Genomic DNA, 72089 nt, shown 5'->3' with positions numbered 1-72089 from the left:
ATCACTGATAGGTCCACCCGCCATTGTGAGGATCAAAGCAATGAAGATGATGCCTCTCCAGCTGTTACCATTGGCTGTGGGTTTCTTGTGATGTCACAAAAGCCCTTGGCAACTGAGGGGATATAAAGGCAGGCCAAGGGGAAAGCCCTTTTCTGTTTCCAGCAGGACACACCTGGCAATGTGTTTGGAGTAGCATCATGCTGACAGGTTTCTACCCAGACCCATATCTGCAGAGTGCATATACATGTTTAAATACAAATGCATAGCACACGGAGCCATTACCATGGTACTTCACCCCAACACCCCTATCAAATATTCACCAGGAGCCGGGGGCGGGGGGGGGCGGGTCACCCCAGGTTCCATCATGGAGGGGGTGTGTGACAAATTATCAAGGAACAATTACTGCCCTACTAGGGCATAAAGGACTTTTTTTAAAAAAATGCCTGCTCCAAAGGTCTTATCTCACCACACTAGGGATTATATAGCTATATTTGAAATTTCATGCATATCAGTTAATATCTTGACCCACCTCCACGAAAATAGCTGTTTACTTGGCCGTTTTCCTATGTCGTGCAGGCTGAAATTTCAATTCAGTGGAGCACTTACTGTTCCCAACCCTAACCCTGCAGAAAGCCATCTAATTAGATATTAATTTGATTTTGACATGTTTTTAGGAGGTAATTTAATTATTGTTTAATTTTATGTTATGTATCTGATGTTAGCTGCCCTGAGCCTGACTTCAGCTGGGGAGGGTGGGATATAAATAAAAGTTTATTAATTATTATTATTATTAATTCCTTTGTAAGAAAATATGAAATAATGTAAAACCATTACAAACCAAGCTCATATTGGACGCCACTTCAGAAACCAAAGTCAAGGTTTAAATATGTCTCATAATGACTGAAAAATTTAGCTGAATGGGCCCCATTTGTTTCAGTTTTACTTTGACACAAAATAGATGCCACAAAAAAGAACAGGTATAAAATGCTGTTTAAAGACAAGCACATAACCTTCCTCAACTGCATCTTTTTTAAGAGTAAGACAGAAAATCTTAAAATTTGTCTATTCTATCCCCAGGGATGAATTCTCCTACACAGCTAGGGGAATATGCAGCCCAGTTTGACTCTTGAACAAAACTATGGGAACATAGTATGTATGATTTGCCATACATATAAACTAGAATTTTATTTAGCTAGTTTTTGACTTCCCTGAAAAGGCAATTTCTACAGCGTTTTGTCTTTTGTCTGCTTATTCTGCATAGCAATTAGTGTGTGATACATCCCGTGTTCACTTCACAGATTACTCCAAAAGATGAATTGCCTCCCCTTTAATTGTGTCCCTGACTGTTTCCTACTGCTTATGGTATCCCAGACTTCTGTACAAAACAAGCATTCTGCTCCTAATTTCTCTATGACAGATTATGCAGAGGATGTTTAGCACTGACAATTACCTCCTGGGATTAACCAGTCCTGCCCTCAAACTCTTTGTTTTTCTGGTAGATCATAAGAATAAATAACAAATAACAATGAAACAAAGTTTGTGCAAGACAGAAATATAAACCCCAGCTGGAAAACATTAGTTTCATGGCATATGTTATTTTTGTTTAGCAATTAAAGCAAAAAACCTCAATCTTTTCTTTTCTTTTAAATGGTGATAGCAGGCTGTAATATACTTTCTTATTCCTACCTGCCTACTACCAACTGAAGGGAAATATTTGCAAATGCTTGTTTATCTCTACATGTTTCTTTACTGAGGCTGATGGGATAAGTAGTGTATTAGAAGACATCTGAAGGCAGCCCTGTTTAGGGAAGTTTTTAATCTTTGAAGTTTTGTTCTGTTTTTGGTCCTCTGTTGCGAGCTGCCCAGAGTGACTGGGGAGGCCCAGTCAGATGGGCGGGGTATAAGTAATAAATTTATTATTATTATTATTATTATTATTATTATTATTATTATTATTAAGCAGTACAGTTTATCTAAGGTCTAACATTGCTTCTATACATTTCTTTCTCTTTTTTTGCTGGCATTTTTGGCACTACAGGTGAGAACATGTCTTCTGTATATATGTGCAATAGTTGCTGATGTAAAATGGCTTAAAGTTACTATCTGCATCTTAGTCTAGCAGGCTCTGAAGTTCAGGGAAGTTTTTAATGTGTGTCATTTTAATGTATTTTCAATCTTTGTTGGAAGCCCGCCAGAGTGGCTGGGGAAGCCCAGCCAGATGGGCGGGGTACTACTACTACTACTACTACTACTACTAATTTATTATTATTATTATTATTATTATTATTATTATTATTATTATTATTATTCAGATGAGGTCATTTCTTATTGTAATTCACAAGGATTGGATTCCTCAAGCACCACTGATGATCACCAACAAACTTTAACAAGAGAGCAAATAATAAAGAAGTCAGCATAAAAATGGCAGAGAACCAGGCAGAGGGCCTTCTTGGTAGTGGCGCCTGTCCTGTGGAACGCCCTCCCATCAGATGTCAAGGAAATAAACAACTATCTGACTTTTAGAAGACATCTGAAGGCAGCCCTGTATTGGGAAATTTTTAATGTCTAAAGTTTTACAAATTTTTATGTTCTGTAAGCCACCCAGAGTGCCTGGGGAAACCCATTCAGATGGGCGGGGTATAAAGAATATTATTATTATTATTATTGTTATTATTATTATTATTATTATTGAAAAATATATGTGGAGCAAGATGTGAAATGGCCAATGTGTTTCAGTGGAAGCCTACAAAATAGGCACAATGATGCCTATTTTTAGAAGGCAACATCTCAGAATTTAAAAAGGCCTTCACATATTCCAACTTTGGTCTGTATGAGCCCTTTAATTCTGCTATATGGATATCAATTATTTTATACACTTAGTGTTGGGGTAATGTGGTAGATAGAAGACAAATGTTAAGAGATGGCGGACATTGTATGGAATCCTGTCTAAGCTTTGTAGTTCATTATGCAGTCGTCAACAAGTCTTTTCCTCATCTCTCACTTCAAAGAATCACTGAGAGAAGAAGTCCGCTATTGATGGCAAAGCACTTTGAACACTGAGCAACACAACAGAAGGGCATAAACAACATGAAAAGAAGAATCACCTTCCCTAATAGGGTCTTTCTGTTTTCCCTTTAATGACCTTACTAGCCAAGTAGAAGAAGAACGGTCAGAAAAAATGAGAAGCAAAAGAAATGCTTTCGTGTCAATTTGTGAAATGGGCTTAAGCAGACCTAAAGGTTAAAAAATTCAATGTTACTCCAATGGTGAGGTTAGCAACCATGTCTGAAATTTCATATGAAGGAAGGAAGGAAGGAAGGAAGGAAGGGTGAAGAACAGAGTTTTCATCATTGGGACCACAGCACCTGGAATAGATATTTGACATTTCCCTCCTCAAACATAATCACTTGGAAATCAACCCCAGGTGAACTTATTCTGTAAAGACCACTCACCTTTTACAGTAGGCAGCATTGCGGCCGGACATCTGGGTCCCTGTAGTGACCCTGCTCGTGGGTGTGAGGGGGATGCCCCCTCTGTTCCAACTCTGGCCACGTCACCTCTGCCCAGCCAGTCTCCTCAATAAGGTATCCTGTTAAAGGGATCCAGGGGTGTGGATCTTGTCTGAAGCCCAGGCGTTGGCTAGGGCCATGCCATGACCACAACGTGGACCCCTTGGGGTGCCCCTATTTGATGTAAGTCATAGGGCTCCCCCTTCTGGAGGTTTACCCTTAGTCCACTCCCTGCAGATGGGCAGGAGTCAAGATATAGCCTGGTTTCACCCAATGCCTAAGCCAAACCCTTCACAACTGTAAGCTATAAAGTTGAGGCCTGTTTTAGCCCATAATCCTAAAGACTCATGTCGGTGTGTTTATTAATTGATGGGGAACTGTGGGCACAGGACCTTGGCATGCAAATTATTTGGATATGGGCAACGTAGTGGTATCTAATACTTTGGCCACCTCTTGAGAAGAGAAGACTCCCTGGAAAAGACCCTGATGTTGGGAAAGATGGAGGGCACAAGGAGAAGGGGATGACAGAGGACGAGATGGTTGGACAGTGTTCTTGAAGCTACCCGCATGAGTTTGACCAAACTGCGGGAGGCAGTGGAAGACAGGAGTGCCTGGCGTGCTCTGGTTCATGGGGTCACGAAGAGTCAGACACAACTAAATGACAAAACAACAACAACGTAGTGGTTTATTTTTATGTTGTTACTTAATTTTTGTGAATCGCTTTGAGGTGCTTCATTGGAAGTGATTCATAAATGAATAATAATAATAATAATAATAATAATAATAATAATAATAATATCAACTGAAATTTAAGTTTTCAGGAATCACTTAATAGCAGCAGTTGTTGTTAAAATGAAAAGCCAGGTAGCATCAGTATATAAAATCGTGGTTTTGTGTGTGTTTATGAGTGAGAGAGTTCTCTCTGCTAGAATAATATCAGTTGTCATGGCAGAGAAAAGTCCTGAACTTAGACTGTGCCTGGCAAAATTGACTAATAAGATAAAGTGGAACTCTAAACCTTTCTCAGTAGTGAACCCCTGATAGATAGAAAGGGAATAAAGGTAGTACCTCAGAGAGACCTAAAGAAAATTATTTTTCCATCAGCCACAATTCAATAATTATGCATGGTATTGTTTATAGATACTGAGCAGCCACACCCATTTTGGCATTCTTCATATGGAACCAAAGGAAAAGTGTGTGTTTTTTTCTTTTCTTAAAATGCAAACTGGTTTTCCTTTTATCTCTGTTCTCATATGAAAATGGCCTGGATCCTAGACTGATAACACACGAGCAAATGTGTGAAAGGATGGCATCTTTAAATCCTATACTGTGAAACCGAAAGCACGTTTCTATCTTCCTATTTGATGATTCTCAGTATCCAAAACTATATTGGCATGATTTGGAAAGGTCTCACATGCTTAGGGACCATTCCATCACTTAGCACTGTACTATTATATGTGTAGCCAGCAGTAGTGAAAAACTCCATATGTGTAACATAAATGTTTTAAAGCAGTCCAGCCAGGATTATTATTCATGCTATTGCTTTCTTTCCACGTTAAGCTGCTGTTGGCTTTTTGGCTCCTCTCTTAAATGAGATATGAGTGAGTGGAATATTTGAAAAGGTACAAATCATCACGGCTATAGGTTCTGATCCAGCAATCAGTGGCATATGCCAGGGAGAGCATGCAGAGGACATGGAATTTCATTGCATATTTATTGCATTTGTGATAGGCCACTTTCCTTCTTGATCTATGTAATTTGGCATCTAGCTCACCTCCCTTTTTGGCAGGCAAGTCACTTGACATCGCTGAGCTATGTAAGAAAGTTGAGGGGAGGATAAAAGGCAGGAGGGATCAGGAGAGAGAGAGAGGGAGGAATGATAAGCCTATGGGCTATATTTATTTTATTTATTTTATTTTATTTATTTTACTTTTTTATTTTATTTTAGACAAATTATAACAATAAAAATGGAAAGGGATGTCTGATATCCTATAGCATAAATCCCCATTAGGAAGCCTGGCTCCAAATGTATCTGAACGTTGTTTCCCCATGTTTTCCATAATGACCGCTCCCCGCTTAAAACGGGGGGCGCCCTTTGCGTGGACGCGCGCAGCCCCTAGATCTGGAGTGGCTCCAACAGCATAGGCTTGGTTTGCCTTCCCTCAGGTGGGATACCTGGAGGTCTCCGCCTACCTCAGTCAGTTGTCCAATCCCACCTGGGGGAAGCGTTGCCAAGGAGACCAGGCCAGGTAGGGGAGGGATTACCTGCCCACACAATAGAGGGAGGATCTTACCTGGGAATCCTCACTTGGCTCCAGAGCTTCTCCCACCCTACCCACCCTCAGTTAGTGTCTTATTTGCAGGTTAACTTTTCTTCACAGGTATGCGGGTGCTGCTACGTTAAGGTCGCTGTTAAAGGGCTGGAAAGGAATTTCCCTGCATTGGCAGGTTTCGCCTTTTCCGTAGCAAAACGTCACAACTTTGGCGGTATCAGGCCTTGGGCGGAATCCTTTAGTCCATCTTCCTCTTTGCGGCGGCGATACCAGGGTTCCCCGTTAAAGGGGTTTCTGAAGGGAGGCTTTGACCGTACGCCGAAAGGTCGTCATTGCTCTCCCCTGCGGCGGCGGCGTAACGGGGGCGGCTATCTCTGCTTGAACATATGTTCTCCAGAGCTGGCCCATCCCCCCCACACACTGGATAACCCTGAAGCTCCCTAGGTCCCCGGCTGGGGACTGGGGAGGGAGAACGCCCAATGCCTGAGCCAAGGTCTACCCACATTTGAAATTTAATAAAGTTGTGGCCCATTTAATCCCATAGCGCGTTGTCATGAGTCGTTATTTCACATGACGGGTGGGACTGCGCGGGATTTGGGGACTCCGCCTGTCCACGCAAAAAACAAAACCACAAACCTAATGCAATTCAAGCATATGCTAGACTTAGCCCTTTAAAACACTCTCAAGATTTTGAGCTAGATCAGATGTGGGGAATTATTATTCTTGTTATTCTTGTCATTATTATTATTATTATTATTATTATTATTATTATTATTATTGTGGTACTTTGGTTTACAACCATAATCCATTCCGGAGGACCGTTTGTAAACCAAAACAGGTTGTAACCCAAGGCGCGCTTTTGCCAATGGGTTGTAATCCCCAAAAAGGGGTTGTAGGCCCAAAAAAGGGGGTTGTAGTCCAAAAAAAAAAAAAAAAGGGGGACAATCACTTCCGGGTTTGACGTGGTTGTAATCCAAAATGGATGTAATCCAAAACGGTTGCATACCAAGGTACCACTGTATTATTATTATTACCGATATATGCTGCCCATCTGCCACTCTGGGCAGCTCCCAACAAAATATTAAAACTGCAATAAAACATCAAACATTAAAAACTTTCCTGAACAGGGCTGTCTTCAGATATCTTTAAAAGTAGTGAGGTACTTTATCTTCTTGACATCTGATGGGAGGGCATTCCACAGGGAGGGTGCCACTGCCGAGAAGGCCCTCTGCCTTGTTCCCTGTAACCTCACTTCTTGCAGTGAGGGAACCACCAGAAGGCCCTCGGAGCTGGACCTCGGTTTCCGGGCTGAGCGATGGGCGTGGAGACCATCCTTCAGGTATACAGGGCCAAGGCTGTTTGGGGCTTTAAAGGTCAACACCCACACTTTGAAATGTGTTCGGAAATGAACTGGGAGCCAGTGCAGATTCTTTAGAACCGGTGTTATATGGTCTCACTCTCTGCTTATGGCATGATCCCAGGCCATTTAGACATGTTGGCTAGGGTTGATGGGTCTTGGAGATAAGCAACCTCTAGAGGGCCAAAGGTTCCCCACTCCCGAGGAGGAAGGCACTGGCTTTAGTACTTTTAGCCCAGGTGGTTAGCAACAAGGAATGCAGGAGCAAGATAAGAATACCTGTATTTCTCATAGGACTGGCCCAAGACATTTTTGCACCTGAAGCAAACCACATCATGATTCCCCTCCCCAGCAGATAAGAAGGGGTGAGTGAAGATGTACATCAAGATCTGCTGCCTCTGTGGATCCTGTTGCCTGAGGCAGTAGCTTCACCTTGCCTCATCGGTGGGCTGGCCCTGCCTCCTTGCTCCCTGATAGTCTGTTGGAGCAAAACTAGGCAGCAAGTGAGAGGAACCAGCTATTGCTGAAGGCTGCCATCTAGCCATAGAACTATTAAACCAGCACTACTGTGGTTTGCCTTCCTCAACGAGAGCCTCACTTAAAAACTTCTAGCCTGGATGATATGCAGAAAGGATGGGGGAAAGAGAAAATAACACCTGCCCTCCTTGCTCCCTGATAGTCCTACCAGCTCCCTGATAGTCTTGTTGGGGCAGAACTGTGCAGGATATAAGTGGAACCAGAAGTCACTGACTGCTGCTATCCAGCCAAAGAACTACAATGGTACCTCGGGTTACATACGCTTCAGGTTACAGACTTTGCTAACCTAGAAATAGTAACAGATAGGTAGCCGTGTTGGTCTGCCATAGTCAAAATAAAAAAAATCCTTCCAGTAGCACCTTAAAGACCAACTAAGTTAGTTCTTGGTATGAGCTTTCGTGTGCATGCATCTGAAGAAGTGTGCATGATATGATATCCATGTTCAAATATATAAAAAGATGTCATATAGAGGAGGGAGAAAGGTTGTTTTCTGCTGCTCCAGAGAAGCGGACATGGAGCAATGGATCCAAACTACAAGAAAGAAGATTCCACCTAAACATTAGGAAGAACTTCCTGACAGTAAGAGCTGTTCGACAGTGGAATTTGCTGCCAAGGAGTGTGGTGGAGTCTCCTTCTTTGGAGGCCTTTAAGCAGAGGCTTGACAACCATATGCCAGGAGTGCTCTGATGGTGTTTCCTGCTTGGCAGGGGGTTGGACTCGATGGCCCTTGTGGTCTCTTCCAACTCTATGATTCTATGATTCTATGATTTCTGTAAATGTTAGGAAGGAAGTGTGAGTGCTGAATTTTGTGAGTCAGAACGTGGCTTTGTAGGAGGTTAACTTAACGTTAGATTGTTGCAATGTGTTATACGTAAGGCTGCCTCTGAAGACAATTTGGAAACTTCAGCTAGTGCAGAAATCAGCGGCCAGGTTGCTCACCGGGGCAAGACGGTTTGAGCATATTACTCCGATCCTGGTCTGACTGCACTGGCTACCAATTAGTTTCTAGGCCCAATTCAAAGTGCTGGTTTTGACCTATAAAGCCTTAAACGGCTCAGGACCTCAATACCTCAAAGACCACCTTTTTCCATATGAACCTATCCGGACCCTGAGATCATCTTCTGAGGCTTTCCTTTGTGTGCCTCCTCCACAAGAGGTCTGGAAGGTGGCAACACGAGAGCAGGGCTTTCTCTGCAGTGGCTCCGCGTCTGCGCAATGCTCTCCCCAGGGATGTTCACCTGGTGCCTTCACCAGGTGAACCTAAAGTTCACCTTTAGGTGACAGGCAAAAATATTCCTTTTTAACCAGGCCTTTGGTTTATTTGATTGACATCCTATGCCCTTTCAAAATGTGGCTCTTTTTTTGGGGGGGGTGTTATTGGGTTGTTGTTTTTATTTTGATTATATATATTTGTGGGTTTTATGTTGATCTGTTCTGTGAACTGCTCTGAGACCTCCAGGTATAGGGCAATATATAAATTCAATAAATAATTTTAATATTTTGTATTTTACTATTTTGTTGGAAGCCACTCAGAGTGGCTGGGGAAGTCCAGCCAGATGGGCGGGGTATAAACAATAAATATAAATAATATAATAATATAATAAATAATATATAAATAATAATAATAGGCTGAAGAGGGAACAGAGAAATAATTTTCAAAATATGCTGCTATGTGTTAATGTTTTGAGGAGGAATTCATTGTTTTATTGTATTTCATTGCATTCTATGACAGTCAGTTTCTCAGTTTCATTGTGTGTGTATGTATATATATTTGTGTGTGTGTGTGTGTGTGTGTGTGTGTATGTTATGTACTGAAGTTCTCACACTGGGCCAGCAGGGGGGTACTGTAGATAGTTATGCAAATGAAGGTTCGAAAGTGATGTTCAGTGATTGGATAGTTTGTATGCAAATGAAGGTTCGAAAGTGACGTTCAGTGATTGGATAGTTTGTATGCAAATGAAGGATCGAAAGTGACGTTCAGTGATTGGATAGTTTGTATGCAAATGAAGGATCGAAAGTGACGTTCAGTGATTGGATAGTTTGTATGCAAATGAAGGATCGAAAGTGACGTTCAGTGATTGGCTAGTTACAGAAAATGGTTACTGTTGCATTCTAGTGGAGCTCTATATAAGCAGGCTGACTGAGCTCCTCAGTTCAGTTCTGTTCCAGCTTACAAATAAAGAGCTGCTTTGGAAGAATCACTGTGTCGTCTGATATGTTCACCCACAACTTAACAATATATATATGGCATTTCTTATTTTGTAAACTGCTTAGAGACTGTCTCAAATATGAGGCATATATAATTATATGGGGGGACGGGACACAACAGTGGTGTGGCTCTGTGTAAGGCAGATTTTTCTGTTCCTATATCATTCATGCTTTCTGCCTTTACCACCTCTGTATTGACAACCCTTCCAATTCCTTCCTTTTGCTAAACATTGTGGTGGCTCCATTATGAGGTTTATACATTTCAGTGAAGTGGATTATTGATCTAAACTAGCACCAGAATGGGAAGAGATAAGGAATTAAAAAACCTCTTGCATCCTTGGATAATTTGATATTCACTTACCAGTACTTGTAGCATATTCTCAGGTAATGAGACAGATTTATGCTTGAGCAGAAATTGTATTTTTATCGCTTTATAGTGAATGAAAACCAAGAGTGAATCATAAAATTAATCTTAAAATTTTAATGATTTTTGAGGAACAACTTATAGTGCCACATTTATTTTTCAAAAGGAGCTGCTCTCATTTACACTTCCAGCTAAATCTCAAATAATAAAAATAATGTATTCACACTCTTCCCTCCAAGGATTAAAGAGAAAAAGGCAATATTTTAGTCGAATATTGACTTCGTTTATACAAGAACTAAGTTATGACATACCTGAAGCTGCATATAACATGTGAATTATGAGTTAAATAACTTTAAGTCTCATAATTACCAAAGTAGCTCTTTTTCAAATCCTCGGTGCAAGCGAATTCAAAATGTGAGATCTATCTAGTGGAATATCTGATTTTGTTCTCTCCTTGAAGGGCATCTGCAGTATAATCCTAGGTATACTTCACTGGAAGCAAAGCCCATGGAGTATAATGAGTTTATATTCTCATGTAAGCTGACATAGAAGATGGTTGTGTCACAGCTGCCATACAGTAAATAAAAGGCGCGCGCACACACACACACACAGAGAGAGAGAGAGAGAGAGAGAGATGGGAAACAGCTAACATGTTATGAGTTCGTTTTTGATATGTCCGAACCTGTACACAGGAGTAGGAATGTTTGTATTTTCACCTCTTATACCGTACAACTTGCTTAAGGGAGTCATGCATATCAAAAGAGCTCCTTTTCCTTTTGTGGAATTCTGATGGCTATAAGACCCTTCTTTAATACTGTCACCCTAATGATCTATGTAGCATAACAATGACTTGAAACTGTGCTACAGACTCACAAGTAGAGCACTTTTCCAGCATCTGACACCATACTCTTTAAGTCAGGGGTGCCCAAACCTTTTTCAAAGAGGGCAGATTTGTTGAAGTGAACATGCTTTTTTTACAATTTTACCCCAAAGATTTTTGGGATTGAAGTTGTTGAACTTGGGGGGGGGGATTTTACCCCAGGAAATAAACTGCCACAGAGGCTGGATTAAACCAACTGGTGGGCCAGATTAGGCCCCCGGAACAGACTTTGGACATGCCTGCTTTAAGTGAAGATGCCAGAGATTGCTTCTGGGAACCTATGCATTTGCAATATTGAGGTGATGATAGTGTGTGTGTGTGTGTGTGTGTGTGTGTGTGTGTGTGTGTAAAAGGTAAAGGACCCCTGGAGGGTTAAGTCCAGTCAATGGTGTGGCGCTCATCTCGCTTTCAGGCCAAGGGAGCCAGTGTTTGTCCACAGACAGCTTTCCGGCTCAAGTGGCCAGCATGACTAAACTGCTTCTGGTGAAACTGAACACCATGACAGAAACCACAGCGCAGGGAAATGCAGTTTACCTTCCCGCCGCAGCAGTACCTATTTATCTACTTGCACTGGTGTGCTTTCAAACTGCTAGGTTGGCAGGAGCTGTGACAGAGCAATGGGAGCTCACCCTGTCACGGGGATTCGAACCACCGACCTTCTGATCAGCAAGCCCAAGAGGCTCAGTGGTTTAAGCCACAGCGCCACCCACTCCTTTACCTTTACCTGCATGTTAGCTGAGTTTTCACTTCCAGTTTTCAGTTCCAGGAGTTGAACTTCCTGTAACCATGATATAGCGTCCTGTGACACTTTAAAGGAGAGCTTTACAAACTGTGTGTTGCGACACATTAGTGTGCCAGCAGCAGTGTGTAGCTGTGTCACATGAACGCTCCCGGCGCTCTTCCTGGCACTGGAAAGGGGTTAATTTAACCTTTGGTTTGCTAGGAAAACTTTGTCCATTCATTTGTTTTATATGAGTTTGGAGTGCTCTCTCCACATGGTCTCCAAATTTGGCATGAGGGATGGCAGACTGAAAGGTGTGATGTGACTTCACCTGTTTTTGGTATGAGAGATCAAACTCACAAATGACCCTATCCCAGGGGTCAGCAACCTTTTTCAGCAGGGTTCTGGTCCACTGTCCCTCAGACCATGTGGGGAGCTGGACTATATTTTGAAAAAAAAATAATGAATTAATTCCTGTGCCCCACAAATAACCCAGAAATGCATTTTAAATAAAAGCACACATTCTGCTCATGTAAAAACACACTGATTCCCGGACCGTCCATGGGCTGGATTGAGAAGGCAATACAAACATGTCTACTAAGCTGCAATAAAGAAGCCATTTTCAAAATAAAGCAATATTTTACTTGAATTTATCACATTTGTTCTTCTTTCAAAGTGCAATTAATTCTCATTGGGTCCTTGCAGAAATTTACAGAATGCCCATTCCGAACTCAGGAGGAGGGGGGGTTGCGGGCTCACGACCCCGCCCACTCTCACTCCCGCGAGGCTGGCGCCAGCCTCGCGGGGTCAGGAAATCCCTTAGTTTGCATCCATCCCCCCGCAGCGCCAGCCAATCAGCTGGCGGCAGGGGCGGGGCCTCCCAGAGGCCACTTAAGGTCGGGGCAGCCCTGGGGCTCGCCCCTTTTCCCCTAGCAGCCGACGCGGTTTGGTCGCGAGCCGGGATTTCCGCCTTGTTGTTTGTTTGTTTTTTCTCTGTCGTTCGGGAGCGGAATTGACGGCCAGCTTTTTGCCGCGGAGGATCGCGTCGGGCAGCATCTCACCGCGGATCCCTGATCGTTGTGCCCGCCCACCCGCTTGGTCTTCAGCCCCTGCCGGAACGGGATAGCGTGAGCTGCTTCAGCGCTCACGGAAGGTGAAAGCCGGAAAGCGGGCAAGCCGCGGGCGGATCAGCTGTTGGGCGGGTGGATCAGCTTTTGGGCGGGCGGATCAGCTGTTTGGCGGCTCAGTTTTGGTTTTGGGGGTGGGAGCGCGCGGTCCGGGTCTCGGAGCGATCGCGCAAGCACAGTCTCATTCTACAGGGCTCCGTCCTAAAGGGCTCGAGCGCTAGTCCGTGCGCGCACCGGTCAGCAGCGGTTGCGCGCCCTCGCCGTTTGCTTGCTTGGATTGATTTTGCCCCTCTCCGCTCCTTTACTTCGCGTTGCATCCTTAGTACACTGTGCCGCGTTGCGTAGGCTCCCCTCAGCGGCATTTCCTTGCACGTAGGCGTCCTGGTTGCCTTAACGACGACCTTGCCGGCCGCCATTTTGTTGGTACCACGTGGCATCCACGGCCGCCATCTTAAGTGAGGCATTATAAGCAAAAGGGGGCTCAGCTTGCAGCCTCCCTCGTATAACTTTACCATCGCAACAGCTGCTTTGCCTGGCAATTCCCCCTGAGGATTCTCTGTACAATTTAATAGGGACTGGTGACGGCTTCTCTCTCTCTTATAAGGGCAGACAAGAGGTTGAATTCAATAAAATAAAAAATAAATAAATAAATAGAATAAAATTAAAATTCACCCTTTGCCTAGCTCAACTGCCGCCTGCTTAAATTTTATAATTATTTCGATCGGTTTGCCTGCTGCGCAATAACTCCTTGCCCAGCCTCTGCTGATTCATCTATCCTTTGCGTGGAGCGTGGGGGCAGTTGTTGGTCTTTAATTGTGATTGGTGCTTTCTCTTCTTGCCTGCCTTAACCTCAACTTTTAATAGTAGTTTGCTTGCACTATTTACTCTGGGTATCTAAAGGGTATTTGGGGGTTTACTAGGCTATTCTCAGCTTGTTAGTCGATTATATTTGGGGCAAACAGATAAATATAGAGTATTTTACTGGGGCGGCAGGAACCAGCTGGCCACAGAGACCACGATCCCCTCTGTTTTCCTGGCCTTTCCAGGCCTGCCCTGCCTGGAGGCTCACCTGGCGTTGCCATAGGAACGCGTGAGTGTGTCACTGAAGGTTTCCAAGCGCTGCTGGTTAGCTCGTAGGTTTCCATAGAAACCCTATTGTCTTGCCAGCCAGCAGGACAATTTAAGGCTAACGACCAGTAGTTGGAGCCATTGTTTCCTGGCAGCTTAATCTGGCCGTGTCTGTTGCAAGTTTCTAGCCAGCCATAGCAGGCTAGATTGATAGTGATTTAGTCCCACTCACTCAAATATATACAAATAGCTAATCACACATTAGAAATAAATAAACAAATAAATAAATATAAATAAATAAACAGATAATAAATAAATAAATAAATAAATAAATAAATAAATAATAATAAAAAATAATAAATAAAAATAAATAAATAAATACATATAGATAAATTAAAAATATATATATATATATATATATATATATACATTCGATTGGCTTCCCCCTCCCCGAGGCGCGGCTTTCGGCTTACTCATGGAGAGCAACAACAACCCCCAACAACCTCAGCTTGGCAATGCCTTAAGGCCAACAGGCCCTGGTAACCCGCAGGTTGTGGCTCAGCTCGTTTCCGCACTGCAAGCATTCTACGCACAGTGCACAGCGCCTATCACTCCCTCCCCGAACATCGTTGAGTTGCCACAGGATTGCATACCGGACACCCCTCCCAGCCAGCAGGGTCGGGATGGTCCTTCCACTAGTGCAGCTAACGCGGCTGAGCAGGCCCCCAGCAGGCCACGGACGCGCTTACAAGCTGCCAAGACTCAAAAATCTAAGTCGGGTCCACTAAAAGGCAAGGCACCAGCTAAAAAACCTAGGTCAAGCGCGCAAAGGGCCGGACCAGCGGTGGCCTCTACATCGGCCCCGCGCCGGGAGGTGATTGATGTTCCCAGTGTTTTCCAGGATAACCCTAGACAACCAAGCACCTCAGAAGAGTCATCTTCTGAGGAGGAGCTGCCCCCCCAGCAGGTGGCCGCTGCCTCCGACCCGGCCCCCCGTGACGATGCTCCTCGGGGCGGAAAGAGGAAGGCGAAGAAGAAGCATCGGTCGAAGAAAAGCAAGAAGAGGGACACTTCGGACTCCGAGGATGAAACAGGTACCTCTTCATCAGATGGGGATAGTGACGCCCCAATGGAAACTTATTGGGGGGAGGGCGAGGAAGTGGGAGCTCCCCAGTGGGTGCATGAACGAAGGGCCAACTCACACAGGAAGGCATTTAATGGCACACTTGACTGGAAGGATGGGGCTCTGGTCCCAGACGTTAAAGTCTCAACCAACGCTGCCACGGACTTTATTCTGGGGAACCACCTCTCTAAGAGGAAAAGGAACAAGATATTGAATGGTAATTACGTTGATATGTTTTCCTTGCTGCCACCGGCCCAGGTAAAGGGGAAAGGGGAGAAAATTAAGTACTATGGGAAGAGGAGGTACAGGGTACCCCGGGTAGAGCGATCTTTTGAGAATTGGCTCAATGGCTATCAGGTGTTTATGGCTGTGGTGTCAAGTTGTTATCCTAAGAGGGGCGCGCACCTCGTGTCCTACCTGGCTCACGTCAGGAGGGCACGGGAGCAGGCAGGTGATGAGGCCGCTTTGGCGTACGATGAAGACTTTCGGAGGAATGCCTCGCTACTGTCTTCAACGCGCTGGGACCAAATGGACAACAACTGCTGGTTCGAACACGTGGGGCCCAATATCGAGAAGAAAACCGCTCAACAGCCAAAAGCTGGTAAGGTGGAGACCCAACGCCGTAGACAGTGCTGGGACTTCAACAGGGGTACCTGTCAACGCGTTACCTGTAAGTACCTGCACGAATGCGAGAGGTGCTTAGGCAGCCACTCTGCAGTCAACTGCTTCAAAGGGAGGCAGCAGCCCTTTCGGGGGGGCAGGGGTCACCTCTCCCGGGGAAACAGGGGTGGCTCCGCCGGAACTGCACCCCCCGCCCAAGGGCCAGCCGGTGCCCGGTATTAACGTCTCCCTAGGCCTCGCGTGCTCTCCGATAAAACTGGAGCCCATGAGAGCACTCTTGAAGTTCTATCCAAATAGACGTGCAGCTCAACTACTCGAGGAAGGGTTTTCTGAAGGTTTTAGAATTCCGATTGCTTTTACACCCAATTCCGCTTGCCCCCCTAACCAGAAATCAGTGTTAGAAAGGCCCGACATCGCGCTTAAAAAGATACAGAAGGAAATTACAGCCGGCAGGGTAGCCGGTCCATTCGCAACTCCGCCTATTGAGGGGCTTCACATCTCCCCGCTGGGTATTGTCCCAAAGAAGGCCCCCGGTGAATTTCGAATGATACACAACCTGTCCTATCCTAAAGGAACTTCGGTTAATGATGCCATTCCCCAAGAGATGTGTACGGTGAAGTACTCTTCATTCGACCAAGCCGTGCGGTTGGTAAGGAGCTTTGGCAGGGGCGCCTTTTTGGCAAAATGCGACATCGAGTCAGCATTCCGTTTACTCCCGGTTCATCCGGAAGACCACCGCTGGTTGGGTTTCAAATTCCAGGGAGCATACTTCATCGACAAAGCTATGCCCATGGGTTGTTCTATTGCTTGCGCTGCGTTCGAGACCTTCAGCACGTTCTTGGAATGGGCCCTAAAGTTTAGAACTGGTTCGCTAGGGGTGGGTCATTATCTGGATGATTTTATTTTGGTGGCAAGTGACGCTGGGGAATGCAGGTCTCTCCTCATGGCTTTCGAGTCCTTAGCCAGAGAGCTGGGGGTCCCCCTGGCAAGTGAAAAAACTGAGGGTCCAGTCACGACCATGACCTACCTGGGGATTGAACTTGATACTGCAGCCCAAACCTCGCGCTTGCCAGCTGACAAATTGGTTGCCCTGAGAGAACTTATTGGCCAAATGCTGCCTTTAAAGAAGGTCACATTGAGGCAAATTCAATCCCTTCTGGGGCACCTCAACTTTGCCTGTCGTGTAGTTTCCCCTGGCCGTCCTTTCTGTGGACGCTTAGCTAAGCTGTCCACGGGTTTGCGGTCACCCCATCATAGGGTACGCCTTTCCAAGGCAGTAAAAGCAGACCTCCTTGTCTGGTTGCAATTCTTGGATGGTTTCAACGGTGTATCGCTCTGGCAAGACACCTTGGCACTTCGGTCAGATTTCCAGGTACATTCAGACGCGGCGGGGTCCTTGGGTTTCGGGGTTTACTTCAGGGGCCAGTGGTGTGCACAGCGCTGGCCTCCCTCCTGGCAAGGCAAGCCAATTCTACGAGACTTGACATTCCTAGAATTCTTCCCCATTGTAGCGGCAATCCACTTGTGGGAGGACCAGTTCAGAAACCATAGGGTTTGTTTCTGGACGGACAACCTAGCGGTCGTTTCAGTCTTGAATAAACAGTCATCGCATTCGCCTAGGGTAGCCTCCCTCTTACGGTACTTTGTCCTTTCCTGCCTGCGGATGAACCTTCACGCTTCTGCCAAGTTTGTCCCCGGTATTGATAATAACATTGCGGATGCTCTATCTCGTTTCCAGATGGAACGCTTTCGCTCATTGGCGCCGGATGCGCAGCAGCAGCCGCAACCATTCCCGGAGCACCTCTGGAGTATTGGCAACGAGAAGCATTAAAGGGAGTATTGTCTGCGCTAGCGCCTTCTACCCTGAGATCGTATAATAAGGCATGGCTAGACTTTACATCCTTCCGCGTTAAAAAGGAGCGGTTCAAGCCAGGCAGGCCACCGTCCAAGTCGGAAGTTATAGAGTATTTGGTTCATCTTAGAGATCTTGGTCGGGCCCCCAAAACTCTCAACATTCACTCAGCAGCGATATCCTTCTTTTCTAAAACCTTGTTTTCCGTTGATCCCTGTTCGCATTTTGTGGTTCGTAAGATGCTGGAAGGCTGGCGTAGATCCAGGCCCCACGGCCAGGACAGGAGAAGACCCATAACTCTAGACATACTCAACCGAATTCGTAGGAAGCTGAGGGCCCTGTGCTGGTCAAGATTTGAAGCCAGATTATTCTCGGCAGCGTTTTCTTTCGCTTTCTTTGGCGCCCTGCGAATAGGCGAGGTGGTCTGTGAGGACAGCGCAGACGCTAAGGGGCTATTGCTGGAGGACGTGACCGTGGCCAGTACACACGTGTTAATAAAAATCCGTAGCTCAAAGACGGACCAGCTCGGTAAGGGAGCTTTGGTCCGCCTTCAGGCGTCTCAGAAGGCAGGCCCTTGCCCTGTTAAGGATGCCAGGAAGTATATGTGTGTAAGGCCAAATTCTAGTGGCCCTTTTTTCATACACTCAGATGGTTCCCCCTTATCAAAACAACAGTTCACGAGGGTCATGCGTAAAGCAATTGCCGCCATCGGGCTTCCTCAGGAGGAGTACGCTGCGCACTCCTTTCGCATTGGGGCGGCGACCACTGCCGCCCATATGGGTTTACCGGCGGAGAGAATTATGGATATGGGGCGCTGGAAATCTAATGCATACCGGGGTTATATCCGGAAGCCCTTCTAAATTACCCCCCACCCCCACCCCACCCCTGACACTCTTCCTGAGCCGGTTCTTCAATTTCTCATTTCAGGTTCTGGTGCGGTTCGTCTGTGGGTTATCGGCCACAGCATCGTATATTGGGCTAAACGGCGTGCCGAACATAGGGGCTGGGATGCTGAGCTACGATTACCCAGTAGGGTGCAAGTGTCTTGGATCACTAGGAGGGGTATGCGTTGGGAGGAGTTTCTCCCAGCTGTATCCAAGAAAATCGCTGCTGAGGGTCCTCCCACGGCCTTGGTCATCCAACTGGGCGAGAACGATCTGCCTTATAGAAAAGGGGTTAATTTGATGTGGAACATTATCAATGACCTAGAATTGTTGAGGGCATCTCATGGTAACATCGCAATAATTTGGTCCTCTTTGCTGGAAAGGCGATGTTGGCGGGACGCGGAGAAACCTGTTGCCGTGAATAAGGCAAGGAGGCTCGTGGAGCGCGCGGTAGCGCGTAAGGTGGCCGAGTTGGGAGGACGGGTCATCCAGCACCCATGTATACGTTTTGACAAGGAAATGCTTTACCGCTGGGATGGCGTGCATCTATCTGATGCTGGCAATGATATTTGGTTGGCGGATATTTTTCAAGGCATTAGGGATTGGTTACAGGCTTGAGGGTATTGGCGGCGAGCCGGCTTACGGCTCGGGTGGCGGTAGGCATTGGCCGGGGGTATTCTAATGTAGTGTCATGCAAATGAGGTTGGGGGGGAGGAACGCCATCACCTCCCCCAATGCTTGAAGGGTAGTTCGTTAAAGGACTCCGAGGGGCGACGCCTCGTCCGAAACCTATGGAGGCTAGGGCCTAAAGCGCGCCCCCGAGCGGTAACCCCTCGGGGAGCGCCTAGGGATACGCATCTCGGGTGGCTCCCCCTGCTGGTGTTTAACCCTTCCCGGTCAGACCGGATAGACGGTTAGGGGCCAATGCCTAAAGCCAATACCCTTCTTACCTGTAATCAATAAAGTTGTGGCCATTTACGCCCATTAACCTTAATTCTGTGTCCAGCGTCTTTATTTATTTCACCATGGGGGGGGAGGGATTAGCCACGCAATGCCCATTCCGAACTCAGGAGGAGGGGGGGTTGCGGGCTCACGACCCCGCCCACTCTCACTCCCGCGAGGCTGGCGCCAGCCTCGCGGGGTCAGGAAATCCCTTAGTTTGCATCCATCCCCCCGCAGCGCCAGCCAATCAGCTGGCGGCAGGGGCGGGGCCTCCCAGAGGCCACTTAAGGTCGGGGCAGCCCTGGGGCTCGCCCCTTTTCCCCTAGCAGCCGACGCGGTTTCCCACCCACCCTCCCTTTAGGTCTTGCCACTGACTTTGCTATGGGCTTCGGCTGGTCGCCGCAAGGGGCCTGGTAGGAGTTTTTCCATTTGGCAAATTGGCTGGTTTTCAGTGCCACTTGGTTTTTTCGCCTACCTCGTAGCAAATCGTCACAACTCCCTTGGGTTTGGCGGTAGGCATTGGCCGGGGGTATTCTAATGTAGTGTCATGCAAATGAGGTTGGGGGGGAGGAACGCCATCACCTCCCCCAATGCTTGAAGGGTAGTTCGTTAAAGGACTCCGAGGGGCGACGCCTCGTCCGAAACCTATGGAGGCTAGGGCCTAAAGCGCGCCCCCGAGCGGTAACCCCTCGGGGAGCGCCTAGGGATACGCATCTCGGGTGGCTCCCCCTGCTGGTGTTTAACCCTTCCCGGTCAGACCGGATAGACGGTTAGGGGCCAATGCCTAAAGCCAATACCCTTCTTACCTGTAATCAATAAAGTTGTGGCCATTTACGCCCATTAACCTTAATTCTGTGTCCAGCGTCTTTATTTATTTCACCATGGGGGGGGAGGGATTAGCCACGCAATGAAAATTGCTACACATTTTCCTATGAGTGTTAAACAAAGAATGTAGAAATGTGTTCTTTGGAGAATCCATTGTTTCTCTGCTTGCTGGAAAATTAATCCAAGAACATCATAGGATTCTTTGGTGGGCAAAAAACCAAGAGATTACAATCATTAACATGCACATTTCCCCAAGTTCTAATCACTGGCTAATTACAGTTTAGTGTCTCTTGAAAAAAAATGGAGCACATCAAGCAAAATATAAAAAGGACTTTATCCAGCTTTGTAAAACATAGCATTGAGATCTGAAAAATAAATTAAATTTGAAGACTCTCACTCACATTGCATATATAAGCATAGGTTTAAATTATAATTTAGATAGGGGTTTTTTCTTTCTTTAAACATGCATATATGTGTGTGTGCACATGCCTGAAAAAGTTTGATGAAGAATAAAAGAAAGTCATTTACAATAAAATAAAGAAAATTATTGTCAGAAGAGGCTAAAGTTTTTTTAAGTAGAATTTTGATAGAATTGTCTTAATTGTTTGTTCATCTCGCAAAAGTAATATGTTTATCAAGGAAAAGAAAAGAAAAAATAAACCCCCCCAAATCAACAAACATAACATTATTTGAAACAGCACAGAAGCTTCTACATAGCATAGGGGATTGAATTATTATAATTTTATAAAAAAATGCATGCAGAAAATAATGTTATAACTCTGTCTTGCAATCAGCACAGATCAAAGCTCAAGGAAGAGTCTTTAATTTCCAGTGATCTCCCTCTTTGAATCTTCATCTCTTCCCTCTCAGCACTACCAATTGTTATTTAGGAATGAATAACCACTGTGGCTTTTGGAATGCTGCAGTTAGAAGTTGGGGTCAGGTAAACCATGTTCCATAAATGGAAGACTGGTTGTGATTCTTAGGATCCAAGCCAAAGCTTTCATGGGCAAAATATATGAAAGGATGCAAGTTGGCTATTCCTTGTGACATAATTAAAAAATTCCTTCCAGTAGCACCTTAAAGACCAACTGAGTTAGTTCTTGGTATGAGCTTTCGTGTGCATGCACACTTCTTCAGGTACACTGAAACAGAAGTTGCCAGATCCTTCTATATAGTGAGAAGGTGGGGAGGGGTATTACTCAGAAGGGTGGTGGGAATGGGAGATTGGCAGATAGCTGAGATGAGCCTGTTGACGACTCTTAACGACTGTAATAGGTCTTACAGGAAAAGGCAAGGGGTGAGAAGGTGAGAAATGGCTTAGTCATGTATAATGAGATAAGAATCCAATGTCTCTGTTCAGACCAGGTCTCTCCATGGTTTTAAGTTTGGTAATGAGTTGCAATTCAGCAGCTTCTCTTTCCGGTCTATTTCTGAAATTCCTTTGTAGTAAAACAGCTACTTTGAGATCTTGTATAGAATGTCCTGGGAGATTGAAGTGTTCTCCTACTGGTTTCTCTGTTTTGAGATTCTTGATGTCAGATTTATTTTTTGACATAAGGGTGTGGTTCACACACACAGGATGTGATCCTATACATTTATCTGTTAATTATTTCCATTTTTCAGTCATTTTCCATAGAATATCGCCAAGCAATTGCATAAGAAGTTACAACCACAATAGGAACAATGACAAAATTTCATATATAAAAACAATTCTAAGGGAACAAAATGAAAACACTTTCATAGGTACAAACAATTTCAAATACAATAGAAAGACAGGCTGAATAAAGATCTTCATTGAAAAGGCTTGTTGAAAAAGAAAGGTATTATAAAGAGGTGTGAAAAAGACAACAGAAAGGGGTGGGGTCAAACCATCGCAAGAGGTACATATAGCTATTAATGATAAATTAACATGTACTGTTAAGGTAAGGTGGGGAATATGCAGGAGAAATGATTTTGAGGATATATGGAGGGTGTTTGTAGAATTTGTACTGTTAAAACAGAAAGGGGTCAAACCATCGCAAGAGGTGTTGAAATCTCAGGAGGTTGGATAGTTACAATGGTGGGGTGCACATTTTTATTCTTATTTATTTATGATGATTACTTTGTAAAAAAAGAATGTATTTTAAAAGAATGCAAATAAATGTATAAAATATAAATAAATAATGATTTTTTTTAAAAAAAGGCAATGGAGACAATGCCTGTCTGATATGCACACTTACTTGTGAATATGCCCCGTTTAATTCAGTGTGATTAATTTATGAACAGATATGCATAGTATTGCACTATAAACCTTTTAACTTCGCCACATTGAAAGGCTTGCGTATCCTTGGGATGAATCCTTTCCTCCCTCTTAATTCTAATTAATCATTATATCGGCATCAATGCTAATCCCAATTAAGGATAATCAGGGTTTCCACTTGACCAGGATCTGAGACTAGCATTAAATTGTTGCTTCAAATCCTCTTTAAATGGAAGTAGTCAAATTAATTCTAACTATTGTGGACATTCATTCCGATGTAGCATTTAACTGAGGTTACAGGAATTTGTTTCAGGGTGCGTTATAGATATACCAGACAATTTTTTCTTTATGATGATCAAAATTGGTAGCAATTTTTCTTAACACTACCCAAGTGGGTGGGTGGCAAACCATAACTTGGGTGTCGTGTGAACAAGCCCTCTGCTGGCACATTCCTTCTCCCTTCCTAAAGATTTGGCATCAAACCATAGTTTCTCAACACAGTCCCCTTTCCCTTTTAAAAGCACATAGTTCCTTCCTTTCCTTCATCCTCAGATGCTCCACTGTGTTGATTTGCAATATGCCAGGGAATGGTACTCAATGGCCCACGTCAGGGGTCAGCAATTTTTTTTCAGCAGGGGGCCAGTCCACTGTCCTTGTGGGGGGCCGGACTATATTTTGAAGGGGGGGGGGAATGAACAAATTCCTATTCCCCACAAATAACCCAGAGATGCATTTTAAATAAAAGTACACATTCTCCTCATGTAAAAACACCAGGCAGGCCCCACAAATAACCCAGAGATGCATTTTAAATAAAAGGACACATTCTACTCATGTCGAAACAGGCTGATTCCCGGATTGTCTGCGGGTTGGATTTAGAAGGCGATTTGGCCGGATCCGGCCCCCGGGCCTTAGTTTGCCTACCCATGATATACGTCAGGCTTCCTCAAACTCAGCCCTCCAGATGTTTTTAGCCTACAACTCCCATGATCCCTAGCTAGCAGGACCAGTGGTCAGGGATGATGGGGATTGTAGTCTCGAAACATCTGGAGGGCTGAGGTTGAGGAAGCCTGATGTACATCTTCTGAGTTGCAGTTGTTCTTGATGCTACACCTATCTGTTTCTAAAACTTAAGGGGAGGAGAGAATGTGTTTTCAGGATGGGGAACAGGCAGGGAGGACCTCTGGGGACAGGGGTAGGCAGCACAACAGGTATGATGAATGAGTAGCCATGAAAGAACCTTCTCCCTGTCCATATTTTTATCTAAATTTGGGTGCTTTCACAGATTGCCTCTCCTTTGAAGTGGCCTTTTTGACCAGGCAATATCTTGAGCCTAGCCTGGGAGAACTTCATCACCATCCCAACTTATCACTGAATTTGAAGCATCATTTTTGTGCATGGTAACCCTGGTGTGCTTTACATGCCTTGAGATTCTTTTCTAAGTCTAAATTTTGGTTTTTCAGCTAATTTTATTGGTATTGAAAATCTTAGCTGGGATGGAACCTGTTCTGTATACCAGAGGGTGCTTTCTTCCACATCACCCCCCACCTTACTGAAATGCAACCAGCCTTTGGAAGGGACTAGCAGAGGCATTTTGTGATATGATATGGCCTGGGGAATTGCCTATTCAAAGAAACAAGGCAAAAGCTGCTGGGAAGACATTTGATTTAGACAACTTAGATTACTGGTATCTGACTGTCTGGCAAACTGCTCTTCTAGAAAATATCTCCCACAAGTTGAAAGTAGCTAGATGACATATGGCAAAAGACAATTTTTTTTGCAGTATTGTTTACAACTGAAGATGCCCCTGGCCATATGATATTCCCTCCTGTTTGTTGCAAGGTGTTGATTTTATGAAAGTACGTTTAGGTAGACATATGTTCTTTACCTTTATATTTCTCTTGGATGACTAGTAATTGGAAGGCAAGGAAACAAGGATGCTAATATTTCATTCCTTTATTTTTTCATCTCGTAAGTCTGTATGCAAATTTCTTAGTTTAAAGAAATACCTACTTGCCACACAAAAAATATCGTAATAGTTTTGTCTCCTACTGGACCTTATGTTACATACGATTTTAGTGCTCCCCCCACAACCATCTCCTTTTATCTCTGTGTAAAGTTTCCCCTTTTTGCCATAATTTACAAATTTTAACAAAAACTCCAGATGAAATAAAAAGCAAAAGCACTGCTGGGTTAGTATTAGACTTCAGGCTAACCTAAAGCAGCTCTTTCATTCCAAGCAAATCACCTAGAAGATGCCAATGATGAAAATCTAAGAATCTATTTGTATTCTCTCCAGCTCTTATGCATCAGTAAGTCAGAAAGAGAATAGCTAAACAACTAAGCTTGGTCTCTTCTTTCTGTTTCTATTTTTGAGCATGGTTCTGAATGGATAGGTCAAGGGCTGGGGATGGTGCCGATTTTGCAGCAGAGCCTATAGATCTGTCTTCTTGGAAATGTTAAAATACTGGCAAGCCTGGTAATCCTCGTCTTTCTGTACGAAAGTGACACATGGCTGCACTTGGCTGTGATTTTTGGCACCACAAGCCTGCAGAGGGGCCAAGAATGCAAACTGTAATTCCCAATTCCCAGCTGTCTTCTCTGTTTGCCCAGTGCCACTAAGTATATGTAATATCCTGGCCTGCATAGATAACAGGCAACTACTCCTACCAGCCACTCCTTTAATTAGGGCTGTGTAGAGCACTGACAACATATGAAAGTTAATGAGACAGAAGGTGGCAAGGAAAGAAAGGATGTTCTGTTGTTACAGTAAGTGGCTTGCAGCCCAGAAAAGCTGAGGCTTGCCCAGGCTAGCCAATCTCCTCCCATATGATGGTGGGCAAGGCTATTGTATCGATTCCATAGAAGGAAGCAAATGAGGATATTTCTTACAGGTTTAATTCTGGGATTTCCTAACCTTATACCACATGTTACTCCCACAAATGCATTACATGGAAACTGTAGCCAGTACAAAGTTCCAAGATCTTCTGAAATAATAGGGTTTTCTGCCATGACATTTGCCAAGAGACTCTGTTGCCAATCTAATAGAAAACCTTGTTGTTTTTTATTCGTTTAGTCGTGTCCGACTCTTCGTGACCCCATGGACCAGAGCATGCCAGGCACTTCTGTCTTCCACTGCCTACCGCAGTTTAGTCAAACTCATGCTGCTGGCTTCGAGAACACTATCCAACCATCTCGTCCTCTGTTGTCCCCTTCTCCTTGTGCCCTCCATCTTTCCCAATATCTAGAAAACCTAGTTCCCTCCCATTATAAGAATAAGGCTTGAGATAGAGTTTGGGTTGGGAGAACTCCTTCTGATGGGAAAAAGCTCTCTCATTACAGGCAAAAATGCTCTCAGTGTGATCTTGGTCCTAGGGTATGATCTGAAGCTACCACACTGCTGAATTTGTCTGGATACAAGATCTCTTGGGTGCAACATGTACTGATACCTTGTGTCCATGATGGAAGAAAGAGGGAATATAAAATGTAACTGTCTTACTACAAAATATCTTTATATACAATGGGAGGGCAGGTGTTGAGATTCCTGCATTGAAGGAGGTTAGACGAGGGATCAAGTCTACAGTTCATTGGTTTAAGAAAAAGTTCACACAGTTCACACAGACACCGGCAAGCAGTCACATGAACCACAGAATGACAAAAATGGCCACACTAAGCATTTTTGCGGGTGGTGCTGTGGTCTAAACCACTGAGCCTAGGGCTTGTTGATCAGAAGGTCAGCAGTTCGAATCCCAGCAACGGGTTGAGCTCCCGTTGCTCGGTCCCAGCTCCTGCCCACCTAGCAGTTCAAAAGCATGTCAAAGTGCAAGTAGATAAATAGGTACCGCTCCAGCGGGAAGGTAAACGGTGTTTACGTGCACTGCTCTGGTTCGCCAGAAGCGACTTATCATGCTGGCCACATGACCCAGAAGCTGTATGCTGGCTCCTTCGGCCAATAAAGTGAGATGAGCGCCGCAGCCCTAGAGTCGGTCACGACTGGACCTAATGGTCAGGGGTCCCTTTACCTTTACTTTAAGCAAGTGGGTGAGTGTGGCAGGCAGGCAGGTGGTGCGAGAGAGCAGGCTGGTAGAGAGATCAAGCGAGAGGACAGTTGTAACAATTTTGGTGACTGTTTGGACTTTCCAGTTAATGAGGGCAATCAGTGACTGCATTGGCTGGGATTAACTCCGAGGAAGTGTAGCTGTCATTCTAATTTGACTTTGTTTGTCCTCAATGATATCACCACCTAGGATAGTCTAGTTAGTTACATAGTCCAATGACTTCACATTAAGCTCACTGTATAGGCCCTTACTGGCTGGGATCGCAAAGTAGAAAAATGTAGCATTCAAACTAAATTCAGATTTCTTTCATTGCGGAAAGAGTTTTTAATTTCCATTCCATTGAGTCTTCATTTGCTACCTTTTCAGTAGCAGAAGCAATTACCTTGTTAACTGTAGAATGCAATTAAAAATAATATTGGTTTGTATGTTTTAAGACAATAAAGTTTTAATTTCCTTTAATGCTTATGAATGATTAAAATCTATGATTGACAATAGGCTGATTAAGTGGTTATAGAGGAAGTGTAATAAAGGCAGAGATAATCCATGCTTTCTGTCAACCCTTACGGCAAACAGAGCATTGTTTACTAGCCACAAAAGTTTATTACATATGGATAGAAGAACACTGAGAAGAGCTGAATATGCTCCTGGAAAGTTAAGGGGAAACAAATCAGTGGATCATTCCCGTGTTCTTTTCTGTCTAAGAAATCCAGCTATCTATGCAGAGCTAAAATCTCTTCGGACAGGATAAGACAAATCCTTGCACAGTACAAAACATGCAAGGTGAGGAAGTTATTAATGGAAGCAAAGATGATCCACCTCACAAACTACTGAAGCTCTTGCACAAAGGCAGAGGCAGGTAAGTATTGCAGTACCTTATCTCTGCTGTTCAGCATGAATCCTGTAACTCTAACGCCAACTACAGCTATCGTACAAATTATTCATCAGTCAAGAGACGGCAGAAGCTGAAGAAATAACCACATGGTCCAAAACATCCCACCCACTGGGACTCTTAAACATGCTAATTATTAGGAGGAATGATTGCCTTTTTATTTAGATTAAATAAAGGCAGCTATTTCTAAGTAGTGAAAAGTCAAGACAGACACAGAATGATTCATGGCCGGCTAATGACACTAAAGATTTGATCAATAATAAAATTTGTGGAGCATGTTAATTTAATGTTTAGTGCAAACTTTAGTTATCAAGATTTATAGCATTCTTTAGCAAAGCTGGCAAACAAATACCAGATGCTAAAAACTTCTTCATTAAATGCTGTTGGGTTAAATCGTCTCTTGGAATTATTTGTGAGCTTACATTTGAAAAACAGTGGGTTTGAAAGGACCAGATGAAAAGACTTATTGCCTCATATTATAAAAGGGAGGGAAATTGCTGCAACCAGGGGGGAAAGAAACTAAAAAGAAAAGGTGATAAAACCTGGTAAACAGAGATGATAATGATAAATGATAGTTTAAAAATATAGCCTGCCCTTGATCCAGCGCCTCGCTTTGAAATGTTAATTCAGATGTGATGCCATTCATTAAGCGTAAGGCCTCTGGATTTTTGTCTGACTCCAAAAGCATGTCATTTTCAAGGTACTCCAGTGCCACTTTGCGGCATACCTTTTCTTGTGATATTACTGTTGGGCGGGAATGCAAACAATAAACAGAAAAGCAGCTATAAGCAATGCTATTTTTCTACAAAAAGAGGTGCTGGAACTTACCATGAACACCTCCCTTGTTCTCTTGGAATTTGCTGCCAAGGAGTGTGGTGGAGTCTCCTTCTTTGGAGGTCTTTAAGCAGAGGCTTGACAACCATATGTCAGAGTGCTCTGATAGTGTTTCCTGCTTGGCAGGGGGTTGGACTCGATGGCCCTTGAGGTCTCTTCCAACTCTATGATTCTATGATTCTCTTATAATGGCAATGGCACCCACCTGAAAGGTACTGGAACTGAGTTCTGGTAAGTACCAGCTGAACAAAAGCCCGGGCTGTAAAATCCAGCTACAACACAATCTTTTGAATAAAATAAGATGTGCACAGACTACACACTTCAGACTCATTCAGCCATCACAGGAAGAAATAGGAACTGGTTACAAGTTGAGGGGATAAGGGATAGGACTTGATGGCATCTTTATGGCACCCCAGCAGTAACAATGCTGGCCTCAAGTGATAGCCAGAGCTCTCAGCAGGTTCAACACGTGTTTACCCTACCATCAAAGGAAAACCACAATCAGGTTCTGCATTCCAAACCCAAGGTTGATGTTTGTGAGCCTGGAGACCCCTCATGGATGGTCCCAGAGTCTGATTCTTTCAAGGAACCAAGCACTTTCTGATCTATGTTGCTGTTTAGTCATTTAGCCGTGTCTGACTCTTCGTGACCCCATGGACCAGAGCACTCCACGCACTCCTGTCTTCCACTGCCTCCCGCAGTTTGGTCAAACTCATGTTGGTAGCTTCGAGAACACTGTTCAACCATATCATCCTCCATCGTCCCCTTCTCCTTGTGCCCTCAATCTTTCCCAACATCAGGGTCTTTTCCAGGGAGTCTTCTCTTCTCATGAGGTGGCCAAAGTATGGGAGCCTCAGCTTCATGATCTGTCCTTCCAGTGAGCACTCAGGGCTGATTTCCTTAAGAATGGATAGGTTTGATCTTCTTGCAGTCCATGGGACTCTCAAGAGTCTCCTCCAGCACCAGAATTCAAAAGCATCCATTCTTCGGCGATCAGCCTTCTTTATAGTCCAGCTTTTACTTCCATACATCACTACTGGGAAAACCATAGCTTTAGCTATAAGGACCTTTGTTGGCAAGGTGATGTCTCTACTTTTTAAGATGCTGTCTAGGTTTGTCATCGCTTTTCTCCCAAGAAAAGGTGACTGCTGTCACCATCTGCAGTGATCATGGAGCCCAAGAAAGTAAAATCTCTCACTGCCTCCATTTCTTCCCCTTCTATTTCCCAGGAGGTGATGGGACCAGTGGCCATGATCTTCTTTTTTTGATGTTGAGCTTCAGACCATATTTTGCATTCTCCTCTTTCACCCTCGTTAAGAGGTTCTTTAATTCCTCCTCACTTTCTGCCATCCCATCAAAGTTGTGTAATCTGCATATCTGAAGTTGTTGATATTTTTCCGGCTATCTTAATTCCAGTTTGGGATTCATCCAGTCCAGCCTTTCACATGATGAATTCTGCATATAAGTTAAATAAGCAGGGAGGCAATATACAGCCTCGCCGTACTCCTTTCCCAATTTTGAACCAATCAGTTATTCCATATCCAGTTCTAACTGTAGCTTCCTGTCCCACATAGAGCTTTCTCAGGAGACAGTTGAGGTGATCAGGCACTCCCATTTCTTTAAGAACTTGCCATAGTTTGCTGTGGTCTACACAGTCAGAGGCTTTTGCATAGTCAATGAAGCAGAAGTAGATGTTTTTCTGTACTATGATGCCTGCCAATTGGTCCATGCAGCATGTCATGAGCAGAGCAACTGAGAAACGAACCAGCACTTCCCACCAGAAAAGCTCCTCGGGCACCGAAGAGAAGGAACCTAGACTTACAAGGCCTCAGTTATGTTCCAGCTTTCATGGGAGAAAATTGTGCACACAGATTAATCAAAAATGCCAAAACTCACTGCCCATTTCATGTATTTCTGTTTGCCAACAGGTATGCATTTTATGTATACCTGTTGACAAACAAACAAACAAATATCATGGCAAAAGCAGAAATGCTTGCCCACAGCTGTGTTTATTAAGACCTCTCCAAATTATGTTTCACTCTTTTCACTGTACTGTACTGTGTTTAGACTGTACCTCTTCAGAATGATTGAATGTCTTTCCATGCAAAACAAATACAGCTAAACAGAAATCTAGCAAATCTAGAGAGAAAGCTAGGCTGCCATATCACCCTGCTTCTCCACTAATGTCTTTAGAATAGAGGCCCTGTTTCACATCAGCTGTCTCTATGCTAGTACACAGAGTATGGGAAACAAGCAAGACAAATTTGAGCTATTAAAACAGGTTGGAAAATATAATCTAATAGGCATTACGGAAACCCGGTGGGATGAAACTCATGACTAGAATGTAGAAATTCAGGGGTATAACTTGTTCAAAAGGAATAGGCCAAACAGGCAGGGAGGAGGAATAATATTAACATATAATATTAGGACATATAGTGTGTGTGTGTGTGTACTGTATATGAATATGTATGTATATGTATATGTATGTTTGTGTGTATGTAACATGCATGTTTGTGTGTATGTAACATGCATGACTTGAAGACAACTGTAAGCTTTTTTCAATTTCTCTGTTCTTTTATTTTAAACTAGAGACAGATAATGAAATTTATGAGGTATAAAAACAATGATTTATTCAAAATTTGTCCTTTGTTTGATTTACCACTTATTTGTTCCATTGGAGGGAAAAAAGGGCTGCTTAAGTCTTCCCAGAAGATGATGGGCTTGTAATGCTGGTATGACCTGTTTTGCATTGTATTTGACATATGTACTCATAGTAATTTTCATTGTGATTTTCATTTTACATGTTCCTGCAATTCATTTTTTTCTTTCAGTATTTGCTTTGTCTAAGAGGGCTGAAAAGTTCTCTTAGTTTGTTTTGTAAATAGAAAAGTTTACCATGTAAGTGCAAGTTTCTCCCCAAAGCCCAGCACCCATCATCAGTTCAAGACAACTAAATCTTCATTATTGCCACAGTCATGAAGAGTGAAGGTGCTTTATCTAGAATCCCTGCCTAGAATGTATTATGTCTCCTACTCTCACCAGCTTGATGCCTTGCTCTGGATACTCCAGCTGGATGAGTATGTAAGGGGAAACAATTATTTGATTTTAAACAAGGCACACTTTAAGCAGGAGAAATAAGTTGATGTTAGTACAGTCATACCTCGGGTTACAGATGCATTTTCGGGTTATGCACCACGCCGAACCCAGAAGTACCGGAACAGGTTACTTCCAGGTTTTGGCTCTCATGCATGCACAGAAGCACTAAATTGTGCTTTGCGCATGTGCAGAAGCGCCGAATCACAACCCGCGTGTGCGCAGATGCGGCACTGAGGGTTGCGAATGCTGTGGGTTGGGAACATGCCTCCTGCACAGTTCACGTTCGCAACCTGAGCATCCACTGTAGTGGTGTTGTGAGAGAAGGGAATGGTTGATGGGGTGTAGGCCTACTACCAAGTTTAATGGAATGGTAACAACTAAGAGGCCTCTCCTAACTTCAGAACTTTTGGTCTGCCCTTTTAGATCTCATGACCAAGAGGAAAGATGACCTGCTATTTTCTCTATCGCTGCTGTAATGGGTATGGGGTTGCTCGTGCGTAAGTTGCCGCCTCTCCTGGTTATGTTGCCTTGTTAAACCTTTCTGTCAGGGCAGCCCTTCAATTCGTGGCTGCCTCAGTCGCTAGCAGAATCCGTCAGTGGGCGTTTCTTAAATCTTTTCCAACATAAAAGTTGTTTGACACCCAGTCTCCTCCTACTCTCTCTGAGCGGAAGTCTTCTGCGCAGGGTGGGCGTGGGTAGCGGAGGACCTGTGCTCTCCCCGCTGGTGTCCGGTGAGGAGTCCTGGAGCCCTCTCGCCGATTCCCCCATCAGCCCCTCTATATCCCTGGTGTTGCGCTGATTTGCTTCCCCATCTGCTGAGCTGCTTCTCTCCCTGCTGGGCCCTTCTCCAGCATCATTTGAGAGCCTTCCCTCTGCCTCTAGCTCCAATGTCAGTTCCCTGACACCTGCCTGCTTCTGATCTGCCGTCAGTTTACTGACATTCAGTACATCCCATGTGTGTCACCAAGAGATACACAGCCTCTCCAACCCCACACTGTAAAGGTGTGTTTCAGAAGGCAGTCCTCTGTTTGAAGGTCTTTCAAAGGACTAGTCCTCTCTTTGAAAGAATCCTATACTTTAAGGGCTGTACAGATAAAGGGCCATAAAAAGAGAAAGCAGGGGCCATGAAGTTGCCTGTCAACAGTTAGGATCTGTTTCTTCCCCACTATAGTGAGATGTATTCCTATTTAAATTAATTATTTCTACATTTAAATAAAATTTGGTGATGCATAAATGGACACCATGCACCCTGCTTTGTCGGTCTGCCATTTAAATATTTTTTTTACCCTTCCTTTGCGACACCCTCACCAACTGTAACTTTGAGCTTAGCCTGACTGAGTGGGCTTGTATTGCAAGCTGTCCCTATTTTCATGGGCTCCTCAGTGCTTTTCCTTTGTTGTTACCCCTAAAAACAGGGTGACCTAACTGAAACCAGCTCCCAAAAGCCCAGGACTAGAAGTCAGAGAAACCAACAAACTCATATTCAGATTAATTTCAAATTAAACCTCTGAATCACAACAACAACTTACCTGTTTCACTTTTACCTGGGCTTAAAAGCCATATATTTTAATTAGAAGACTGGTGCTAGGTGGGCAGCTGTTTTGACCCAGCATTTAGCTGATATATAACGTTCAGACACTGATCTTGAATAAAGGAGGCTCTGCAACTTTAGCAGTTTTAATATGGCTACCACACGATCACAGACCTGCAGTACTTCAGATAAATTGTCCAGAGCGCCATTGCCAAATTTTGTCTAGGAAATTATGCTGGATTATTGTGTCTCAGCAAATGGAGCAGCTGGAGCAAGGGAGGCATGCATAACTGCAATTTTGGCAAAATTAAATTAATTTGTCTTATATGGATAGACCTGGTCCTTTACACGGCAAGTGTGCAAGAAATGAAAGCTTAGCAAACTGGTCAGTTGAGCCAGTCTTGTTAGGAGCTGATACATATATTCCCAAGGAACTTCAGCTTCCTCCTCAACAATGTGTAATAGCAATCTAAGCATAAAGGCTAAGCTACAATAGAGACTAGAACTCAGAAAACATAATAGGCTTTAAAAAAAAAAAGAGTCGACTCAGAAAATGTATTGTAAGGCTACTTAAATATCCTTCCATTGTACCCTTGGGTAAACAAGAGAATGGAAACTGGCAATCTACCGTAGTTCTTCTGAACTATCATCACTGAGGAAGAACTTACAAGGTAGTTCTCCTGAAGGATGAGGGAAGAAATGCTGTCTAACTTGCAACTCAGCGGAGAGATGTCTCTATTATTGCTGCAGTGCCAAGATCCTGTTGCCTCCTTTGAGCCACAAAACACCAGAGGTAGTCCCAGATGTTTTGGGACTACAACTCCCATCATCCCTAGCTAACAGGACCAGTGGTCAGGGATGATGGGAACTGTAGTCTCAAAACTACTGTGGCCTAGGACCATCGTACCTACGGGACTGTCTCTCCTGGTATGCCCCACGGAGGACCTTAAGGTCCATAAATAGCAACACCCTAGAGGTCCCGGGCCCTAAGGAAGTTAGATTAGCCTCAACCAGAGCCAGGGCCTTTTCAACACTGGCTCCAGCCTGGTGGAATGTTCTGCCTCATGAGACCAGGGTCCTGTGGGATCTGATTTCTTTCTGCAGGGCCTGTAAGACAGAGTTGTTCTGCCTGGCCTTTGGCTTGGAACCAGCCTGATCCCCTCCCCCTCTTTCCTTTTCCTTCTGTGATGGAATCCCTATTTGGGGACTTCCCTGGCTTTTTTCTGGCCCATGTAGGACCAGTCTGAATAGTTGGCCTTGGTGAAGATTTGATGTTTTCTTCCCCAAGACATGATCTGGGCTTTCAATGAAATGAGGCTGCATTTTAAGATGTACTTTAATCCTGTTTTTAAGTTGTATTTTAATCAATTGTTTTTATACCTGATGTTAGCCACCCTGAGCCCGGTCTTGGCCAGGGAGGGTGGGGTAAAAATAAAATAAAATAAAATAAAAACATCTGGAGGGCTGAGTTTGCCTATGCCTGAACTAGCTACATAGATAGCATTGTCTGACCATCTCTTTCACTTTCATGGGATCTCTGCAGTGAAGCTGCTTGCAGACCACGGCAGATAACACCCCTCTCTCACACATCCCTACGCTGTGCCTTTTCAGATCCAGAGCCCTAGATCTATCTGAGTCACAAAACAGCTCCCTCACCATCTCTAGGCTGCAGCCCAGTCTAGGTTAGAATTGGACAGGTAACTGAAAGACCATGCGGAAATGACTGGCAGAATCCAGGACCAGGGAGAAGAGTCGGTGGAAGAAGATTGGAAGAAATTTAAAGACTATTTACAGAAATATTGTAAAATTAATGGATGTTAGAATGATGTTGGATTGAAGTCAAGGGGTTTCTAGCTGTAATGGTATAAAAGAATATGAAAAAAATTGGATTCTTAACAGGTAAATTTAGGTTACAATATATCAAGATTAAAGATCAGGATAAAATAAGGAGGGAAAGGAATTGCTGAACTAATAAATTGAACTGGAATACAAAAAGGGGAGGTATGAGGAGGTCCGGGAAACAAGTAAATGAAAGATAAGTGATGAAAAGATTGAATTGTTTTTAACTATTTTTACTTTGTATTTTTTCTTTTCTCTTTTTCATTTTGTAACATTGTAAAAACCTTAATAAATATTTATTTAAAAAAAAGAAAAAGAAAGACCACGAGCCAAGTATTTTGGTGATTGTCCCTTTCCTGTCTAAGAAGAGTGCCACTTCAGCAAGACCAGTGCAAATCCAGTAAACTCAGCAAGAAAGGCTTTATTGTAGGGAAGTCTAATGCATATTCTCCTAAGGCTGAATATGCATTAGTCTTAGAAAGAAAAAAAAAGCTCTTATTGATTTAAGCTTCCTTGCATGCTATGGTGTCAATGGAAATAAGAGGGGTAGCACACCAACCATTAGACTTTTTAAAAAGCTGATGTGCTTCCAAGTGACATATTTAGCACTGCATGTAGCCTTAGGAGAGAAGAAAAGAGCTATTAAACAGTATCTGTATATCTATCATATTATTATTCCATAAGTTTTATACCAGAGTGCTACTGTTTGGTTGCTTTCTGTACTTTAAATTTACATTTCCATAATTCAATAAGCAGTTTATTGTGCCAAAAATTCTTTCATGCAACATTATTAATCAATGTGTTTTACTATATTACTTTCTTTTATGATCCTATCACAGCATGTAGAGTACTTAATCAATGAGAGAATAGACAAAATGTGTAAACTTTCGCTGACCTGTGCTTGTGTCTGACAATAGCATTAATAATTCACAGTGAATTACAGGATATGCGTCTATTAATACTTTCAACTCTACGGGAGATAACTGGTTTGATTCGCCTACAAACAACACCATTAATTTGAATATAAGACTTATACAGGAAATGGGGTAACATATAAGCTGTACGGCAAAACCATTAAAATCTCTCTTAATTATAAATACAATGGGGAAGACAGATCGAAATAATTTGCATATAAAGAAATGGTGCAATATTTTTACAAGCTCTAAAAAACTAAAAAGAGCATCAACATACGTAATTTTAGGATTTTGCCTGTTTAACCCCATTATACAGTTGTAGTTACGTGAGTACCCACTCCAAAATCATCATCTTTGTCTTGACATTTGACAGTATGTCAAGAGTGAAATGAACAAACAAAGACAAGAAAGTGCTGTCAGGTATAAATGCACACATATATAGGGTATCTAACTAAAATAGAAGAACAAAACAAACATTATGTTACTGCTACTTCAATTGCCATGAATGTTATGGTGAGAACATTGGTTTCTTAAATGGTGTTGTGTCCCAGTACGTTTCCAAGCAAAATTCAAAGTGCTGGTGCTCACTCTTCTTAGTACGTTTCCAAGCAAAATTCAAAGTGCTGGTGCTCACTCTTCTTAGACAGGAAAGGGACAAACCCTAAATGGCCTCGGCCCAGTATACCTGAAGGAGTATCTCCACCCCCATTGTTCAGCCTGGACACTGAGGTCCAGCTCCGAGGGCCTTCTGGCAGTACCCTCATTGAGAGAAGTGAGGTTACAGGGAACCAGGCAGAGGGCCTTCTTGGTAGTGGCACCCACCTCCCATCAGATGTCAAGGAAATAAACAACTACAGTGGTACCTCAGGTTAAATACGCTTCAGGTTACATACGCTTCAGGTTACAGACTCCACTAACCCAGAAATAATTCTTCAGGTTAAGAACATTGCTTCAGGATGAGAACAGAAATCGTGCTCTGGCAGCACAGCGGCAGCAGGAGGCCCCATTAGCTAAAGTGGTGCATCAGGTTAAGAACAGTTTCAAGTTAAGTACAGACCTCCAGAACGAATTAAGTACTTAACCCGAGGTACCACTGTATGTGACATTTAGAAGGCGTGTGAAGGCAGCCCTGTTTAGGGAAGTTTTTAATGACTGATGTTTTGATGTATTTTTAATCTTTTGTTGGAAGCCGTCCAGAGTGGCTGGGGAAACCCAGCCAGATGGGTGTGGTATAAATGATGATGATGATGATGATGATGATGATGATGATGATAGAATGCACTGTTCTGGTTTGCTTATTCTTTGCAGGCCACTGATTTATCTAATCTTCCAGACACCATGTGGAAGACTGTTCAAAAGTCTTCTGGATTTAAATTAATTTCTTGGTTCATATGTGTTACGCATGCATAACAATAGAATTTAAGGCCAGATACATGGCTGGTGGTGACCAGTGATGGGAGGAGTCTGTAATGCAGGTAATCCATAACAGCAAGCAGTATTCTCACACTGCAACCAATGAGAGGATCCCTTACAAGTAGCTTCTCACTGTCAGAAAGCAGTACAGAATTGTAGCGCCTTGACTAATAAAACATGTCTCAAGCTTCAGTGCTTTCACATCCACTTGGGTCAACGTCTGAGCAACCTCCACATGACTTCTCAGATTACTGTTTCAGAAATGCCCTGCACAAGACAGCAATGCCTGCCTACCTACAAAGCGACAGCTGCTCTGGGGTGCAACTGAGCTGAATATTAATGTAGCACCCATTTCAACTCTGCAAACGGGTTTCATTTTCCACTCTAAGAACAAAGAACATAAGTAGGCCGCCTGGGTCAGGTCAAAGGTTCATCGCATTTACCTTTCCACATTGGCAAACCAGGTGCCTCTGGAAATCCCACAAACAGGCAGTACATGTGACAATTTTTCCCCCCTTCAGGTTGTTCCCCCAGCAACAGATAATACTGTTTCTAAGCATGGACACTCCGTGTATGCTTTGTGTCCAGTGATAGATTTAATCTTAATGAATTCCTCTAATCATTTTAGATATCCACCTAAGGTTACCATGCTCTGTAGCAGTGAATGTTGAACATTCATGATGGGTCTCTCCTGAAGCTACTCACAATCAATTCTGTTAAATAGCATTAACCCAGCTGAGGCATTATGCCTGAATAGAAAATTTTATTCTGTGTTGAAGGCACAGGACCTCTCAGTTCGTATCCCACCATCTTAATTGGTGAAGAGCTGGAAGAGGCCATCTAAACGCATTTGCAGAAAAATGAGTAGAACCTTCTCTGTGATTGGGAACCTTAATAAAGCAAGCTGTCCACTCTTGGGAAGTCTTCTGCTCATATTGAAACGAAAGCAAGTAGACTGCCCCTTCAGATCGTCCCATGAGAAAGTGTGCCCAGATGATGAGGATGGGGACAGTCTGAATGGTTTTCCTCTAAACCCTACAAGAGCTGATATTTCCTCTCTTTTTTGAAATCATTTTTATTAGTTTTACAAATACAAAATACAAATAAGCAAAGGGTGATAAAGAATAATATACAGACGTACCCCGGTTTGCGAACTTAATCCGTTCCGGAAGTCCGTTCTTAAACTGAAACCGTTCTTAAACCAAAGCACGCTTTCCCTAATGAGGCCTCTTGCTGCTGGTGCCCTTCCACTGTTCGGATTCTGTTCTTAGACCGAGATAAAGTTCACAAACTGGGACACTACTTCCGGTTTTGCGGAGTTCATAAACCAAATAGTTCGTAAACAGGGCTGTTCTTAAACCGAGGTACGACTGTGTACTCATTTGCCTTCAATAGCTGTAAAGCTCTGCTGGATGAAATACAATTGCCTCTGGTCTATTTTCTGGGAATCCTGCAAGTTTTTTACTCTGCTAACTATACAATGGAATCTAAAGGTAAAGGTAAAGGGACCCCCTGACAGTTAAGTCCAGTCACGAACGACTCTGGGGTTGTGGCCCTCATCTCACTTTACTGGCCGAGGAAGCTGGCATTTGTCTGCGCCGCAGACAGTTTTTCCGGGTCATGTGGCCAGCATGACTAAACTTCTTCTGGCGCAATGGAACACCAACACCAGAAACGCCATTTACCTTCCTGCCGGAGCGGTACCTATTAATCTACTTTCACTTTTGGGTGTGCTTTCAAACTGCTAGGTTGGCAGGAGCTGGGACTGAGCAACGGGAGCTCATCCCATCATGGGGATTCGAACCACTGACCTTTTGATCGGCAGGCCCAAGGCTCAGTAGAATCTACTCTGGATCAATACTGAGTTGAATTCCATGTTTGACATAATTGTATAAGGTGCATGATTATGGAATTGGCATAATACAAGGAACATCAGTAATGACTCATAAGATTATTTTTTGTAAGATACATTGCACTTTGGCTGAGCAATGCTGCAGCCCAGTAGGGGTCAAGCCACCCCCCCAATATTTTTAGGAGTGGGCCAGCCCCCCCCCAACAACTGGCTGGCTCCTCCTCCTCATCATCCATCTGCAGTCCCAGCTCCTCTGACGTCCTGATGTCATTCACCTCTGCATGCTACTGACCAATGGTTCAGGGATGGAGAACCTGTAGACCTAAAGGTGTTATTGGACACCAAATCCCATAAGCATCAGGAAGTGATTAGCCATGAGGGATGAAGGATGTTGTAGTTCAATGACATCTGGAAGGCCACAAGTTATCCAACCCTGCTGTAGATCAAGCTGTTATTCAAGGTGCAGGAACTGGGAGTAGCTAGAAATTTGGTAATTCTGTCTGTATTTTAGAAATTACCAACATTGTGAAATTTCATTGTGAAATTTCAGTAGTTCCTCCTAAATACAGTGGTACCTCAGGTTACATACGCTTCAGGTTACATACGCTTCAAGTTACAGACTCCGCTAACCCAGAAATAGTGCTTCAGGTTAAGACCTTTGCTTCAGGATGAGAACAGAAATCATGCTCCGGCGGCACGGCAGCAGCAGGAGGCCCCATTAGCTAAAGTGGTGCTTCAGGTTAAGAACAGTTGCAGGTTAAGTACGGACCTCCAGAATGAATTAACCTGTTCTTAACCCAAGGTTCCACTGTAGTGAAATGGTAACAACCAATGATATTTTGCACATTTTGCTTCTTACATTTTTACATCTTTTCATTTTGCAGTCTTTCTTTCTTTCTTTCTTTCTTTCTTTCTTTTTCTTTCTTTCGTTCATTTTTTCTTTCTGCCATAGAAATGGATTCTTTTATCCTTTGCTTGTTACCTTCAATATTACTCAGTGGTTTGTCATCAAATACCTGTTAATACTATCGAGGAATCTGAACTATTGCTGAAAGTGGAACAAAGATATGATAAAACTGATTAATTTTAAATAAAAACAAATGTTAACAGATATCTACAGGAAAATCCCTAACATTTATATCAGCTCAATGAAGAATAAAGGTAAAGGTAAAGGTACCCCTGCCCGAACGGGCCAGTCTTGACAGACTGTGGGGTTTGTGCGCCCATCTCACATCTATTGGCCGGGGGCCAGCGCTGTCCGGGGACACTTCCGGGTCACGTGGCCAGCGTGACATCGCTGCTCTGGCGAGCCAGAGCCGCACACGGAACGCCGTTTACCTTCCCGCTGGTAAGCGGTACCTATTTATCTACTTGCCCCCGGGGGTGCTTTCGAACTGCTAGGTGGGCAGGCGCTGGGACCGAGCAGCGGGAGCGCACCCCGCCGCGGGGATTCGAACCGCCGACCTTTCGATCGGCAAGCCCTAGGCGTTGAGGCTTTAGCCCACAGCGCCACCCGCGTCCCTCAATGAAGAATAAAAGATATAAAATAAGATACCTTGCACATGATTGTGTATGAAGATAATCACTACCTGCTGATTACTACTTCGACACAATGCAAGGTAATTTTAGCCTAGAAATGTGTGTCATCACTGTTCTCTGATACATATTGCTAATTATAGCTCTGAAGAGATACAGTGTAATGGAGGAAAAATAGTCAATGAGAATAAATAAGAGCTTCTGTAACAATGGAATGGGAGACAGCGATCTTCTTCCAAGCTAGGAACTGTTCAGGTATATCACCCCAAAATGATAACAAATTGGGATACTTCTCTCTTTCTTTTTTGTGAAATCAGGGCCATTTGCCTTACCTTTTAAAGCTATCACATAAATGCCCATCCACTGAAACAGTCCATGAGAAAAAGACCCTGTTAAGACTAGCCAGAAAACTTGTTAATACTTTAAGAGGATAAATTCTCCACATATTACATAACCAAGGATTTCTGGGAGCACTTTAAAAAATAAATTAATGTGAGTATAAATGTTACATTTCAAACCAGCTCTCGTTTTACTTGAGGAATAATCCATAGTCAATTCTTGCCTTCTAAAAAAATCAAAGAAACAATGACTTCACAGAATCCTGGCCAATTATGGATGGGTTATTTAGAGATCTATCTGGATTGTCTATTTTGCTATATAGAAATGCAGGACTATGATGCAAAAGGATGCTCACAGATTTGCTGTAGCATTGACTTGACTGGTCTACAGCAACACCATTATGAAACTAATAGAAGGGGTTCGATCATATACACTGCTGGAGAAAGCTGAACTGTTTGGAAGCTTTTTAGTTCAGGGAAGAAGAAAACTGTCCAATGGAAAAACATGGCACAAGTTAATATTAAAATAAGAAATGTAAGAGGAAACATTAAAAGAGAGGTGAGTCTCCCTCTCAAAATTCTAATACTCAAAAGGCCTGCACAGGAAATATCAGGTTATGGAAATCAGATTTGAATTTTACGGCATGTTGTACATTGAAAGAAAATTACATGAAAACGATGTACCGGTGGTATTTGACTCCTACTAAGTTAGCAAAAATGTATAGGACAAGTACTGATCAGAACAGAGCAAGACATGACTGCCTGCGTCAGTGTCTGAGACAGAGAGAGAAAACGAAAGCAATAGCAAACATAAACATCCTGTGAACAGGAAATACACAGGCTGTGACACAAACATCCTGCTCCCTTTTAAGGTGGAACGGAAATATCCTAACAAAACCCAGCCAGATGGGTGGGGTATTATTATTATTATTATTATTATTATTATTAGTAATTATATATATATATATATATATATATATATATATATATATATATGCTTTCGTAGATTTTCACGGGTACAGGAATGCAGGTTTTGGTGTCTTCGGGTGTCTTCCCGTGTAAGAGTCGGGGTGTCTTCGGGTGTCTTCCCGTGTAAGAGTCGTTCCAGTAACAAGAAGCCGAAAGCACCAGCCTGAAGATGACGAGTGAGACCTCGTCGAAACGTCGCACAGACACCCCGACTCTTACACGGGAAGACACCCGAAGACACCAAAACCTGCATTCCTGTACCCGTGAAAATCTACGAAAGCAAATATCTCACCTCTACGGGGAGGAAACCTTCCAGCTGAGTTCCAGTAACAAGAAGCCGAAAGCACCAGCCTGAAGATGACGAGTGAGACCTCGTCGAAACGTCGCACAGACACCCCGACTCTTACACGGGAAGACACTTTATTCGTCTGTTTGTTTGTCCAATGTAAGGGCCCTCCTTCCTTATATCAAGGGCACTACAGACAAAATCAGCAAAATCCTCCATAAACACAATATCAAAACAGCCTTCTGCACCAACCAAAAAATAGCCAATATCCTCAGAAACCCAAAAGACAAAATCCAGCTGGAAAACCAAGGGGTCTATGAAATACCCTGCAAAGTCTGCCCAGCCACGTACATTGGACAAACAAACAGACGAATAAATGCACGTATCGCAGAACACAAGAATGCCGTCAAAAAAGAAGAAAAAACTTCCTCTCTTTTCCAACACATGAAAGAAACAGGACACGAAATTAATTTTGCAGATTCCAAATTGCTCTTTAACATGGAACATCACCACAAGAGAATAATCATGGAAGCCATCGAGATAGAGAAACACCCTCACAACATGAACAAGCGTGACGACACGTCCCGCCTGCCAGACATCTGGAAATTAGCCCTCCCCACAAAAACCGACACCAGAACCAGAGGCACACAGAACGCCGTCACCAATCAACCACACCAGACCCAAACCCAGACCCTCTCCACAGACATATTACAGACTCCATCCAGTAGCCAAACTATAGTGGCACCTCCGGATGCTGCACCCCCCTGCAATCCCTACACAGATCTGGCTGGCACAAGGCACAAAACCACAGCTCGCCCCTATACACGAAGCCAAGCCAGAGCACAACTAAATGCAGCACAGCCATCTTCTCAGAAAAACTCTTCACAAGCTCAAGAGGTCAAGACACAAAAGCTTTAGCAACTAATCTACACTTAATGACCCACCCAGTGGTATTCAGAATATCACTCATGAAATCACTCAAGATATCCCCCAAGTAATTAAGGAACAAAAGAAGAAAAGGCACACTAATCTAGGAACTTCCTCTCTGCCCAGAACGTTGGAGGCTATACACCACACCCCTCAACAGTATTTATAGGAACTCAAACACCAGATTCTGCTCTGTTCCAGTAACAAGAAGCCGAAAGCACCAGCCTGAAGATGACGAGTGAGACCTCGTCGAAACGTCGCACAGACACCCCGACTCTTACACGGGAAGACACCCGAAGACACCAAAACTTGCATATATATATATATATATATATATATATATATATATATATATATATATATATATTAAATGCACTCTCTTCCTCTAGAACTGACAATTACTAATCACATATTTTCTTTCCCAAAGTTTCTGAAAGATGTAGCAATGAATGGAAGTCTAAAATTCTGCTTTCGTATGGTGCGTTTCAGCCACAAACACTGTGCCTGTATTTTCAGAGAGTTTAACCCTACGAAAATACAGCTTGAACACCTGTGGAATTTAATAAGAAACAATTACATTTACATATGATTTAGTTTAAGCATCTACATTTTGGATAAATATACTAGTGGCTACTGTACATTTTGGCCAGATGGCTGTCATTCAAAGTTCTGCACAGCTTTTTTAAAAAATAAATTAAAAATGTTACTGATTAAATAAGAATTAATGCAGTCTGCACAAGAAAAAGAATATTAAACAAAGCACTGGATTTATAGTGTCATTGTGACTTTTCAAGTGAATGCAGCCCACCCACCATTTTCTTGGGTTTACTTTCTTAAACTGTCTTGCCAGGTGAATGACAGCCCCTCTGCTTTTCAAATCCAAAGCAGGCAGTCAACCCAGAATATTTATAAAGCCCCTGGTGGGTCACCACACACAGCTGTTAGGCTCCTTTCTGCTTTGTGGAAGTTGCACACGCCTTCATTAAATGCATGTAGCAGCATGAGGTGACAAACAGGAAAGCCAGCAGGCAGGCAGGAAAAATATAGCTGCTAAGTCTGCCCACTGCAAGTCTATCATTTACTTAGAAAACCTTTGATGTATTGCTACAATTTTTGCCAGCGAGTTTTCTGTTGTACATTGGGTATAGGTAGCACTGAGGATCCCTTTTTTCTTGAAGGCTTATAAATAGCTTGGTGCAACTATTGGCTGAGAGGTTCTAACCAACTGAGCACTGTTATTACTTTACTCATCTTGTCATCTTGTTCATGTTTCAACAAGAAAGCCTTGGCTTCTGTTTGGGCTGAGCCCCTAAAAAGCAACGAATGAGGGATTCCCTTAAATCCCCACATTAAAATAGTGTCTAACTGTGGAACATGTCACAAGATACTATGAGGCAGAATTTGTATATTATTATTATTATTATTATTATTATTATTATTATTATTATTAGGCTTGTGCTCCTATTATTCTGAAATGATTTAGCAATTGCACCATAATCATTGTTGCTTATAACATTAATCTTCAAAACATTGCTGTGAAGTAAGTCATTGCAAGTATGATTTCAGAAAGAAGGAATTGTGGTAGGAAGGTACTGGTTTGTCCAAGTGCAGCTGGTAGGTTTATGTGTGAAGAAAATTTAAAACTTGGCATATTTACTATACCACACCCGTTCTCAGAGATGCCTTGCACATAACATTTCCCCTAAATAGGAACAGTACTTTTTTCTGGGTAGACTCGGGGTACGCATACTCCTAAACATTTTGTGAATCTAAGTTTGGCCTCATTGAGGGGCAGTTTTTCAATATGAGTAGGATAATAAGAGTACCCCTAAACATTTCTTTACGGGGATCCGGGTGGCACTGTGGTCTAAACCACAGAGCCTAGGGCTTGCTGATCAGAAGGTTGGTAGTTCGAATCCCCGCAACAGGGTGAGTTCCCGTTACTCAGTCCCAACTCATGCCAACCTAGCAGTTCGAAAGCACGCCAAAATAGGTACCACTCTGGCGGGAAGGTAAATGGCATTTCCGTGAGCTGCTCTGGTTTCACCAGAAGTGGCTTAGTCCTGCTGGCCACATGACCCAGAAAAACTATCTGAGGACAAACGTCGGCTCCCTCGGCCTGTAAAGTGAGATGAGCGCCGCAACCCCAGAGTCATTCGCGACTGGGCTTAACTGTCAGGGGTCCTTTACCTTTTTAAAAACATTTATTTTTTAAAAAAGCACTGAATAGGAATTTACTTTTTTGCAGTTAAAGACACATAGCTACACTGTAGGACTTCATTATTATTTACTTCACTTCACTTTACTTAATTTGTATATGGCTAGTCAATGTCTGCCAGCTTTGTAAAAGAAAGCATGAATGACTACCCTCAGAATTACTATGAAAACACAGTTTTATGCATGTTTGCTCAGAAGTAAGCCCCACAAAATTCTTAAGGAAGTGAGTTTAGGATTTCAACATAAACAAGATAAAGTAGCATTATAACCTGAGCCATAGGCGCAGACGTTAAAAGTTAATATAGCTCTGAAATTAATCATTAGTTGCCACTGCTGTTTAATACTTTTCAGTTCTCCAACATACACAATTTAAAAAGATTTTCTGTCTCTCAGAGAAAAGCCTTTTTTAAAAAAATGAGAAGAAAAATAGTCAGCAATAACTGAGCTGGAAACAGACAACTTTTGTTTCCCCCCCCGTAACATACATAAGCATGGATTATTCCACCACAATTATTGCTTTATGGTTATACACTGTTTTAAACACTTCTTAGAACATTTCAATAAAACAAAATGGCATAGGTTAAAGTGTCCCTATCCATCCAGAACAGAAGCGCAAGACCTCAGATGTTACTAGAGGCTCTCTTCTGTTCAATGGCAGATAATAAATTGAAGGCAGTACCAGAGGCTATGCACTGCAGTAAAATATTCAAATAAAACTTTGCCAGTAAATTTTACCCGGCTAACTATACTTTCTTCAGGGCCTTTCAGCATAGGTTGTGGGGGGGGGGGGGAATTACAGAAAACAGCTGTCAAGGGCTACCTTGTGGAAGTTTGGAATAGTTTACTGGAGAAGGGTTCTGTTCCCACTTTTCTTTTTTACTAAGTCAGATAGGCATGTTAAAGTCACAAACATGCCTTGTGAAGTGTGTGGGGAATGCAATATTAGGCATCTGCCTCTTTAGAAATGTTGAAAAGGGGAAAGGACTGTGCCATAAGAACATAAGAGGAGCCCGGCCGCTTCAGGTGAAGGTCCATCTTCTCCAACATTCTGGTTCCCACAGTGACCATCCTGAAGTATTTGTTGTTGTTGCTTTCTTTAGTTTTCGAATGTTGATTTTTGTGTGTTGTGTATTGTTATTTTTTGATATCTTTCGTGTTGTTGTTGTTGTGTGGAAAATACTAATAAAATTTATTTTAAAAAGAAAAAAGAGAAGACCACACTCAGACTGTGAGCACGAAAGCTCTGCTGTTGGTCCCCACTAGTTGGTTGTTGTTGTTTAGTCGTGTCCGACTCTTCGTGACCCCATGGACCAGAGCACGCCAGGCACCCCTATCTTCCACTGCCTCCTGCAGTTTGGTCAAACTCATGCTGGTAGCTTTGAGAACACTATCCAACCATCTCGTCCTCTGTCGTGCCCTTCTCCTTGTGCCCTCCATCTTTCCCAACATCAGTGTCTTTTCCAGGGAGTTGGTATTTAGTATTTAGTTGGTATTTAGTTGGTATTTAGTGGCAAAACTAGCTCCTTTGTGGAGGCTCCTTACAGTCCTTGTGACTAATAATAACCAACAGGCCCACTGTGCACAAATTTGTCTAATCCCCTTTTAAAGCTATCTAAGCAAGTAAGCCACACGGGTGGTGCTGTCGGTTAAACCACAGAGCCTAGGACTTGCCGATCAGAAGGTCGTGGTTCGAATCCCCGTGACAGGGTGAGCTCCCGTTGCTCGGTCCCTGCTCCTGCCAACCTAGCAGTTCACAAGCACGGCAAAGTGCAAGTAGATAAATAGGTACCGCTCTGGTGGGAAGGTAAACGGCATTTCCGTGCGCTGCTCTGGTTTGCCAGAAGCGGCTTAGTCATGCTGGCCACATGACCCAGAAGCTGTACACCGGCTCCCTCGGCCAGTAAACCGAGATGAGCGCCGCAACCCCAGAGTCGGCCACGACTGGACCTAATGGTCAGGGGTCCCTTTACCTTTTTAAGCAAGTAAACCTCACCATAGCCTAGAGATGGAGAAGGAATTCAACTGAGTTCACTTTTGAAGTCATATCTACCAAATCCACACATTCCAAAACTGTACGGAAAAACAGCAATCTATGCTCTAAATGAAGAGAGCTCCAGAGACTTGATCCTTTCCACACACCAAGATGCTCCATTTGAGTTGCTTCATATTTCCCATGCTCTTTTTGAGACGGGGCAATCACAGCTGCATGCAGTATTCCAAATCCCAAATGCAGCCACCCCATAGATTTACATAAAGACATTACAAGGCAGTTTTGTTTTCAGTTCCTTTCCCAATACTTCCTAGGATGCGATTTGCATTTACCCTAAAACTGTCACAGTCTGAGCTACCTTTCTGCCACAACTCCAATGTGTCTTTCTTGGTTTGTCAGCACCTGTTCAGACTTTATCCAAGTGCCACCACTGCCAAGTTGTTGTTGTTTTAAACAGATATTTAAAGACCCAGTTCTACATGCAAATAGAATATATCCTTGGCTATTGAGACATAACTTGCACAGCATTTTCATTCCTACACGGAATAGTAATTCTAAGCTAATGTGTTTTGTTTGTGTGTTTTTCCCTTTCACCAGAAATGGAAGAAAATTGGAAGCTGCAGGGTCTACACTATAGTGTGTGCAGGTGTTCTTAATATGGTAGGCACAGACGTGAAGGAGGAAATCTACATAAAATATTCTCTTTGACATCAAAAGTTGATTGCCTTGAAAAAGCCAACTGCGTATGACATCAGATCTGTTGTTACTATTCTCAGTGTTCTACTTCCATTGACAGGGAAGCCTAACAGAATAATTGCTCCTATCTATGTCCATTGCTACTGATGATTTCTCTTGAAGTTCTGCTGTTCCATAACCATCAACTGGGCTGCTTTGAGTGGGACATCCTGAAATTACAGAAGCCACCCCAGCTTCTGATCGGATCTCAGCTGTCCCATTTTAGTTCCTGTTAGTGTGTGGCCCCAAAGACACCCATTTTGGGGGGCCGTGCTCTCGCCTGATTCCTGTGGGGGCATGGCCTTGAAAGATGTGCCTCCCAATTTTCCCCTGCGAGATGTTGGAGGACATGTTGTTCCTCTGTTCTTGCTCCTTCTCACAGATGCTTACTACTCTGTTTCCATTGATCAGAAAATGCCTAACCTGCTTTTGGTCAGAATCAGTCCAACAGAGATCTTCCAAGATCATTGCTTTCCACAAATCAAGGGCTTGGAGGCAATTAGTTCACTAATCAGGAATCTGGAGACCATAACCCAGAGGTGGGAAGCATCTTCAGACCAAGCACCACATGTCAGTTCTGGATGAGACCAGAAGCAAAAGTGGGCAGGCAATGAATGCAAATTTTACCTCTGTGTAGAAAGCTGGACCATAAAGAAGGCTGATCGCCAAAGAATTGATGCTTTTGAATTATGGTGCTGGAGGAGACTCTTGAGAGTCCCATGGACTGCAAGGAGATCAAACCTCTCCATTCTTAAGGAAATCAACCCTGAGTGCTCACTGGAAGGACAGATCCTGAAGCTGAGGCTCCCATACTTTGGCCACCTCATGAGAAGAGAAGACTCCCTGGAAAAGACCCTGATGTTGGGAAAGATGGAGGGCACAAGGAGAAGGGGACGACCGAGGACGAGATGGTTTGATAGTGTTCGCGAAGCTACCAGCATGAGTTTGACCAAACTGTGGGAGGCAGTGGAAGACAGAAGTGCCTGGCATGCTCTGGTCCATGGGGTCCCGAAGAGTCAGACACGATTAAACGACTAAGCAACAACAACAACAAGGAGGCTATTTTCTACACACATCCCCTGCATCCTTCCATTCAGGGAAGCAAGAGACATTATGAGAGTTTGTAGACACATTCCAGCCGTAGGGGGGGGGAAACTCAAGGTGGATCTGAAGCAGGGACAGAAGCGGGTGGGGCTGGGAAGAGTAGCCTGAGGAGAGCCCCCAGGCCCAAATAAAGAAGCATGGAGGGCTATGTTGAGCCCCCATGCTTAAGCACCCCACTAGTTGTACCTCTCAGCTCATATTTTCCGAATTAACTTTTCTGGTATCATATCTTCCTGTGTGCTGCACGATCCAATGCACAACATTTGAATCTGAAATGCACCAAAATTTGTATTGTAAAAAAATGTACACCCAGAGCAGTCAAGATGCTGCCTATGCACTGACAAAAAAAATATATCCTTCACAAAGTAATCAGATTATTTTTCAAAAGGAATTAAGATAATGTTAGGCCATGGCAGGCCAATTGTCCTAAAATCAATACTTATATACCAATACTGATAATAAACTGAATGTTACAGAAAGAAGACATAATAAAGAAAGACAGTAGGAAAGAAAACATGTCTTTCTCTAAGCTCAAAGAAATAAAGCAATAGGAACTAGTTATGGAAATAATGCACTGATGTACAGCATTACTTTCCATTGTAATGATAAGTCTCAATATTCATAACTCTTTCCCCTGCCCTAACTCCAATAACATATCATATAAACGCCACTGTATTGTCATTAAAAATCTCATTGCTGCAATTCTAATTTCTTGGTATTTCATATGTGCAATACATCATAATGCACTGTGTGTCTAAGGCATAAACAGTATTGATAGCAGTTCAATAGCAATAAGTTCTGCAATAATTGCCAGCTAATTTGATTTTGAGCAAAAGTTCTTTGTTTTCAAGATCAGATTTGATCCTCAATCATTAAAGTCCTGATAGGCAGCTATTGAATTTTTTTAAGGACCTAATTAAAGGCACACCCTGAATTATTCATGTATTATGGTATTTCATGAATAATTTATTCCTTGGTTTCATTGGCAAAACTTAATTTTGAACCTCAATAAAAGTTTAAACCTCAATACACCTTCCAAGGTCTTTTGAAATAATATCCTTATGAGTTTTGTAACTGGCAATTATTTATTAATATTGCAAAACTAAAAGTTGAAATAGGTAAAGAAGACTAAGGAAGAACCTGGTTGGACTTTTCTAACAGATGGTGTCTAGAGAAGTTTGAAAGTATTGTTATATATAGTATGTGTGCGTGTGTGTATATCTATATATATCTATATATATCTATATATATCTATATATATCTATATATATCTATATATATCTATATACAGTGGTGCCCCGCAAGACGAATGCCTCGCAAGACGAAAAACTCGCTAGACGAAAGGGCTTTGCGTTTTTTGAGTCATTCCGCAAGACGAATTTCCCTATGGGCTTGCTTCGCAAGACGAAATGTCTTGCGAGTTCTTGTGAGTTTGTTTCCTTTTTCTTAAAGCCGCTAAGCCGTTAATAGCCGCTAAGCGCCGTGCTTCACAAGACGAAAAAACCGCAAGACAAAGAGACTCGCGGAACGTATTAATTTCATCTAGCGAGGCACCACTGTATATATATAGATATATATGTTTGTGTGTGTGTAGCATTGAAATAATTAACAACATGACTGGATCAAGGGGCTCTGGAATTCATATCCAGCAGTGCATCTCTCATTACAATTACAATAATTTTTAAAATAGAAACAATCTGGTTGAATGATTGAAACTTGGGAAATAGTGAATATTATCAAATTAACAAATGTCATCCGAATAAGAGCAATGAGGCCACCTTGTAATTATTTTGTGGGGAAATGAAGTGTGTTCATACTGGTGCAACAGAGCACAGGGAAATGTATATATACCTTTATGGAGGTTGTTAGCCATGAATACCTCTGTTCTGAAAAGAAAAAGAACAGAAAAAGCATTTTGCCCAGAGATTTCACATTTAAATTTGGGTGTCACCAAATGTTGTTAAAGGTATTTGATCCCATGTGAAATGAGAGCACATAAAAAGAAACAATTGGATGATGCACGTTGTCTTCAGATTACAGTGGTATCTCTGGTTAAGTACTTCATTCGTTCCAGAGGTCCGTACTTAACCTGCAACTGTTCTTAACCTGAAGCACCACTTTAGCTAATGGGGCCTCCTGCTGCTGCCGCACCACCAGAGCACAATTTCTTTTCTCATCCTGAAGCAAAGGTCTTAACCTGAAGCACTATTTCTGGGTTAGCGGAGTCTGTAACCTGAAGCGTATGTAACCTCAAGCGTATGTAACCCGAGGTACCACTGTATATTCAGGAAATATGGAGGGACTATAGTTCACTAGTAAACCACATACTATGCATGCAGAAGGTCCCAGCTTCTGTCCTTGGCATTTCCAAGTAGATCAGGGAGAGGCGGAGCTAGGTGCTCCAGCACCCGGAACGACACACATGATAGCAACCCATGGGGGCGGGGCTAGCTGCCTGCAGGGGTGAGGCGAGCATCCCAGGAGGTCACCACCTGTGGCGAGTGTCCCAGGGGGATGCCACAAGGTCTTGGGTCCCACCCTCCCCATTCATCTCTCAGTCCCCCAACAGCCTCCTTTGCATCTGCCTTCCCTTCACCCAAAGGACTCACTGCCCCGAGGCCTCCCAAGACAAGCATGGAGATGAGATGAGATGGGGAGACAGAGAGAGGGGCCTTTTCCAGGCCACTCTAGGGAGCCCCGCTCTCTTGCTTCCCTTAACCCTTACGTGGCCCAGCCGCTCAGGGATTCCTGCCCAGGGGGAAACTGCTAATTCAGGACATGACTCGGCTAGGCTCCCATGCTGACAAAGGGGCATACATAGGGGCCAACTCAAAGGGGCCAACTCAAAGGGGCCCAGCTCCCTTGGGGGGGTGATGACATATCTTTCCCTCTGGCATGCCCACCAGCTGTGCCCCATCAACCATACAGCTGGCGGGCATGCAGCTTGCCTCCCAAGCCTCCGCTGGAGGAGAGCGATCCCTGCAAAGGCTTGGGATAAGGTTGACAACTCTGAGAAATGGGGGGGGGGAGGACAGTCCCGGAGGGATCTTTGAACCATGGTGCTGGATATGCTTAAGAGGGCCCTGGCTCAGTAGGTGCTCGCTTTTTACATGGAGACTTCCTAGCGGCAAGCAAGGAAGTTGGCTTTAATAGCGTGTGAGAGGAGAAACATTTCTGTGCTGTTTTTCCTTCCCACTGAGACTACTGCAATGCGCTCTACATGGGGCTACCTTTGAAGGTGACCCGGAAACTACAACTAATCCAGAATGCAGCAGCCAGACTGGTGACTGGGAGCGGCCGCCGAGACCATATAACACCGGTTCTGAAAGATCTTCATTGGCTCCCAGTACGTTTCCGAGCAGAATTCAAAGTGTTGGTGCTGACCTTTAAAGCCCTAAACGGCCTCGGTCCAGTATACCTGAAGGAGCGTCTCCACCTCCATCGTTCTGCCCGGACACTGAGGTCCAGCACCGAGGGCCTTCTGGCGGTTCCCTCACTGCGAGAAGCCAAGTTACAGGGAACCAGAGGGCCTTCTCGGTAGTGGCGCCCTCCCTGTGGAACGCCCTCCCACCAGATGTCAAAGAGAACAACAACTACCAGACTTTTAGAAGACATCTGAAGGCAGCCCTGTTTAGGGAAGCTTTTAATGTTTGATGTATCACAGTATTTTAATATTCTTTTGGAAGCCGCCCAGAGTGGCTGGGGAAGCCCAGCCAGATGGGCGGGGTATAAATAAATAAATAAATAAATAAATAAATAAATAAATAAATAAATAATTTAGTTAACCAAGCCACACACACCTGTGCACCAACCCCCCCCCCTATGCCTCGGTGAGGGAAAGGAGAAGACAGGTGGAGGGGAGGGGAGGGGAAAAATAGAACAGTGAGCTCCTGCCGCCTGGGTCCAAGCCGGAGGCGCGTTCCCAATCCAAGGGGATGCGCATGTAGCTGGGCCATCATGTGGCCTCACTGAGGAGGAGGTGGAGCTGCTGCCGGGCTCGAGGGTCAGTGGCCTGGGGGTTCGGGCTAGCGCTGACCTCTCCCCACCCTCAGCCTCCATCCCCACCCCGCTTCTCCTTTCCCACCAGGGCCACCACCGGCACCGGCGAAAGGAGCACGGCAGCATTGTTTGCCCGAAACCGCTGCTTTCTTTCGGGGGCTGGGAGTGGGGGCGTTCAGCCAGCATTTTGTCAGTCCCCCCTCAGAATGGTACCCAGGGTGTACCACCCCCCTGCCCCCACGTTCGTACGCCACTGAGAGCAGGAAGGCACTTCCTGTCTGATATCCTAGAAAGCCATTTAAAGGCAGTAGACAATGCTGAGCTGCATCTTCCCGTGTTCCCTACAATTTCCCCTACTCCTTTTGTGCAGAAATGTTGCTTCATCATTCAAGTTGTAACTGGCTTATTTGAGTGGGTGAGATTAAAATGAAAATGGAAAAAAAATCAGTTCAATTGTTTTATGACACAGGAATTTTGGAAGTCTCTGTTAGGATATTTCCGTTCCACCTTAAAAGGGAGCAGGATGTTTGTGTCACAGCCTGCGTATTTCCTGTTCACAGGATGTTTAAGTTTGCTATTGCTTTTGTTTCTCAGTCTGTCAGAGACACTGACGCAGAACAGTCATGTCTTTCTTTGTTCTGATCAACGCTGAATAAAAGCTTGTAAATAATGCTCTCCTGCTCTCCTGCGTGCAACTTTTGGCTGTGCATTATCTGCTGATAGAGTGTGCATGAGCCCTGGAATGTGGCAAGGTATTTCCAGGAAACTCGTGTCGCTAATTGCTGAATCTGCGTGACTACGGGAGATCGATGGACGTCCGGCACACGGCTTGGGGCCATGATGGACTTTATCTCCCTGGCAGTATCCCAACAGTCTCTCCTATTCCACACAATATCGTCGCCCTTGCTTTGTTGTCTGTTCTGCGGACATTTTGATATGCACCATCACGCGCGGACATTGTACCTCACCTCCCTGCTTTCTGTCCCTCTCTTTCTGTGGCACAATATGATGTGGTTTATTTAGCTTAGTCTGTGTGGTTTGATTACATGGTTTGAATATGATGGAGACATGCTAAATGGCCAGGACTACTGTTCTAACAGTATGTTATAAACCAGAATATTCAGACGACTAACACTATGTGTTAATCCGATGATGCTTAAGTCCTAAGAAACCCCAGTTAAAGATGGCTGACTATAGCCCAGAAAGCACCCCTTTCTCCCTTGTTGTTCAGTTGTGTCTCATTAATCAAAAGTTGCAGATCTCCTTTCACGAGTAACTGTGTTAGTTTAAAATGTGACTTATTACTGCAGATGTATAGTAATTGCAAAAAAGAAAAAAGTGGAAAAAAGAAAAGATGGTAGCATTGCTAATGAGACTGTCAAGCTTATGGAATGCTATTTAAAACAATGTGTGAGAGCAGCCAAATTTGTACAATGCAAGACATTTTTCACCCTCTGCAGATTTGGCATAAGTTAATCTCAAAGTTGTATATCACAATGTTGACAAGCAAACAGAAGATTCCTGCTGAATTGCAACTTGATGTATTGGAATCTTATCCACACAGATCAAAAACACTCACCATCACATCAGGAAAGTTAGAGAAGGTGGAACTGTGGTCCAATAAATAGTATGTCCCTTGTGATAAAAATGATAGAAGATAAAAAGTCACACAAATATACCATGTTTGAGCAAAGTCAGAAAACAATCAGATCTTTCCCCAGATCCTATTTTCAGTATAGCTAGCACCATTCGTAATTTAACACAATACCATGGGTATTTTGATGTCCTATTCACAGCCAGGAGATAGGACCAAAATTTCAGAGAACACTTCTCCCTAAGCAAACCTTAACTAATATTATTTATTACTATTAAGGAGGACCCTATTCCAAAAACTTAAAACCACTTTGGCAATGGGTAGAGCCCTAAGCCATGGCCAAAGTTTCATGCTAAGTGTGGCCAGCCACATTTCCAGGTGGGTATTTAAAGACAGAAATGGAAAATCAGGATTTTTTTTCATAACCACCTTATACTTCTATTTCCCTGTCAGAAAGCCCCAATTGTTCACATGCAATTTAGTGTCTAAAACTGTTACCATCAGAAATAGATGAGCTAAATAAAAAATGGCTTAAACACCTTCATTAAGTACCGCATTTTTCTGTCTATAAGACACTCCAATGTATAAGATGCCCCCTATTTTGGGGGACTCAGATTTAAGAAAATGGGGGGAGATGGCCCCATGTATAAGACATCCCCTAATTTTTTAGATTATCTTTTAGGGGGGAAACCTAGTCTTATACACCAAAAAATACGGTAATATCCTTAAATTGTGCTCTTATCCATTAAAGCACAAGCCATTACTTTTAAACGGGGTTTTTAAAAAAGATATGTAGACCACTTTTTGGCAAAGAGCCCCCAAAGAGGTATATTCATATTTTAAAAACCCCACAAAACAAGATCAATAAATATTAATTAAAATATCAAAACAATTATAAAAACACAAGCAGCAGCAATAAAATGTCACAGCAGAAACTAAGAAACTAACAATTCCATGGGTGGGTTTTTTTTTTTTTAAGAAACTAAACTGGAAAGAGTAGTCTGATGAAAAGCTTAGGGCATAACTATAATATGCAGCTACAGCTCTGGTGTTCCTTTACTTAATAACAGGGGCAACTTAAATTGGAAGTGTGGAGCATGAGGAGTGATTTATTCCTTCCCGCCCTGCTGGTGCTCCCTCCAAAAACTGGTGCCCTGTGCAGCTATAAGGCTTAGTAAAAAAGGTTTGCATTGGTGCCCATGGAATTTTCTTTTTTACTAAGTCTTGTAGCTGCAGGGTAGGGGAAGTCATGACTGCAAAGGGCAAGGGCAGACATTCACTCCCCAAGTGATGTGGTTGCCATACCAATTCCCGTTTGCCTGTAATGAGTTAAAAAGGCAAACAAACGAGATTATGGGAGCAATTCAAGCATGCTGTCCCAAATGTTTAGTTGGTGCAAACATTTGTCACAAATGTTTAGTCCAGGGGTCAGCAAACATTTTCAGTGGGGGACTGGTCCACTGTCCCTCAGACCTTGTGGAGGGCCGGACTATCTATCTATCTATCTATCTATCTATCTATCTATCTATATTGGGGGGGGGGAATGAACAAATTCCTCTGCCCCACAAATAACCCAGAGATGCATTTTCAATAAAAGGACACATTCTACTCATGTAAAAACACCAGGCAGGCTCCACAAATAACCCAGAGATGCATTTTCAATAAAAGGACACATTCTACTTATGTAAAAAGACGCTGATTCCTGGACCGTCCACGGGCCGGATTTAGAAGGCGATTGGGCCAGATCCGGCCCCTGGGCCTTAGTTTGCCTACCCACGGTTTAGTTGGTATAAGTATTTGTTGCAAATGTTTAGTCAGTGCAAGTATCCTATGATTTAATAAAAAGGAAAGATCTGCTCAGCGCTGCTTTTCTAGAAAAAGAGGTACCAGAATTTACCACGATTGCCTCCCTTCTTCTCTTATAATGGCAATGACACCCACCTGAGAGGTGCTAGATCTGAGTTCCGGTGAGTTCCTGCTGAAAAAAGGCCCTGGATCTACTTATAGTGACCTCACACTCCAAAACTTCAGATAACCTCCCCCAGCAGTTTTGTGTTGATTTTATACAGTTTGAAGGACAATATGGAACCCAGAGGAAATTCAGAAGCCAATGGCCAAGAAAGAGAGGATCGAATCACAGTACTAGCTGTGGGAATCTGCCCTCTAGGTTGAACTGGAGCCAGCACAAAAGAGTGCCAGCCATTACAGAGGAATGTCATTGTTGATGGTAGCAAGAATCACTGAGAAGTACTGTGGCGATCACACAGGGTCCCCAGATGTTTCACCGTCTATTGATCCCTGTGCCACCACTTTATTTCTTGCTGCCACCATCCAGGCCCTACCTGGTACAATACTGAGTCCACTCAGGGTTAAATTGAAACATAAACTTTTGTTTATTTATTGCAGTTTAACAAGCGTGTGTCAATTACATTCATGGGGTGCCTATCCAGACCTATAACTTCCGCTACCTGCTCTCACTCACTAAAACAACCTCTCAGATATTTACTTGTCTTCCTAGCTCCTAACTGTTCCTGACTCAGCCTATTTTGCTACACTAACTCAACCTACCCACAAACTCTATCCCAATTCATTCCCACTCCAACCAACCACCCAACTCCCAACGAACTCCCCTTTCGCCTCTCCCAGAGCTGGTTTTATAGTGCCTTTGACTCCACCCCCCGGGTTCTGATAGGTTAACCTATTTAACTACAGTGGTGCCCCGCAAGACGAATGCCTCGCAAGACGAAAAACTCGCTAGACGAAAGGGTTTTGCAGTTTTTGAGCTGCTTCGCAAGACGAATTTCCCTATGGGCTTGCTTTGCAAGACGAAAACGTCTTGTGTTTTTTGCAAGTTTGTTTCCTTTTTCTTAACACCGTTAATACAGTTGCGACTTGACTTCGAGGAGCAACTCATAGAACGCGGTGTGGTAGCCTTTTTTTTGAGGTTTTTGGTGATTTTTGAAGCTTTTCCAAAACATTTCCGACACCGTGCTTCGCAAGACGAAAAATTCGCTAGACGAAAAAACTCGCGGAACGAATTAATTTCGTCTTGCGAGGCACCACTGTATTTCACCTCCAGCACTTTCATATGGTAATGTCACAGGTACCCCAAACCAACAGGAACCCACTTCCCCTTTCCAGTTTCTGTCACTGACCAAGGCAGTTTCATTCTGTGGTACATATGTGAAGATTCAATGAGATGAACTGAAACACACACAATATTTTACAACAGCTGGACATTCAAAAAAATACACATTTTACAGTCAAAGTTCAGACAAGCTCATCCTTTCCATGCTACCATATCCTACTTCTCTATGAAAGAAGAAAAGGAGTATGTGATATATGCAAGTAGCCAAGAGAGCAGAAATTTCACAATACGGCAAATAAAATGAGATTTCCTTGAGGGGGAGAAAAGAAACACTTTCAGGAATGGGAATTAAATTATCAATGCAATTTAGCAAATGATTGCAAACAAGTCATTTTGAAAAAGTCAAAGCCTGCTTGCAGATAATTCACACGCAGACACAAAGGTGAAATTAATTTCATAAATTAGTTGTTACAAATCGTTACATTATTTAGACTGATTCTGCTTTGAGGGGAAATAGCTGGCTGCTGTTGCTACCTGCTCCTAGTGTCTATTTTGCCAAGGTGCAGAATACCCCACAGGAAATACTGTGTAGGTGCCCTTTGTGGTCCTTCAAATTGATGGGAGTTTGATTGTGATCAGTACCTTGTGCACTCGGGTCCTGAGAGTAATGGAAGTCAGCGTTTCCCTTCACCTCTGAGTTGCTTCTAAGGGTTTTATGCAAAGAAACAAAAGAAAACAAACAAAAGCAGAGCGTGACAAGGCTTTCCGCCACCTTCAAGGAAGAAAAATACCTTCCTCGTTTTTTTAAACGTGTAGGCTGATGACTATTACATTCATATGTTTTATGGTTTCTTGCTTAAATTGCATTTTATTCCCTGGCCGTGCTACTGCAGGCATTCTGTGTGTGTTGCCAGCTAAGCATAAATGGAGATGTAGCTTTATTAATATTGAATGAGAGTGGCAAAACAGAACAGGACGTATTGCTGGGCTGGGCTGGGATCTGAGCACCTCTAGAAGTTGCTTCCTTCCACATATGGGCAGCCATGGCCTGGTTTTGGCCGTGCCCATTCCATACATTTCAAGCCATTTGCAGAATTTGTGGAAGGAGAACTCATTGTGCCAGAGTTTACACTTCAGAGAGTGCTATTTTCTAAGCCTTGACATCTATGCAAGAAGAACTAAAGGAGCTGAGAAATGATCCTAACTCCTATTAAAACCACACCTATTTGTTAGACTTGTGCCAGGACACTGTGAAGAAATTGCCACGAACAATAAATTGAATGCCAAATAGACATAGGTGCATCTGTAAATGTACAGAGTTAAAAACGTTGTTTCTCATGCTCTCATTTTTCCAACCTTAAGTTCAGTTCTTCACATTCCCACCTCAGTTTGCATTAAAAAAAATCTCATGAAATTTCATCATCATATAATGTGACTTCTTTCCTAATATTCACATTTGTATGCATTTTCCTTAATATAATGCAATTATTAATTTTATTTTCACTGATACATGTGTTTTAATGCACACTAACTTTATCCCCGTATATGTATTTTTGTACATGTGACTTGGCTGGAGATTTTCCAAGGATGGCTGTGTTTCAATTTACATATTGTTTTGGAAAGTGGGAATTGGGAAGATTCAAACTGGATCAAATTTTTACCTCCTCCCTTTTTCTCGAATCATGGATGTTCAGGAACAAATATAGGTTCTTGTGTCCCTCTGGTCAATTGATTTAAACTGCAGGCACAAGACACAACACAGGATGCAGAAATGTACAGCATTGTTAGAGCAGAGAAAACACAGAATAGCACCACAGGCATTATGGAAAGGTAGCCGAAAAGTGTATAGGAAAACAAATATATCCCTTTCTGCATTTGGAAAGCCAGACTTACGCTTTGTGATAGTTATTCAGTCATATAATAAGTCATTGATTAATCAATCTGCTGCATATTCCCCTCTTCACCTTCATTAATGTTGTGCAAAATATGTGTAGTAATTTTTCATTTTTTACCCATGGAATCAATAAAGTACTTTCATATATCATTGAATATATCAGTTTCATTTTCCACTCCATACATCAGCCTCCCACACTTAAACTGCTGCCAGTGCTGAAAAATCTAGTCAGCTTTTGAGGAGGACAAATGAACTCGGGAGTGCTTCCAAAATAACTTCATTTGAAGCTTAGATTTGTTCATAGGCTGTTAGGACTAGAAAGGACACTGTGTCATAAAGTTGAAGACACTGCTCTCAAACAGGAGCCCCAAGCATTATGGATTCACTCCTGACACTTACAAGAGAATTTTCCTGCCCTGTATACTTTGGTTCCATGTATGGATCGCTGTAGGAGGACAGCAGACCCTCCAACATTTCTCCGAAGGAAATAAGGACGTCCTATTCCATAAGAGGGATGCGGGTGGTGCTGTGGGTTAAACCACAGAGCCTAGGACTTGCCGATCAGAAGGTCGGCGGTTTGAATCCCCGCAACGGGGTGAGCTCCTGTTGCTCAGTCCCTGCTCCTGCCAACCTAGCAGTTTGAAAGCACGTCAAAGTGCAAGTAGATAAATAGGTACCGCTCCGGCGGGAAGGTAAACGGCGTTTCCGTGCGCTGCTCTGGTTCGCCAGAAGTGGCTTAGTCACTCTGGCCACATGACCCAGAAGCTGTATGCCGGCTCCCTCGGCCAATAAAGTGAGATGAGCGCTGCAACCCCAGAGTTGGCCATGACTGGACCTAATGGTCAGGGGTCCCTTTGCCTTTACCTTTATTATTCCACAATAATAATAATGATAATACTCTGGGCAGTTTCCAACACACATAAAAACATAAAAAACTATATAGGGCTGCCTTCAGATGTCTTCTAAAGGTTGTATAGTTACTTATCTGCTTGGCTCGGGGTCACATGACTCCATATCCTTCAACATTTCTCCGGTGAAAATAGGGACGTCCCACAGTTTATGTGTCAATAACACCACTTTGCTTGATGTACTAGGGGGGCTTTTAGCAAGAAGAAACCCAGGAAAGAGAGCTTTCTTGGTAACATCACTCCCCACTTTGGAGTATCCTGACCTTGTCAAGCTTTCAGCACCAAGGGAAAAGCCAACTTTTTCAACTCAGTCTTGTGCTTGATTTGTTTTCACCTTCTGCTCTGACTTGTCATTAACTGCCCTGCTGTCGCATCTGTGAATAAATTCATTAGTTTTAAGGCACCCTGCCTGATGAAGGGCGGAGTTAGATTAAGCCTGTTAATTCATAAATCAATCAGTAAAATAAAGTTATTAAGCTCCTGGAAAAAGCCTACAATTATTGCACCATTAATAAAAATAAACAAATTATAAAAAGCAGAGGGATTAAGTTTTTACGTGTGCGGGTTTCCCTCACTTGCTGCTGCTACCAAACATGCAAAAATGCCTTGAAGGATATTCTCTTTCTTCATGCCTAAGGGGTTTTGGGGAAGAATTAGAGGTTGCAGAATGTGTCAACATACAGAAAATCCACCTACCCCCTTTGGCTCACACTTCCGTCTTGAAACCTGCCCCATGTCAGCCTGCTGAATTGGCCAGTGGGGTCTGGAGGAACAATCAGGCTTCCCTCAGGTCCGCTCCCAGGGGATTTAAATCAGGCTGCACCAGGCAGAGGGCCTTCTCGGTAGTGGCGCCTGCACTGTGGAAAGTCCTTCCATCAGAAGCCTGCACTGTGGAAAGTCCTTCCATCAGAAGTCAAAGAAATAAACAGCTAGCTGACTTTTAGAAGACATCTGAAGGCAGCCCTGTTTAGGGAAGCTTTTAATATTTGATGAATCATTGTATTTTAATATATTTTGCTGGAAGCCACCCAGAGTGGCTGGGGAAACCCAGCCTGATGGGCGGGGTATAAATAATAAATTATTATAATATTATTAGCAGTCGCCGGCACCAGCTCTTCTTTGTCAGATCAAGATTACTGGATTAAGATCAAGATCATCGGTGGATTCCTCGGACTGAAAGCGCAGCAAGGAGCGCCATGGGCACCAGCAGAGGCAGCAAAGCGTATTTTGTTTGGATTACTTAAATCACATATTTTAGTAAATCCTTTCTTCTATAAGCTGATTATAAATGGCTGTTTCCCAGAGCAATCCTATGCACGTCTACTCTGAAGTAAGTCCCATTAAGTTCAGGGGGGCTTACTCCCAGCTGAGTGGGCACAGGAGTGCAAATTTCATGTTAATGCTCGAAATTAAAGTATCCGTTGGAGGCTTTCGGCAGTGTGTGCTGGTTTACTCATAATATTTGTGCTGAGCATATTAATTGCATCCAATCTGAGGTCACCTCACCTCTGGTCCTCCAAAGAAGAATCCTTCATTATAAAAACATTAGAATTCCTTTGATAATAAGAAAAATGCACAAGCTAACCTAAATACACTGCGCTTCTTTGCTCATTACTAGGGGCATGCAAGAGTCCCCCCCTCCATTTTGTAATTACATTTGTTTCTGTTATTAAAGACCTAATTTGTTTTGTTACGCATACATTTAAATTTCATTTGGTTTGCTATGCTCCACTTCACATTCTTTTCAGCAATCATATCTGTATTTATATCCAGGTTTTCTTCTTTCTTTAACGTTTGTTTGGTTTGGTTTTTCTGGCTTCTGGTGCCTCTGGCTGCCTCCTAATTGCCACCATTTTATTTTCCCAGAAAGACACAAGAGGCAAGGTAGCTGAGAAAATAACACAGGACCTGGCAAGAGACAACTCCTAACACGGCTGAAAACCAGTTGCTGGGGATCACAATATTTCACAATAAAAGAAAATTGAAAGAGATTCTGTTACATTTTACAACCACTACTCACTACTTATGGTTTGGTATAGTTGCACTTGCAGTGAGATTTGATTGGGGTGCCGTCTTGCCCTGAGCAAGGTGTACTTCCAATTTTCATTCCAAGTTCTGGGGCTACATAAAGAGTAAGTAAGTCCTCTGTTTCAAGCAGCGGTCCTCTAAAAGTTCTGGAAAGGCGGGGCATAAGGGTAATAATCATTCCCTCGCACTGTGTCTAAACATAGCTGTAATAGGTATGAGTTACTCGTGCGTAAACTGGTGCCTTTCTCGGTTAATTTGCCTTGTTAAACCTTTCTGACTGCACAGCCCCTTCTCATGGTGGCTGCCTCAGTCACTGGCAGAATCCGTCAGTGGGCATTTCTTGAACCTCTTCCAGCATAAAAGTTGTTTGACACCCAGTCTCCTCCTCCTCTCACTGCGCGGGAGTCTTCTGCGCAGGGAGGGCATGGGTAGCGGAGGACCTGGGCTCTCCTCACTGATGTCCAGTGAAGAGTCCTGGAGCCCTCTCTCCAATTCCCCCATCTGCCCCCCCTTTATCCCTGGTGTTGCGCTGATTGGCTCCCCCCTCTACTGAGCTGTTTCTCCCCCTGCTGCTGGGTCCTTCGCCAGCATCGTCTGGGAGCCTCCCCTTCGCCTCTCCCTCCGATGTCAGTTCCCTGACAATAGCTATTGCATTCTTTTCTGTAATGGCTAGTAGCCATTGATAGACCTATCCTCCATTAATCTACCTTTTTTCTAAAGATTTCTGTGATAAAGTCATGCTACACATTCTCCTTCATACGCAATCAGTTCAGAATTATAGAGAAAACAGGCCAGTTTTCAAACCAGAGGTCTTTCACAAGATGCCCCTGCAAAAGCAAAACATTTCCAACAGTCTACCTGCAAGCTAGTTGGTCTACAAGAAAAGGCCTGGACATTCTGCTACCTCATCAGTTTTGGATTATTGATCTTGCAGTTAGAGTAACTTTAATAATTACAGGTGCATACAGCAGACCTAAGCACATTCTAATTGGCAAAATCTATGTATGTGCACCATTAAGTACAAGCAAAATTGGTAAAGCTCTTCTAAGCAACCTTTTTCCATTCCAGAAATACCCATTTTACTGTACTATACAGGATTTTTAGAGTTAATGAGGTCTTAATGGCATCTTGGCTGAAGTCTAGACTATTTTTCTATGGCTAATACACAACATTTATTCCAACTGAAATGCAACATAGCACATTTTCTTCAGTTTTATGAATTAAAATTTCATGTAATGAGACTTTCCCCTAGCAGCGATATTTTTATTAGTGCATGAATTTTGGTCAATGCTATGCATCGCACAACACACTATTGATAAAGACTTAGCAAGATAGCAGCAGGTTTCTTCTTTCTTTTCTTATTCCTAGAACAATGTGGGGAATAGTGTGATTTGGGGATACGTTTTGTTAATCGCCTGGCTGAGCTGAAAACTCTCTGAGAAGAATAGATGTTAGGAATTGTTGCTAAACAAGATCACAAGATGTGGAGTTAAAGTATGGCAACATTAACTGAATGTGTTTTGTGGAAGCTAATTTCATCAGTTAGTTACCCCATATTTTCTTCAAATATTTCACACGTGATGTTTCAAAGTATTACGTCACTTACATTGAAATATTTTTTGAACACTGGACTATGGAAATGATATACCATCTCTGCGATGCGCCAAAATGGACTCACAGCAACATACAACAGTTCATGGATGGCTTGAGAAATATCTTGGGTTTTTTACTGACTGACAGAAACTATAAATTGTAGCTGGTGTTTTGTGACACTGGGCTGGGCAAACCACATGGTTGCTGTGCTGTCTGTCTTCAGCTTGGCAGATCACAACTTGGCCTTTAAAGCCTCAAATAGTTTGGTAACAGCCAGTTACTTGAAGGGCCCTTATCACTTCTATCATCCTGCCTGGACTCTGACATCATCACCCAAAGCTCTACACACATGAAGTGTAAGGGAGAGGGATTATGCAGCAGTGGCAGTTGTAAGGCATCTTTTAAAGATACCACCTCGATCCAGCAGGGGGTTTCAATACATGTCAGGAATGAGCCAGCTCCAAGCGAAGATTTGCAGCCAACTGCAGAAAGCAGCCAGGAACAGAGAAGCTTAGATATTAGTCAGGCAGGGAAGAGCCGGCAGTTGCAGACTTTGGCTCTTCCTCCTGACCTTGACAAACTAGATGATAAGGCAGTAGCTGAGAGCAGACGGGAACACAGCCAAAGCTCGCAGGATGCACAAATAGGCACGAATAGACTCAGCCTCTCAGAACAGGAAGAGGTTGGAACTGATCCACTAAGTCTGAAGAGCTGGCAAATGAGAGGGCTGCTAGATAGGAAGCAAAACAAGAGACGTAAGAGTCGTAAGTTCGATATCTGCTGTCATCGCTGGAAGGAGTCTTCAGAAGGGTCATCTTGAGTAATGATGCCAGAGGCTTTGTCAGAGCCGTCCGGAGCTATCTGTTTGTTTTTGCAATAAATCCTCCTTTTTAATTATCTACGCTTACCGTGTTATCAAGCTGGGAACCTGGACTCCTGACAATACACTAAACAGGATATGCATACATACAGTGGTACCTCGGGTTAAGAACTTAATTTGTTCCAGAGGTCCGTTCTTAACCTGAAACTATTCTTAACCTGAGATACCACTTTAGCTAGTGGGGCTTCCTGCTGCCGCTGCGCCACCGCCACACAATTTCTGTTCTCATCCTGAAGCAAAGTTCTTAGTGGAGTCTGTAACCTGAAGTGTCTGTAAACCTAAAGCATCTGTAACCTGAGGTACCACTGTACTTTCATTTGACTGGGTCTTTCAGAAGCAAAAGATTCTGAATGGATAAAGTACTTTGTATCCAGAACCCTAAACTGTGTTTGCATTAGCTCAAGCTTTATTAGGCTTGTGTTCATATACCTTAATAGATGATCAACCTGGTCAATGCTGGTAGCCTGTTTGTGGAGGCAGGCCAACTGGTTCCTGCAAATAATGGGGATGTTATCCCTCTGTTTGGCAGGAAAGGCATGTGCAGATCCTCTCACGTATGAGTTCCAGTGTCTTCTAAAGCATATGAGGCTGTCTGAGGTGGTGCAAAAGATGCTGCAGTCTTGCCCTTCTGAATTATAACAAAAAGGTCCAATTTACTTCCCTTTAGATTAACACGAATTAGTAATCTTAGGCCATTGTCCTGCTTTGGTGATAAGCTGCTAGCATAGTTTAAGCCGGATGATAATGTATAATAGCTAGATCTATTAAGGGGGAATTTTTTAAAAAAAATGAAATGGAGTACAGCAACATTATGTATCACAGTAAATCCCTGGTTTTCTCAGGTTGTAATGTGCCTTGGGACACTTTCTTTACTCAGATGACTATATTAATGCAAGTAATTATTTTCCCATTCCATTCTAGAGGGAAATTATTTTCTACCAATAGACAGTGAACCTTGTAGTAGGTAGTTATTCTTAGTTCTAATGGAAAGTTTGGAAATAGAGTTTGGTTCACACATGTGTTTCTCTAGCAATTGGATTCACATGGCAGAATGAAAGCCCTTATGAGTGCATGTGCCACAGACCTCACTCTGCCATGCAACAGGATTGAACAAACTGGTTTAGGTAGTACCATGACAGGAGGGTAGTGGTAGATGAAAGGAGAAACTGGTGTCTGACTGGTAGAACAAGACTTGTTAAAGTGCTGGCCATGGGGAGGAGGCCAGCACTGTCTGCCTGTCGCTACAAATAACAAGTGTCGGATTCTTAAGCCTTATCAGAGGAAAACTGGCCACTCTCCAGGCACTCGGCTTAAGATCCTTGTTGACCTCCCCGTCTGCGTCTCCCGGCAGGATACAGGCTAGGTCACTATCGGCGATCCTCCTCAAGCGTGAGAAGAACACACCACTCTCCCCTCCTCCCTGCCTCCCCAGGGAGGGGAAAGAGTCAGACAGAAATGTATTTACATCGCTTTATTTCTGTCTGCAGCAGTACAGAGAAATGCGTCTGCACTGTTCAGTCTCCAAACAGCAGAGAGATAAACTCCACCCCTGTACTTCCAGTACAGGTCAGATGACACTCTGAGCTAACATCCGGTGCTCAGCACAGTGAATAGACTGTCCCTTTGTTCCCATGGTACAGTCCCAAACATCAACATCCTGTTTTGCTTTGCAGCCACCTGCAGCTCGCTCTTGCATTGCTGCTTTTCCATAACAGTAAGCACTATGTGAATAGTCAATATGCATTTGCCAGACAACAATATTTTAAGGTGGAAATCCATCCAGACTACTAATGAACTGCTAGTGAAACAGCTCCATGCTACAGAAGTTCTTGCCCTGGCACCCTAAAATACATTTTGGTTCTCAAACTCAATCTGTTCCAGAAGTCCATTCCAAAACCAAAGCGTTCCAAAACCAAGGCATGCTTTTCCATAGAAAGTAATGCAAAATGAATTGATCCGTTACAGACTTTTAAAAAGAATCCCTAAAACAGCAATTTAACATGAATTTTACTATCTGATGGGACAATGTACTGCAGTCACACAATCAATCAATCAGTAGCTGAACTGTGTTCCACACAGCCACAAAAACAAAACAAAACAGCTACAAAAATGCAAAATAAATAGCAAAAGCAGACAGACCTCAGTGTAACACTCAAAACAGAAGTGTGGCACTCAAAACGGAGCACATTTGGCTTTGGAAAAAAGTTTGCAAACTAGAACATCTTCCTCCGAGTTTGCAGTGTTTGGGTTCTAAGTTGTTTGAGTACTAAGGCATTTGAGAACCAAGGTACGACTGTACTTTCAAGAAGTCTTTAAGATATGCCAGGGACTGAACCTGAGACCTTCTGCCTGAGTTGCAGTAGACATCTTTCCACCTGAAGACAGAGTAATATCTAAGCCAGTAAGTTTGAAGGACTGGGCTGCCTAGCTTTGAAATTCTTAATGATAAAACAAAAATAGGTAGCTAACAAAAATCAAACACCACTCAATAATCTGCATCAATAATATAACACAGAAACGAAATAAAATTTGAAGTACTCCATTCAACAAGCCTTTATCTAATCCCCACTGTAGCCCAAGACTGGACACAAAGACAACATTCAAGGTGAAAATGTGCTGGCTGATTTAGAAGGTCGTTACAATATTTTCTGTCTTGTTCACTGAACACAACCAATCCCTACCCTGATCCCCAGGGCATCTTGCTATTAACCTCTTTTCACACAATGAATTGGCTATTTATTCTTTCATTTAACTTCCTATCTCTTAAACAGATTTTAATTCATAACAGGATTTTACTTCTGACACCGCACTTGTTGCCAAGTTTTCCTAATGACCTCTTTGGAGAGACTTTATCAGGAATCCTTTAGAAGTGTAAGTAAATTAAATCCACAAGTTCCCCCCTCATGTATTTATTCTCCCTGTTAGCTATTTCAAAGCTTTCTCACACACTGTAGCGTTTTCCAAGTTTAATAGCGTTAAGTCCATTAGCTCCTTTTTCCATTTAGTTATTTTCTATGAAGGTACTAATGTGCGTATTAGTGTCATTAACCTACAATTTATCAGGTTTTGAACTGAATCTCCAAATCAAGCAGTAGGAACCTCCCACCCCAACCCTATTAAACTATGACCTGCCAATTCTCCTTCTTGGACTTTGTAACAAGTCATTCAAAAATAAGCAATGTTGTATGTGGACAAGTTCTCCGGCAAAAAAAGCCAAAAAACTTGCTCCTCTTTTCCCCACCCTAATTTTTGCCTATAACCTCCTCAACTCCTCGTCTTTGGACTGACTTGCTGTCCTTACAAGGTGACAGCTAAGGTTAGCTTATCCAAGTTGCAAAACACTAAGGCTTTGATCTTGAAAGCTGATCTACAGTATTGAGGTCTAATAATCTGAACTGATACTTCAGAACAGATCTCTTTAGAAGATTTCACTTATTTTGCTAATTAATCGTGACAAATTTTGCCAAGGCCTGATGCCTACCTTAGATTTCAAAAAAGGACAGACTACAAACTCTTTGATGCCTTTGCCCGCCGGCGCTGTGGCCCGTAGATTTCAGCAAAATACTGAGCAAAATTTTGCCCAGTATCTTCTCTGTGTGATGGGCTCATGGGAAAAAGCTGTCCCATGAGCCCTTGCTGAAGAGGGGAGCGGAAGCCTATATAAGGCTGCTTCCCCTGGAGCTCACAGCCATTTTGTTCTGAGAGCTACCCACCACCTGTCCTCAGGTTAGAGCCTTCACTGAGCAATTTGGGGTCACTGGTTGACTGGGGCAGAAAGTAATTTTTGCTCTCAACCTGATTGGCACGTGGTTGGAGGGTTTTTTTGCCTTTCCCTCAGTGAAATTATGGCTTTCTTTTGTTAGGCGGAAGAAAATCGTTTGTATGGGGATGGAAATGGCACTGGATAGGATCAATATAGTATAGGGAGGCCCCCATAAGGCGCCTGAGGGGAGCATTGACCACGACAAACCCAAGCGTGGGTTCGGTATCTGCCTGGTTGGAATCTGCACCCTGGTTCCCCAGGGAGACCTTCTTGCTTGGCTTGCACCACGGCAAGGGTCAACACTGGCCGACTCCCATTGTACAGGTTTGGAATGATCCAAACCCAACGGATCCAGTCCATCAACATGGGTCTTAAGTCACTTTTACTTCCTAAATCATTCTTCTTTCCAGTGACGTAACAGCTAGAATCTAGTCTAGATCTAGGTTCTCACTATTTCTGGGTGGAATTCAATCAAATATCAGCAAATTCAGGATGCACATTGCTGATTGAAGTTCATTTGGCACTTGTGTGCAGCAAACACACTTCCCCCAAAGATTGAATTTTTTGGGACAAGAAAGTGTTAGGGAAATGTCTGGGTAAGCATGGGTAACATGTTTTGACACTACATTGTCTAACTTTGGCATGAACAAATCAGATTGAATGCTTAATAGACTTCTAGAAGTGACCTAAAATGATTAATAGGTGGTACATGACCCCAGTCAAGCTTGCAAAAATTTACCACTTGTCTGATAATAAATGTTGGAAATGTAAAGAAACTGAAGGTACTTTTTTCACCTTTGGTGGACATGCCCAAAGATTAAGGCTTTCTGGGAAATGATATATAATGAAATGAAAAAGGTATTTAAATATACCTTCCTTAAGAAACCAGAGGCCTTTCTCCTGGGCATGGTCGGCCAATTGGTGCCAAAGAAAGACAGAACATTCTTTATGTATGCCACAACAGCAGCAAGAATACTTATTGCAAAGTATTGGAAGACACAAGATCTACCCAGCTTGGAAGAATGGCAGATGAAGGTGATAGACTATATGGGACTGGCAGAAATGACTGGCAGAATCCGAAACCAGGGAAAAGAGACGGCGGAAGAAGATTGGAAGAAATTCAAGAATTATCTTAAGAAACGTTGTAAAATTAATGAATGTTAGAATGATGTGGTTTTAGAAATTAAGTTGATTACAGCTGCAAGGATTAAGTTAAAAGAAAAGAAAGGTTAAAAATTAGAGAAAATTAAGGGTGAGGATTTGCTGAATTAAAATTTGAAATTGGAATGCAGAAAGGGGAGGTACGAGGAGGTTGGAGAAGTAAGTTATAAGAAAATAAGGGTTTGAAATTAGACTTGTTTTTTGTTTGTGTTTGTTTGTATTATTGTGTTTGTCTATATAATTTGTGAAACTTTAATAAATATTTTATAAAAAAAGAAGTGCCCTAAAATGGTAGAGACAAATGGAGATTTTTTTATTGTAATCCTATACATGTCTGTTTAAAGCTAAATCCTACTGATTTCAATAGAACTTACTCTCAGTAACGCTATACACGTTTATTCAGAAGTAAATCTCATCTTCATTGGAGCTTACCCACAAGTAACTGAATAAAGGATTTTACCCTGGGTTTCCACTGTTACAGAACCACTGGAGAAATGCTATTTGGAAAAATTAAAGAACAGACCTTTCCCACTCAATTATTGAGGGAGCATCTAGCGATTTTGGGGGCATACTGAAATTGAAATAAAGGTCAAAATCCAGCATGTTACTTTAATACCAATTAATTTCATTTGACGAGTATAGCATGTGATTAATGGCTGCTACTTACACCAGTAGGGCTTAGTGCTTAATTTGCCTAAATCACAACCCAATTGCTTTTTCATTTCCATTTCTAATTGAAATTTATCATTTCAATTGGGATGGCGAGATGATAGCTCAAATAAGCAATGAAGCCTTTGAGCATCTCCTTTCATGGCTAGATATATATATTTTTAAGGATCATTTAAATAATATGATTTACGTTCTTTGATGATTTGACTGGTATCATTGTGAATCAGGAACAACAAAAGTTACGATTTAAAGACAAAGACTTGTTACGAAAGGTATCTGGGCCAATGTCTAGAGTTGTTGTTATGGAATGCAACAATTAAACATTTGGTGAAGGCATGTTTTTATTGGCAATTAACTTATCTCACTCCCACTCCCTGTTGGGGAGGGGAGCTTTCCCTCAAAGTTTTGGGGAGTGAAAATTGTGAGATGGAGGGAGAGGTGAGCCTCACCTGACTGTTTTGCACAACACAGGAAATCAAAGGGCACACTTCCTCTCACATCACTTTCAATCCATCTGGCCAATGGGGAGACATATGGCTGGCTGTCGAAATGAGGCATGAGACAAAGTCAAAAGGTGCAGCAACAATGAACAGAGAGGCTTTAAAAACTGCAGAAAAGAACAGAAGATGACTTTCCCAACAAACAGAGCACTCTAAATTATTTTGAGGGCAGAAATGAACGTAGGGTGTGCATGCTGCAATCTGGTGTGAGGAGGATTGACTAGCCATTACCTGAGGAAACTTGAACTTGACTGTAAGGCTCCTCTGAAGAAAGAAAGAAAGAAAGAAAGAAAGAAAGAAAGAAAGAAAGAAAGAAAGAAAGAAAGGCATAAGCTGTAAATAGTCATGTTATCCCAACTTTTGTTTGTTTTAAGCTTTTCCTGTCCCCTAAAAAATGTCCTTTGATAACATAGAGCTGTTTTTCAGGCCAAAGCTTTGTTTGTTTTTCTCCTTCTTTAGGTAGTCCGACTCCTGAGAAAGTGCTTTTTCAAAAGAATGAAGCTTGCCACACATCTCTGTAATGTGGTAAAGGTAATTGTGACACCATCACATTCAGGTGACTTGAGATGAAGGCTAGTTAAAGGCTCTGTTCTCTTGAAGAGCATAGATGTTGACCAGGCTGAAAAGCAAGTGGTAGTATGGGCTTCAGATCAGAGGCCAATGACATACACACATTTGGTCTTAGTGATGGGAGGTTGGATGGGCTGAAAGGGACCTCATACACTCAGAATTCTTCTCAATAGTGGTAGCAATTCGTGTCTGGGAAGACAATTATCTGATGCTACACTACATTTCTGGTGCAACAATCAATTGAGCACCAGCATCATTAATTCCCAAACATCCAAGTCCCCATAGGTGATGAGTTTGGACAGGGCATTTGTTTCGCAATGCCTGCTGTTCAATATTTTGTTAATTGCTAAGCATGTACCTGGCTTAGATAATAGCATTGCTGAT

The sequence above is a fragment of the Podarcis vaucheri genome (genome assembly GCF_965113315.1).
Source record: "Podarcis vaucheri genome assembly, chromosome: 11".
Taxonomy (NCBI): Eukaryota; Metazoa; Chordata; class Lepidosauria; order Squamata; family Lacertidae; genus Podarcis; species Podarcis vaucheri.
The sequence above is the reverse complement of the archived record's forward strand: the minus strand, read 5'-3'. Positions refer to the sequence as shown.